This window comes from Mustelus asterias, chromosome 7, assembly GCF_964213995.1.
Source record: "Mustelus asterias chromosome 7, sMusAst1.hap1.1, whole genome shotgun sequence".
Taxonomy (NCBI): Eukaryota; Metazoa; Chordata; class Chondrichthyes; order Carcharhiniformes; family Triakidae; genus Mustelus; species Mustelus asterias.
The window spans coordinates 35,308,044-35,380,132 of record NC_135807.1 but is presented as its reverse complement, the minus strand read 5'-3'; the positions used below and the strand labels follow the sequence as shown (position 1 = coordinate 35,380,132).

At 45.4% G+C, this 72,089-nt stretch overlaps 1 long non-coding RNA gene across 1 annotated transcript; it reads right to left on the bottom strand.

Moving 5' to 3' along the window:
* Nucleotides 1-12,614: 12,614 nt before the first annotated feature.
* On the bottom strand, nucleotides 12,615-54,574 carry LOC144495627 (uncharacterized). The gene is made up of 3 exons (XR_013498302.1): nucleotides 54,441-54,574; nucleotides 17,825-17,999; nucleotides 12,615-12,639 (listed from the first exon to the last, which is right to left on the bottom strand). It is a non-coding gene; the product is annotated as an uncharacterized LOC144495627 (long non-coding RNA).
* Between the last annotated feature and the right edge of the window lie 17,515 nt (nucleotides 54,575-72,089).

Here is a 72,089-nt window from a genome sequence, read left to right as displayed (position 1 = left end):
GAGAAGGTTTACCAGGATGTTGCCTGGTATGGAGGGTCTTAGCTATGAGGAGAGATTGGGTAGACTGGGGTTGTTCTCCTTGGAAAGACGGAGAATGAGGGGAGATCTAATAGAGGTGTACAAGATTATGAAGGGTATAGATAGGGTGAACAGTGGGAAGCTTTTTCCCAGGTCAGAGGTGACGATCACGAGGGGTCACGGGCTCAAGCTGAGAGGCGCGAAGTATAACTCGGATATCAGAGGGATGTTTTTTACACAGAGGGTGGTGGGGGCCTGGAATGCACTGCCAAGTAGGGTGGTGGAGGCAGGCACGCTGACATCGTTTAAGACTTACCTGGATAGTCACATGAGCAGCCTGGGAATGGAGGGATACAAACGATTGGTCTAGTTGGACCAAGGAGCGGCACAGGCTTGGAGGGCCGAAGGGCCTGTTTCCTGTGCTGTACTGTTCTTTGTTCTTTTGTTCTTTGTTAACAAGTTGAATACGCTTCTGAATGCATGTTTTTTCTTTATTTCTTTCAGCCTCTTTGGCTCAGTTCCATCCTGGACAATGTATTCACTTACAGAACCATTGAGACCATTATGGCAGCATGGTGGCACAGTGGGTAGCATTGCTGCCTCACAGCGCCAGGGCCCTGGGTTCAATTCCCGGTTTGGGTCACTGTCTGTGCGGAGTCTGCACATTCCCCCTTGTCTGTGTGAGTTTCCTCTGGGTGCTCCGGTTTCCTCCCACTGTCCGAAAGACGTGCTGGTTAGGTGCATTGGACATGCTAAATTCTTCCTCAGTGTACCGGAGTGTGGCGACTAGGGGATTTTCACAGTAACTTAATTGCAGTGTTAATGTAAGCCGACTTTTGACACTAATAAATAACCTTTAAACTGAGAAAAGCTCTGCATTCCCCTTGCTGCAAGACTTGTAATGCTGAATCTGAGCATGAAACATGCATGTCTCTTCGTGTAATGTAGTAACTTCCTATCAATCAATATGCGGTGGTAAAGGTTCAGTGAAACATTTCTAATCTAACACATTTCTTCCCTCCACAGATAAACAAAGGCCACCTGGAACCTGGACCACCTGGCTGCTAGCACAAACCACAATGTCTCTACACAACAAACAGCAACGCAAGAACTGTGGTACCTGCCCGTACACACACTAACACTCCAGCGAATCCCCTTTATATACCTTCAGTCTTTGACACCACTCAACATTAAAAATCTGCACAGGACCAAATGAAAAGAGGGGTGAGAAACAAAATGACCAGACCTATTAATGGTCACCTTTCTGTGTGACGATTTGACTTACTGAACCACCATCTATGAACATTAAGAATTCTATTCCTTTTAAAATTCTATAAAATGCTAACAGGACTAGACAGGGTAGATGCAGGGAGGATGTTCCCGATGGTGGGGGAGTCTAGAACCAGGGGTCACAGTCTGAGGATTCAGGGTAGAACATTTAGGACGGAGGTGAGGAGACATTTCTTCACCCAAAGAGTGGTGAGCCTGCGGAATTCATTACCACAGGAAGTAGTTGATGTCAAAACATTGAATGTATTCAAGAGGCGGCTGGATATAGCACTTGGGGTGAATGTGATCAAACGTTATGGGGAGAAAGCAGGATTAGGCTATTGAGTTGGATGATCAGCCATGATCGTGATGAATGGCGGAGCAGGCTTGTAGGGCCAAATGGCCTCTTCCTGCTCCTATCTTCTATGCTTCTAAATGTCAGCTTGGTTTAGTGGCAGTTCCCCACTTACCCGAGTCAGAAAGTCATAGAAACATAGAAAATAGGAGCAGGAGTAGGCCATTCGGCCCTTTGAGCCTGCTCTGTCATTCATTATGATCATGGCTGATCATCCAACTCAGTAACTTGTTCTCACTTTTCCCCTGTATCCTTTGATCTCTTTAGCCCCAAGCTTTATATCTAACTCCTTCATGACAACATACAATGTTTTGGCCTCAACTGCATTTTGTGGTAGGGAATTCCACAGGCTCACCACTCTCTGGGTGAAGAATTTCTCCTCATCTCAGTCCTAAGGTTTACTCTGTATTCTTAGACTGTGACCCCTGGTTCTGGACGCCCCCACCGTAGGGAAGATCCTTCCTGCATCTCCCCTGTCTAGTCCTGTTAGAATTTTGTAGGTTTCAACGAGATCCCCCCTCATTCTTAGCTCCAGCAAATATCTTTGATTTTGATTTGATTTATTATTGTCACATATATTAACATAGAGTGAAAAGTATTGTTTCTTGTGCGCTATGTAGACAAAGCATACCGTTCATAGAGAAGGAAACGAGAGAGTGCAGAATGTAGTGTTACAGTCGTAGCTAGGGTGTAGAGAAAGATCAACTTAATGCAAGGTAAAGTCCATTCAAAAGTCTGACAGCAGCAGGGAAGAAGCTGTTCTTGAGTCGATTGGTACATGACCTCAGACTTTTGTATCTTTTTCTCATGTGTCAGTACGTTATGGGCTTAAGCCCCTCACCATGTAATGGTTACACTTCTTATGGGTTTGAGGGAATACTGCATGCGTTGCTGGAGGTGATTCTTTTCAGATGGGCTGTTTTTATAAAGAAATTGCATGCTACATTTCAACGAAGAGCAAGGATATGTACTAGTCAACATTTATCCCACAATCAACAGGAACAAGACATATTAACTGGTCACCTCACCTACTGCTGTTTGTGGATCTCACTGGAGAAATTGGCTATCACTATAAATCGGTGACTTCACTTCAAAAGTAATAGTCCAGAATGTCTTCAACATGAACTCCAGACTCTGGAACACCCAGCCATGAATGATGGTGCACAATAAAGCAGCTAACAGGAGGAGGTGGCCTGGGTTTTCCATGAATATTCTCATCCTCAACTATATCAGAACCCAGTACATGAGTAAATGTTGAAACATTTGCGTGCGTCTTCACTCAGGAGTTCAAATCTTGTGCTAAGGTCCCCACTATCATAGATAGGAATCCTCAGTCAATTTGACTCACTCCTCACAGCATCAAGAAACAACTGAGTAATGGCTACATATGGAGAAGGCCACAGGCACAAACAACATTCCAGTTAGAATTCTGCAAGCTTGTGTTCCAGAACTAGCCGCACCTTTCATTAAACTATGCTAGTACAGCGACAACAGTGGTATCCATTAAATGATGTAGAATATTGCTCAGGTATAAGTTGTCTATGCTGGAAAACATAAATATATTGTGCCCTCATTAGCTTAGTCCCAATCACTAGCAAAAATAATGGAAGGAATCGTCAACAGTGCTATTAAGTGATAGTTGCTCACCAATAACTTGATCACCAATGCCCATTTTGGCCTCTGCCAGGATCACTGGGCTCTAGTCCTCACTCTTGGTCCAAATAAGGCCCAAGTTCCAGAGGTGAAATGGAAGTGAATCTCCAAAGATTGGAGTCATACCTGGCACAAAGAGAGATGACTGTGGTAACCACAATCCTGACATCACTTCAAGAGTTCCTCAGGGCAGCATTATATATAGAATCAACTATCTTCAGTTATTTCATTATAGCCATGGTAAGGTGGGGCTGTTTGCTGATGATTTTTCTGTCCCATACGCAATTTCTCAGATAAAGTTAAAATTTATTTACTAGTGTCACAAGTCGGCTTACATTAACACTGCAATGAATTTACTGTGAAAATCCCCTAGTCACCACACTCCGGCGCCTGTTTGGGTACACTGAGGGAGAATTTAGCATGGCTAATGCACCTAACCAGCACGTCTTTCGGAGTGTGGGAGGAAACCGGAGCACTGGGAGGAAACCCACGCAGACACAGGGAAAATGTGCAAACTCAGCATAGACAGTCACCCAAGGCTGGAATTGAACCCAGGTCCCTGGTGCTGTGAGGCAATTGCGCTAAGCACTGTGCCACTATGCCACCCCCAAGCATGATTTTTGCCACCCTAGTGCCAGACCATGACTATCTCAAACTAGCGAGAGCATAAACACTTCCCAGTGCCATTCAATGGGACTACCATTACTGAATTCCACACTATCAACAACTTGACAGCATCACACCACTGACCAGAAACTCTATCCAATCAGTGACATAAATGTCAAGCAGATCAGAGGCTGGGCATTCTGCAGTGAGTAGTTCACCGCCTGACTACCGATGAAGCAAAAGTTAGGATTCTGTGGAAAACACTTAACTTGCCTGGTTGGGCGTATAGCTGCAACAACACTGAAGAAGGTGAAAACTGTTCAAGACAGCAATCTCATCTCATTCACTAGCCTAAAACTGTCCACCCTTACTGCACACAGCTGCAATACTTACTATCCACAGGATGCAGTGCAGCAAATCTCCAAGGCTTCTTCTGTAGAATCTCCCAAACACCCTCCCCCATCCAGAAGGAACACCATTGGCTCCAAGTTTCCCTCCACAATCACACATCAATTTGATTTGGAAAAATATCGCTGTTCCTTCATTGTCACTGGGTAAAAATTCTGGAACTCCTTACCTAATGGAATTGGGAGGGTACCTTTAGCATTTGGACTGAGGCAGTTTAAGAAGGTGGTACACCAACTCCTTCCTATGGGAAACCATGAAAGTCAGTCTAGCCATCAACATCTGAATACCAAAATGAATGTTTAATAATCACTGGTCGTAAAGTGCTTTGGGAAGTTCCAAGGATATGAAAAGTACTACATAATGAAATTCATGTATTCATTCATCCATCAAGAAATCATAGGGTCTTATATTGAGAGAAACGTGGGTACTTCCCCTGCAACCTTCCTTTCACCAATGAAGATAAGACCAGCTCTGTGGGTCTCTCTTAATAATTACTCATTCCTGTTGCTCTTCTGTGTCTGTTAATACAACATATTTACCTTGTAAGTAACAAATTCTTCTGACATTTATCTTTCGCCTCTAATTTTCTGACTTCATGTGATGAAACCAATGATCCATTCCTTGGCATTGTTTCACTGTCGTAAATATCATAATCAATTGGCGGAAGTTATAACCTTGCCCGATCCTGCTCTTACACAGTAAACTTACACCTTCGAGCAGGTTTCGTCCTATAGTAAATGGTGGGCAGATCCCTGTCGGGTTTTTCATATGAACTGTACAGTTCCAGAGAAGCATAAATTGTTCCCTAATTCCCTGTGTGCCCTGTATATGGTCAGAGGCTGAAATTGAGAGAGAAAAAGACAAGCAGTGCCTGCAATAACAGGAATTAATCATACCCTTTTATTTGATGTACACTGTACATGTACAGGAATTGTCACAGACACACAGAAGCTATTCAGAATGAGGTGAAAGCAAATCATCCTCTTTTACTTGTTGGGCACTGTAGATATAAAGGAGGCTGCCACTGAAACACACACAGGGGTGTCAGATGGGTGAATTGGTCCCTCTTGCGCAGTATATACTCCAGCATGGTGGCACAGTGGTTAGCACTGCTGCCTCACAGGGCCAGGGACCCGGGTTCGAGTCCTGGCTTGGGTCACTGTCTGTGCGGAGTCTGCATGTTCTCCCCGTGTCTGCGTGAGTTTCTTCCGGGTTCTCTGGTTTCCTCCCACAGTCTGAATGACGTGGTGGTTAGGTGCATTGGCCATGCTAAATTCTCCCTCAGTGTACCCGAAAAGCCGCCGGAGTGTGGCGACTAGGGGATTTTCACAGTGGCTTCATTGCAGTGTTAATGTAAGCCTACTTATGACACTGATAAGTAAACTTTAACTTAAACATGAATGGTGGCAGAGACGGATGAGGGATATATGCATTAAGAGGTAGAAGTAAATGTTCCCCCTTTACCTGGAATGAGTTGTGGTGTATGAGCTGCTACTGAGGAAATATGACTATTAAGAAATGAGCAAGTTGACAGACAGGAAGCTTTTACGAAACAGCGGAAAAAGATTGACTTTTGCTTGTCAGTTCTCTCCACAACAGTGACTCTCATTAAAATCTTCCACACTGACAAGAAGCTGAATTTCTTTAGAAACCTTAAAAAACAATTTCTTAGAATCTATTAATTTTGAGTGTTGTTATCACCTCTGACCATTGATCTTTGAAATTCTCGTTTGATTCTTAGCCAGAACACAGTTTTCTCCATGATAGTAACTCTCATTAAAAGTTTCTAAACCAACAAGAAGCTGCTGCAGATTTCTTTTTAGAATTCTGTAAAAATCCATTTGCTGCGTACATGGTTATTGTCATTGACCTCTGTCCTTTGACCTTTGACTTTGCCATGTCAGGTATCATTTTTCACTCAAGGCTCCCTGCTCAGCTATCTGAATCACCTCAATGAAAAACAACATTTAAAAATAAGCATCTATAGGGGTCCTTCATTGCTGCGAAGTTAGATTCCAATCAGATATTCTCTACCAACTCAAACATTTCCCTTCTATTGTCACTGGCACCTCTTGACCCCAGTCCCTCTAAGTTTCCTATCAGTACCTGGCAATACACAAGGAAAATTCTGGAAACAGGTAACTTTGCAATGACGTTTGCCAAATTATTCCAAATAGGGACTTTTTAAAATCCCACGATGTGGTGTGAGTTGCAAGGCTGACATTTCTTGCTCTGTTTAGATGCCCGAACGTTGCAGCTTGATAGAGCTCAATGGTTGGCGAAGCTAGTTCGGAGGACAATTAAGAGTCGACCACAGTTCTGTGGGGCTGGAATCATGTGTAGGTCAAGTCCCATAAGCAAGTCCTTCTTAACAGCATTGTGGGTCAACCCACAGCACATGGACTGCAGTGTTTCAAGAAGGCAGTTCGCCACCACCTTCTCAAGGGCGACTAGGGATGGGCAATAAATGCTGGTGTAGCCAGCAACGCCCATGTCCCACGGTTGAATTAAAAAAAAGACTTCAGTGACCCGTTAGATTTTTATGACAATCCCAATAGCTCGATGGTCATACCAGATTGATACCCAATTTTTATTTCCAGATTTTAACAAAACTCAATCTCGATTTTTCAAATACACCCTCTGCATTATTAATGTTACGACCATCCCCAGGTGAGCTTCCCCAAATTTGTTATCACAGGTGAGGTGGGATGAAATGTCTCCCTTTCTTTATTCAACCTCCACGGTTGGTTGCAATAAGATTAACTTAAAAAAGGATCCTTCTCTTGTGATACCTTTTTCCAGCCCAATTTATTAATGTTTTCAAAGGAACCAATTTAACCAGGCTTTCTTGATTTAAGAAAGGCGAGTTTATTAGCTACTAAATGTGAGAAGAATGAGAAAGCACATGCATTTACATTCACACAGATTACAAATGAGAATTGAGTCCAAAAGTAAGTGAAAAAAAAATCAATCTCTGATTTGTTTGCGAAGAGTAGATGGTGGATGTTGCAGCTATTGCAATTCGTGATTCCAGTAGCGCTGACTTCAGCAGGTGAATAGTCAGTTTCGAGATTCCGGCGTTCTGCGGTTTAGCAGAGAAGCTGCCCAACTTCCTTTTCACTATGGCTTTGCTGACTTGGCTTGCTTCAGCAATCAGAATGAGAGAGTTACCTACAAAATCTCTTGCAGGAGTCTGCTGCCGTCTTCCCTCTTGTGTTCCACACACTGACACACGCAGCACTAGCCAACACATACCTGGCTTTGCAGCTGGCTTTTATCCCAAATCTTTGTATAATCCTGGAAGGCAGAAACTCACAAACTGGTCTGGGATATTGCCTGCTGGGCTGATAATCAGCTCCCATTATCTCCATAGGAGATAGCAGTTTGTTTCTGTAGGGTCTTCAAGTTTTTGATAGGTCCTTGTTTGGAAATTGGGTGTGATTCCATTTTAAAGTTTATTTATTAGTGTCACAAGTAAGCTTACATTAACACTGCAATGAAGTTACTATGAAAATCCCACACTCCAGTGCCTGTTCGGGTACACTGAGGGAGAATTTAGCATGGTCAATGCACCTACACAGCATGTCTTTCAGACTGTGGGAGGAATCCGGAGCACCCGGAGGAAACCCACGCAGACACAAGGAGAACGTGCAAACTCCACACAGACAGTCCCCCAAGACGGGAATCAAACCCGGGTCCCTATTACTGTGAAGCAGCAGTGCTAACGACTGTGCCAGCGTGCCGTCCCTGTCTCTATCCTAGTATTACTCATCAGCAATTCAGCCAGTGACTGAATTAACACCTTCATCCATCTTCGGTTTGTATGCCCATTTTTAAAACCACAGGTCTTATTTAAAAGTTCTGTATATTCGTATGCAACTCAGGTTTTCATCTATTATCATGACAATAGTCAAGGCCTCCAGGTAGTTATTCCAATGAATCGCTATGTCATTTTTAGACCCTAAAATCTCAAGATCCTCATTTTAAAAGTGGGCCCTGAAACGTGGAAACGTTGCTCATTGAGTCTTGACAGTGGTTAGCACTGCTGCTTCACAGCATCAGGTTCGGTTCCCGGCTTGGGTCACTGCCTGTGCAGAATCTGCACCTTCTCCCCGTGTCTGCGTGGGTTTCCTCCGGGTGCTCCGATTTCCTCCCACAATCCGAAAGAAATGCTGGTTAGGCGCATTGGCCACGCAAAATTCTCCCTCAGTGTACCCGAACAGGCGCTGGAGTGTGGTGACTAAGGGATTTTCACAGTAACTTCATTGCCGTGTTAATGTAAGCCTACTTGTGACACTAATAAATAAGTTAATTTTGTTCGTCCTGATCTTGAATGCGATTTTAGTTTAAAGATATTGGGTAACAGTGAGTGATGCCCAGAAAGTTATGTTTGGTCTGACTATAGATAATATTGCACAATGCAACTTCAACTCATATCAGCACCAGCAAGTTACCCAAAGATTGCTTCACGATGAACCATAAGAGCTGGCATTTCTAATAAATTTCGAGCATGTTTACAAGATGTTTCTCAGGTTTTTAAATGGAGAAAATCCATGCCATATACAAGCGGATTCTTAAAACATTCCCCAATGGGTTTTGTGATCAACAGGAGAGTATGTTAACAATGAGGTCCAGGTTTTCACCATGACGGATAGCACCGCTGTCATAGTGAAATGGTGGATGTGCCTGGAAATTCCAAGTCCTGCCTCCTAACACATATTTCCTTTTCTTGCGGGGGTGGGACTGGAGTCAGACTGGAATGCCCACTCGGTGCATTATGGAGGGCGTTAGCCATTTCCATCACCAGCTGCCTCCACAGAAGTGGGATTCTGGTAGGCTAGGAGTGTGAAACCTGAAGTGGATTTATTTGGACAGCCAGGGAGAAGTACAGTATCCCTTTGGACACGTTTTTGAGAGGTAAGGTGTCCATGGTTGTGTGTAAAAAGTGCATAAATTCATTGGAACTACCAAACCCGTCAAAGAACTGTCAAAGTAGATTAGGTGAGCTGGCATGGAAGAGGTAAGGGGAACGGATAGTGGGTGGGGGGTTAGCATTAGTTGGTACTAAGTTGGCATATGGGCTCTAAAGAGTCATGGGATTGTGGGAGTATAGAGGTTGCAAGGGCTCAGGGGGTGGGTGGGTGACATGTGTTGCCATGGGTTGGCTGTTTTTTGTTTATTAAAATTTAATTCAATAAAGTGCCAGAGCACAGAGGAAGGGCTTTTGCCCAGCAGCCTCTGCACCCAGCCCGCCTCCATCCAGCCTGCCCCCATACCCAGCAGCCTCTGCACCCAGCCCGCCTCCATCCTGCTGCCTCCATACCCAGCAGCCTCTGCACCCAGTCCGCCTCCATCCTGCTGCCTCCATACCCAGCAACCTCTGCACCCAGCCCGCCTCCATCCAGCCCGCCCCCATACCCAGCAGCCTCTGCACCCAGCCCGCCTCCATCCTGCTGCCTCCATACCCAGCAGCCTCTGCACCCAGCCTGCCCCCACACCCAGCAACCTCTGCACCCAGCCCGCCTCCATCCTGCTGCCTCCATACCCAGCAGCCTCTGCACCCAGCCGCCTCCATCCTGCTGCCTCCATACCCAGCAACCTCTGCACCCAACCCGCCTCCATCCTCCTGCCTCCATACCCAGCAACCTCTGCACCCAGCCCGCCTCCATCCTGCTGCCTCCATACCCAGCAGCCTCTGCACCCAGCCTGCCCCCACACCCAGCAACCTCTGCACCCAGCCCGCCTCCATCCTGCTGCCTCCATACCCAGCAACCTCTGCACCCAGCCCGCCTCCATCCTGCTGCCTCCATACCCAGCAACCTCTGCACCCAGCCCGCCTCCATCCAGCCCGCCCCCATACCCAGCAGCCTCTGCACCCAGTCCGCCTCCATCCAGCCCGCCCCCATACCCAGCAGCCTCTGCACCCAGTCCGCCTCCATCCAGCCTGCCCCCATACCCAGCAGCCTCTGCACCCAGCCCACCTCTGCCCAGCAGCCTCCACACCCAGCCCAGCTCCCTCCGCTCTGGCAGCCTCTTCACCTGTTCCAGTGGGCAGCAGGCCCGACTAATCCATTCCTTTCCACCCTCAGAATGAAAATATGACCCTGTGGGCTGCCATTTTTAAAGGTTGGGTTCACAGAGCTGGCAATCCTCTGCGTTCCGGCCTGAGTGAAAATCTGTGCCTGAAAGTCTTACATTGGCCCATTGAGAAAGATTGTAATAGATGGCTCGTATTAACAGTGGAGATCCTGGGTGGACATTGTTAAGTGTGAGGATCATGAAGGAATTTTTGCCGTCATGCTGAGGGCCCAGATGATGGGCCTGAAAGCTAGGGGCACCCCCACCGTAGCCATTTTGGGCCGCTGGCAACATTTTCTGGTCATCTGGCAACCAATTAATTGCTGTCAGTGTCCCTGTCCCTTTCAAAGACAGCCACTTGCACCATGAGCTGCTGACCATTCAGTGGGCTTGCCCCTCAGCAGTATTCCCAGAGCTACTGGGACCGGTGGCCACTGCTGGAATGGCCTCCAGAAACTGAGTATAGTATGGGAGCAGGCTGTCCTCCCCACCAGAACAAAGAACAGTACAGCACAGGAACAGGCCCTTCGGCCCCCCAAGTCACGTTTACCTATCTAAACCAACCACTTATATCCCTTTATTCCCCATTTGTTCATATGCCTATGAAGATAAGTCTTGAATGTGGCTAACGTAACTCAACCACCTCACTTGGCAGTGCGTTCCAGGCCCCCACCACCCTCTGTGTAAAATACTTCCCCCGCACACCTCCACTGAACCTTCCCCCCCCCCTTGAATTTGTGCTCCCTTGTAATTGTCATTTCTGCCTTGGGAAAAAGCTTCCAACTGTTCACCCCATCTATACCTCTCAGGTCGCCCCTCAGCCTCTGTTTTTCCAGGGAGAACAACCCCAGTTTATTCAATCTCTCCTCATAACTAATACCCTCCATATCAGGCAACATACTGGTAAACCTTTTCTGCACTCTCTCCAAAGCCTCCACATCCAGTAAGTGGGGACTGGGGGTTCCGGGCCTGCCTGACAAAGGTGGAGTGAGGGCTGGTGAGGATGGGGGTGGGAGGGGTGATTTGGGGGGGGTTGCTGTGGGGTTGGCCACTCTGCATCATAGAGTCTCTTATTAGGAAGGCCATTCCGAACCCTCAGAAAAGTCTCCTGTGGAACTTGAAACACAAGCAGATCAGCCATGATCTTAATGGATGGTGGAGCAGACGTGAGGGGCTGAGTGGGTTACTTCTGCTCCTATTTTGTAAGTTTGTATATGTATGATTCACCAGTTGATGTTTCCATGTGAAAGAAGGCCCACCAGCAGCTGTTAAAATGGCAGCAGTGGTGGGAAGAGATCCTCATGTGGTCGCTGAAGTTGCTTATTTGGCCTCAGGGTGGGAGGGTCATGTTCAACCTTCCCGGTCACTGTAAAATTCTGTGGTGACAGGAAGATGATGGGCAGTCTACCCGCCTTGTCTCGTCTTTTTCATTGCACCCTCACATCTCCCAGTTTGTCCCAAGAGAAATCCAAGCCCATAGGTGGGCCCTATTAATAGTTAGGATCCTGGGTGGCTCCCAATAACAGTGAAGATCCTACCGGGCCCTATGGACAAGATTCAGGATGGTCATTATTAGCACTGAATCTTCTGGATGATCCCAATAAACAGTGAAGATCATGGGTGATTCCAAATAGCCAAGGCTCTGGGATTGCCTATATTAGCAGTGAGGAGCCTGGAGGTTTGATTTTGAATCTGTGTTGGGTTGGCTGACTGAGGCCAGACAGTGTTCAGTTTGCTGCAATTAGTCTCAGCACATCTGTGCTGGGCAGACAGCAGTGAAGACTTGATAAAAGGAGGAAATTGGCCAGATTCCCGCTCTAGGTTGTTATCCAGGGTCCCTTGCTTGAAAGTTCACATGAAGTCTGGCAATAATTGAGGGATGCTTAATCGATGTGCCGTTCTTGGTGAGCCGCTTGACGTCTAGTGAAGAAGAGTTAGTCAGGCAATGTGCCTTCAACATGAAAAATAGTCATTTGGCAAAGTTTGGCAAAGTGCCTTAAAGGACCAAGCACTCTAATGCAGCTGACAGGTGCTCACAAGCTACCGTCGTCAGGCTTTTAACCTTTGGCTTAGTTACTCATAACAAATTCTCTGACAAGAGTCAGCAGTCCTTCAACAACACAATGAAATGGATCTAACATAGAGGACCAACTACACAGTGGCATCAGAACTAAATGCAATGGGAAGGCACTGGATTCAACTTTGTACCTTTCTGTACCAGTCTTGTACACAGACTGGGCAAGAGCATGCAACTACAGAAAAAGCAAGCATTCAGACATTCTCTTGAGACGTATTTAGTGCAATGGGTTCTTAAACATTGGGTTTAAATGAACATGGTGTCTATGGGTATGATGGTGCATATGGTATCTATGATAATATCACTGGAGTTGTAGTCCAGGTATCTGAACAAATAGCTCAGAGTACGAATGTGTGTTCAAATCCCACTAAAACATTGAGAATTTGAATTCAGTTGAAAAGATTGGGTATAGAAAGCTGTGATGTGGAGATGCCGGCGTTGGACTGGGGTAAACACAGTAAGAGTTTTAACAACACCAGGTTAAAGTCCAACAGGTTTATTTGGTAGCAAATGCCATTAGCTTTCGGAGCGCTGCTCCTTCGTCAGATGGAGTGGAAATCTGCTCTCAAACAGGGAATACAGAGACACAAAATCAAGTTACTGAATACTGATTAGAATGCGAATCTTTACAGCTGATCAGGTCTTAAAGATACAGACAATGTGAGTGGAGGGAGCATTAGGCACAGGTTAAAGAAATGTGTATTGTCTCCAGACAGGACAGCCAGTGAGATTCTGCAAGTCCAGGAGGCAAGCTCTGGGGGTTACCAATAGTGTGACATGAATCCAAGATCCCGGTTTAGGCCGTCCTCATGTGTGCGTAACTTGGCTATCAGTTTCTGCTCAGCGACTCTGCGCTGTCGTGTGTTGTGAAGGCCACCTTGGAGAACGTAGAGCGGGAAGCGTTCTCCAAGGTGACCTTCACGACACACGACAGCGCAGAGTCGCTGAGCAGAAACTGATAGCCAAGTTCCGCACACATGAGGATGGCCTAAACCGGGATCTTGGGTTCATGTCACACTGTCGGTAACCCCCACAGCTTGCCTCCTGGACTTGCAGAATCTCACTGACTGTCCTGTCTGGAGACAATACACATTTCTTTAACCTGTGCCTAATGCTCCCTCCACTCACATTGTCTGTATCTTTAAGACCTGATCAGCTGTAAAGATTTGCATTCTAATCAGTATTCAGTAACTTGATTTTGTGTCTCTGTATGCCCTGTTTGAGAGCAGATATCCACTCCATCTGACGAAGGAGCAGCGCTCCGAAAGCTAATGGCATTTGCTACCAAATAAACCTGTTGGACTTTAACCTGGTGTTGTTAAAACTCTTACTATAGAAAGCTGTAACAGTAAAAGTGACCATGAAGCTGTCAGATTGTTAACTGGTCCACTAATTCATTTTTGGGAGGAACTTTGTGTTTCAAAATCAAACCTTCAGGATTTCACAGTAATAAGGATTCACTGAACCTTCACTGTTTATATAACCAACTCCAGAGGGCCTCAATTTTATAAGGCCAACCAGTGACGGGAGCCTTCACTGTCATTAGGACCAACCCCACAGTCTTTACTATTAATAGTGCTAGCCCAGAACCTTCACTGCTCATAGAGCTCACCCAGAAGCTTCACTATTAATGGAGGCCATAAGATCAGAAGAAAGGGATCAGGAAGAGGCCATCCAGCCCCTTGAGCCCCCACCGCCATTCAGTAAGAGCATGGCTGATCTGATTGTGACTTTACTTCCTTCCACTTTCCTGCCTGCTCCCATAACCCTTGACTCTCATGTAGATCAACAATCTGTCTAACTCAACCTTGAATATATTCCATGACCCAGCAGGGACTGCTCTCTGGGCAAGGGAATTCCACAGGCTAATCATCCAGAGTCTTCACTGTGAAAATGCCTACTGAATCTTCACTGTTAATAGATCACAATACAACCTTCCCCAAATCTCCACTGCTAATAGGCCCACCCAGGGTCTTCATTGTCTATAAGAACCATCAGGAAATCCGGTCTGGCTTATATGTGACTCCAATACCAATGGCTTGACTCCTAATGTAGCTCTGAAATATGAAGTTTTTTAGTTGTATAAGCTGTTACCAGGTATGGGAGGTATAAAGTCATGGGGAAAATCTTTCAACATTTGGTATTGAATTTGGTGGATGAGGCTGCCAGTAAGGACGGGGTTGATGGTTGAGTGGGACTTTATTTCAGTTTGACCTCAGGATGTGATTGATGCGCTGCATTGTTCTCTGTCCTTAGATAAATAGCAATGCAGAAAACAACTTATATTTCTTTACAGATGGAGAAGAAATGCAAGTTGTTGTTGGTACCTGGACCTGGACCTGCAATTTCATCATTGAGGCGGAAGTGCGGGGAATCGGGTAAATTCCTGACTTAGCCCGTTTCCCTCAGGAAAAAGTGCGTGCCAGGTGTGGGATGGAGTTGGGCCAGCCGACCTGGGAAGAAGTGCAGAGGAAGCGGCAGGGGCTGCTGGGGACAGAGATGAGCAGTGTCAAAGGCCCGCCTCAGTGCTGTGGGACTTTACAAAACACAAAGGCCCTCCAGCACTCATCCCTTGTCCCCAAACACTCTCCATGCCAAGGGTACATTATGAGGTGTGGCTGAGAGCCAAGGCAGGTATTAGATTACTAGAACACCTGCTCTCCAGGTCAAACGTTGTTTGATTGATAGCTGATGCTCTCTGACCTCTGCTGACAATTTCACAATGTTTGGTTACACAAATTAGACGGTTTCACGGGTTTGTGGTTTTTGAGACTTCTAAGGGCTTGTATTTGCTTGTAGCGCAGACTTCTTTTTCAAACATAGGAGAAAGTTATGAATTACTTCTTTTCAAAGCTCTTTTTTAATAGATGTCACCATCCATTATAAGGTTAATTGGTTCTAGAAAGTATAGTAAGACTGGCATATATAGGGTAAGGTGGAACTGAGTAGTGCATTGCCCACACAGTCATGTAAGAGGGCACATGTCCCAGATTCAGGGTCAGTCTAGATGTGTAAAAACCTAGGATGGCATCAGCTGCATAACTATACTCTCTATATATGTATATAGTTTTGAGTTTTTAATAAAGACTTGCTGTTAATATACGCAAAACAATGAGACTTAATCCATAGTGTCCGAAGCAGAATTCTTCACAGTGTGTCAATGGGCATGTAAGTACCCTAGCTTGGCAAAGGGGCATGAGAGGATATATGGGGTGGGTTAAATGGGCAGAGTGGGTCATAGAGGGCATGAGGGGATCCTTTTGAACTTACGTTCTAAAAGGTCCCTTCATGCAAGTTGGAGTTCACAACTCCTCTGAGGGGCCGTGAACCATGATTCTTTAAAAATCTACTGCTGTGTAAGTGCAAGTACATATTTACTTATGCAGTGATACTTCTCAAACCTGGACACAATGCTGCCTGAGTTTGAATTCACTCCACACTCATGGCATTATGGCCTCCTTGTCTTCAGGCAGTATTGGTCCTATATCAAGAAGAGTTAGAAGTCTTAGCTCAGTGAGTGGGTGTCCAGAGTCCACTTGATACTCAAGCATATTATCCTGTCCTCGGAAGATCATGATGTGGAGATGCCGGCGTTGGACTGGGGTAAACACAGTAAGAAGTTTAACAACACCAGGTTAAAGTCCAACAGGTTTATTTGGTAGCAAAAGCCACACAAGCTTTCGGAGCTGCAAGCCCCTTCTTCAGGTGAGTGGGGATTCTGTTCACAAACAGAGCATATAAAGACACAAACTCAATTTACATGAATAATGGTTGGAATGCGAATACTTACAACTAATCAAGTCTTTAAGAAACAAAACAATGTGAGTGGAGAGAGCATCAAGACAGGCTAAAAAGATGTGTATTGTCTCCAGACAAGACAGCCAGTGAAACTCTGTGGGGGTTACAAATAGTGTGCCATGAACCCAATATCCCGGTTGAGGCCGTCCTCGTGTGTGCGGAACTTGGCTATCAGTTTCTGCTCAGCGACTCTGCGCCGTCGTGTGTCGCGAAGGCCGCCTTGGAGAACGCTTACCCGAATATCAGAGGCCGAATGCCCGTGACCGGGTAAGCGTTCTCCAAGGCGGCCTTCGCGACACACGACGGCGCAGAGTCGCTGAGCAGAAACTGATAGCCAAGTTCCGCACACACGAGGACGGCCTCAACCGGGATATTGGGTTCATGGCACACTATTTGTAACCCCCACAGAGTTTCACTGGCTGTCTTGTCTGGAGACAATACACATCTTTTTAGCCTGTCTTGATGCTCTCTCCACTCACATTGTTTTGTTTCTTAAAGACTTGATTAGTTGTAAGTATTCGCATTCCAACCATTATTCATGTAAATTGAGTTTGTGTCTTTATATGCTCTGTTTGTGAACAGAATCCCCACTCACCTGAAGAAGGGGCTTGCAGCTCCGAAAGCTTGTGTGGCTTTTGCTACCAAATAAACCTGTTGGACTTTAACCTGGTGTTGTTAAACTTCTTACTCGGAAGATCAGACAGAGTTTTATGCTACAGCCTGTCTGTGCTAGAACTGATAGGGTCGCCAATTGTGACTAACTGTAGTCCTGGAGGTTTCATCACATGATACCCCCCCATCCCGACTCTCCAGCCATTATTTGGCCAACACATCCATCCTTATGACACGCTGCCATCCTACACCAATTGGAGAGTAAAACAGGCTCAATTGGATGATCCTTGACTATCAGTTGAACAGCATATCCCCCCCACGACTATTTTCAATATTCCTAGTATCTGTTAAATCGAAATGTTCAAAGAAAATGGCCATAAAAAGCCCCCAATGTTTTTTAATGTCCCAATTCTCCAGCACTGTCATTCAGCCCAGTGACCTTCAATTCCTGGAGACTCCAGGCCAATCCGGGGGGGTTCAGAACCCTAGTAACTGACGTCAGGCCACCAGAAATAGGTTCCACCTTCCACACACCCAAGTCCTTCAGCACAAAAACCTCTTTAAAAACACACTTTGCCAGGGACAGTACCCCAGCTGACAGAGTCCGAAAGTGGCACAACCTGCCCAGCCCGTGCAAACATAGTCAAATGCCAGCTGGGGAGGAGAATCTGAACTTACAACCCCTCAGGTTGAAGTTTTGCTTGGGTTGCTGGCGTCGAGTGGTCACGGCAGGAATTGGAAGTTTCACATGAATGCAGCATAGTGCCTGTGTGTGTGTGTGTGTATATGTGTGAGTGGGAGATAAGACAAACACAGGAAACAGCGGCTTTTTCTCTCAGACAGCAGAGTAATGGTGACTTTTAACCCTTGTAATATCTCTGCTGCCTTGCTGCAGCAATAATAATGTTTATTAAACTCTTGGTCTCTGACAATTTCCTGTGCATTCTTACCTGGAATCTTGTTGGGAAAGAGGATAGCCTGTTTATGTGCTGACTGATTTTACTTTCTATTGCAAGATGAGCGGGACCAATTGGACTGATAGGTTAAAACGCAGTATCTCCTGAAAACAGTACATCCTTCCCTTTTTCTGGCTCATCTCCTTTGTGCAGCCTCCAGCCTCGAGACCTTTAAAACCAAAATTGTGTCATCTACCCACTGCTCACTATTGTACCTTTCCTCCTCTTGTTGTTCATATTTAATAAAATAATTACATATTTTACGATTACTTATATACAGCGTAGGAACTCAGTTGATAAATGTGTTGTCCCCTTTGGGAATTGAGCCAAATAAGAAAGGGAGACCTCGACGTTGATACTTGGCCCATGGTGATTTCGGGGGAGGTGCAGGGGTCATGGTATTGTAACTGGGTTAGTAATCCAGAGATCCAGGAAAATTGTCTGGGAACCTGGGTTCGAATTCCACCATGGCAGACGGTGACATTTGAATTCAATGAAAATCTGGAATTAAGAATCCACTGATGACAATGAAACCATTGTCGATTGTCAGAAAAACCCATCTGGTTCACTGAAACCAAAGGAGAAAATGCTGGAAAATCTCAGCAGGTCTGGCAGCATCTGTAAGGAGAGAAAGGAGCTGACGTTTCGAGTCCAGATCACCCTTTGTCAAAGCTGGTCATCTGGACTTGAAACATCAGCCCTTTTTTCTCCTTACAGATGCTGCCAGACCTGCTGAGATTTTCCAGCGTTTTCTCTTTTGGTTTCAGATTCCAGCATCCGCAGTAATTTGTTTTTTATCCATCTAGATGCATAGCGATGTTTTTTGACTTTTAAATGCCCTCTGGGATGGGCGGCGATGAATGAATGAAAAAAAGCTTCATCTCAGTCAAAAGTAAAGGCATACAACAAGTGACCTCAGCTGCTGTGGGCTGAAAGGGGAATCTCCACCTCCCAAAATGTTTAGCAAACTCGTTACAAATGACTGCAGTGATAGTGGGGGCAGAAAGGTCAAGATTCACCCGTGATGCCCACTGCAGTGGAATAGCCTCCCAAAACTCATCTTCAACTGTGCCATCTGCGCCACAAAGCTGGTTCAGCATCTAACTTGAATTTAGCTGGTGATCATCGGATGCCACACAAATTCTGCACTGGTGTTAAATATAAACAGAGAAACTACCTTATATTAAGCTGATCTTTCTCTAGCTATGACTGTAACCCTACATTCTGCACTCTCTCCTTTTCTTCTCCCCGATGTACTATATGAACGGTATGTTTTGTATAGCCTGCAAAAAACAATACTTTTCACTGTATCCCAATACATGTGACAATAATAAATCAAATCAAATCAAAAGTGTGAAATCAATGTACATAGATGGGACAAGAAATGAGAGACTGGAGCTATTGGTGAAGATTGAACAGGTTGGGGCTTCTTTCTTTAGAAAAGACAAGTTGTGGAGGTCCTTATAATTGTGACTGGATTGGACAGAGCAAATTTTGAAGGAGTGTTTCCACTTGTGGGGAAATCCAAAACCAGGGGCCGAAAAAACACAGGAAAGTTTAATTTTGATAATCATTTACAATTAGTTTGAAGTTCAGTTACGGGCATTAATAAAATTAATTAAAAGGGTGGCATGATGGCAAAGTTGTTAGCACTACTGCCTCAAAGCACCAGGGACTGGGTTTGATTCCAGTCTTGGGTCTGTGCGGAGTCTGTGCGGAGTCTGCACGTTCTCCCCGTGTCTGCATGGGTTTCCTCCGGGTGCTCCGGTTTCCTCCTACAGTCCAAAGATGTGCAGGTTAGGTGGATTGGCCAAAGTAAATTGCCCCTTAGTGTCCAAAAATGTGCAGATTATGTAGATTGGCTGTGCTAAATTGCTCCTTAGTGTCTCAGGATTAGGAGGATTAGCAGGGTAAATGTGTGAGGTTACGGGAATGGTGTGGGCCTGGATAAGATGCTCTTTTGGAGAGTTGGTGCAGACTTGATGGGCCGAATGGCCTCCTTCTGCACCGACGGGATTCTATGATTCTAAATGATCAAAAATATGTCAATCCAATACGATTTTAAGCTGAATTCTGGGACAGTAGCTCATCACGTGACTTGGTCTTGGCCTCATACTCAAGTTTGACAAGGAAGTAAAAGCATATGGGGTCAATAAGTCAGTGATGCAAGAGGTTAAGGTTGAACAGCATTAGTATGGAACCATCCACCTCCCTAGCAATTATCAGCTCTGTTTTCTGTATTGAAAGTCCTATTGTGCAAAGAATAACAAGTGTTAAAACATTCCGCCTTGTGCATTAAATTAGTGCAGTTTAACTTGTGATGTTTAAAAGAAGTCATTTTCTTTCACAGTATGTGACCATCTTTGATTTTGTAAATTTAGAATTAAAGTTCTATAATTAGCTTTTGCAACTCTGTAGTTCTTTTAAATTTTAATATCTATTAGTTGAATGTGCTGTGTTATATTTAGTGGACCAATCACTTTCAAGGATTGATTTTATATGTATTTTGTGTAGACTTTGTGTCATTTCTATAACTTCTGTTGTAAAACTATTCTGCATTTTTAATTGACATGCCAACCGGTGACAGACAGAACAAAAAGGGGCAATGGCAAAGCAGGTCTGTCAGCTAACAGACCTTGATAAGTGGCTGTTTAATACTTATAGATCAATTAGATATCCAGACTGATGAATCCATGTTCCCAGACATCATGGGCACGATTTTCCCAAAATAAATTTAAGTGCCCAACAGTTTCCCCCCTGTTTTTTGGGTGAGCTGAGTCAAATGAATTTACGGCATTCTGTGCTTAGGGGGCCATTGGGCATGTGCCAATCTCCCGGCATACTGGGAAATCGGTTGAAATGCACCCCCCACCGCATGTTAACCACCTCCCGATCGCCGCACCCCCCTGATTACCAACGTCCCGAATGCCGGTCCTAACCCTCCACCCTGGACATTGTCAGTTCAGACCACCCCTCCCCCAATCACCTACCCCGCATTGGTAAGCTCCCACCCCCCCGATGCAGAGCTCCCCCGTTCCCTCCTTTCCTATGTACCCCCTTCTGGCTCCACCCTTGTATGGCCTCGCCCCCCCCCCCCATGATGCCCTGCCCCTTACACCATGCCCCCTTGGCATTGCCCAATGCCCGGTGGGCACTGCCAGTGTGCCAGGCAGGCAATGCCAGGGTGCCCGATGGACAATGCCAGGGTGCCAGGTTGGCACTGCCCAAGGGCCACTGGCCCCCTGCCCCCGACACCCCAGGGGGCCTAAATAACCTTTGGTCCCATCAGCGAGGACATCATGTCAGGGCCCCATTGCTTAGGGACCATCTGTGATCCATGTTGGTGTGGACCTCCATCGGCGAGGTCAGAAATCCAAGTGAGCCTGGACAATACCGTCCGGAGCTCGCTAAAAGGATTTAAATCAGGAAATAAATATTTAAATCAGCCTCTCACCGTTCACACCATAAAAAATGGCCAGATGTCGGTCGCGATTCCTGTTATTGGCCTCCAGCCGACATTTCCTGCTCCACTACACTACTCGACCAGCACAGCAGAGCGGGAAAATTGTTGAAAATAGATGTCACATGCTGTCTTATTGCAAAAAAATGCAGACATCAAAACCATTCTCACTTATTATATTCCATACATATCCTGTTTAGCTTTCTAGTACTACCCACTTTGTAATCTTTATTAGTTTTAAGTTTATAAGCAACTTGTGGTGAACCATAGTTGGTTACCACTATGAGTGCTGAGCCAGGGATGGTCAGCACTATGGGTGTTTGTAGATATGTTACTGTTGTCACTGTTGGGGTTAGGGTTGGGCTGTTCTACCTGTTGATATTGTTCTGTGGTACACTCCAGTTGGCTCCGCCTACCTGGGGAAGTATAAAGGTCACTGCACTGCCTGGTGACCCTTTAGTCTGGGATTGTATTGTATATAGTGTGCTCCATTCTTGTTAGTAATAAAAGCCTTTATTTCCCAGGTACAATCTAGCCTCCCGAGTGATTTAATCGCGCATCAATTTTATTACTAACAAAATTTTGGTAAAAAAAAAACCATGGAGCAAATGTTGAAACCCGAGCGACTTACTTTAGATCCACGTGCGGCAGGAGCGTCGAACACTTTCGACCATTGGTTAAAGTGTTTTCAAGACTACACCGATGCCTCAACAGCCATTCAAAACGATGCCGATAGACTGCGGGTCCTCCACGCGAGGGTAAGCGACACCGTATACTCATCAATCCGCTATGCCCAAGACTACATAGGGGCCATCGAACTACTTAAGAAACGGTACAACAAACCGCCAAACGAGATCCATGCTCGACACCTTCTAGCCACTCGACGGCGGCAGCCCGGCGAAACGACAGGACAGTACCTGTGTGAACTTCAGCAGCTAGCCAGAGCCTGCAACTGCAAGCCAGTGTCGGCGGCCCAGTATACGAACGACTTGATCTGAGATGCGTTCGTGGCGGGAATCGGCTCGTCGTATATTCGCCTTCGGCTGCTAGAGCAAGGAAATCTAGACCTCGCTAAGACAGTAGAATTGGCTGACACTATGGAAATGGCCTCCAGAAGTCTAGAAACGTACCCTACCGACCACGTGGGAACATCGTGGCAAGTACAGCCACCGACTCAACTTTATTCAGCGGCTCCGAAAAACTGCGCGATTGTGTTTCCAACCTCGGACCTGACGACGGTGGCAGCTCCAGGAGGCCCGCGGTGTTACTTCTGTGGATTGGCGAAACACCCTCGGCAGCAATGTCCAGCTAGAACGGTATTGTGCTCCGCGTGTGGAAAGAAAGGGCATTATGCCAAAGTCTGCAGGACCAAACCACTCTCCAAACATAGCAGCGCGGCGTGTGATTCTCCAGAGCCTGTCTCCTTGTCTCCAGCGTCTTCGAGGTCTTCCACCACGTGCGATTTCAGAGCGCCGCCATTCCTGATGACGGAGACGCAAGACACGTGCGACCTGCAGGGGCCGCCACTTTTAGCGCCACCGACCACGTGCGATCCATGGGCGCAGCCATTTTGGTCGGCACCGACCGCAGACGACCAGCAGGGGTCATCATCATCAACCATCTCAGCTGCCTGCAGTTGCACCCAAGACCCAATGGTGGCGTCAATCATCCTGGACCAGGCCAAGCCTCACAGACTCGACAAGTCCATGATGGGCATAGAGGTAAATGGACGCCAAATTCATTGTTTGTTTGACAGCGGGAGCACGGAGAGCTTCATTCACCCTGACACCGTGGTACGGTGCGGTCTCCGAGTACGGACTGTCAGACAGACAATTTCGATGGCGTCGAGGTCCCAGTCTGTTACCGTGCTAGGGAGCTGCGTGGTCAACCTAACGGTGCGGGGCACAGTTTACGAGAACTTCAGGCTCCTCGTGTTACTGCACCTTTGCGCTCCGATACTCCTGGGACTAGACTTTATGGTCCACCTGAGGAGTGTAACCCTGCAGTACGATGGGCCACTCCCTCCACTTTCAGTGGGAGCACAGCAGCCTCCAGATTGCCCAGCGCGCTCCACGTGTAGCCTCTCGACACTCAGAATCACCCCACCATCTTTATTTGAGAATCTCGTGCCAGGCTGCAAGCCCATTGCAACCAAGAGCAGGCGTTACAGCGCTGAGGATCGGATCTTTATTCGATCTGAAGTTCAGCGGCTCCTCAGGGAAGGGATCATCCAACCTAGCTCTAGTCCATGGAGAGCGCAAGTAGTGGTGGTTAAAACTGGAAACAAACCCCGGATGGTCATAGACTATAGTCAGACCATTAATAGATACACGCAGCTGGATGCGTATCCTCTCCCGCGCATATCTGACATGGTCAACCAGATTGCGCAGTACCGGGTGTTCTCCACCATTGACTTGAAGTCAGCTTACCACCAGCTCCCCATTCGCCCAGAGGACCGAAAATACATGGCCTTTGAGGCGGATGGCCGTCTTTATCACTTTTTAAGGGTTCCCTTTGGTGTCACGAATGGGGTCTCGGTCTTCCAGCGTGCAATGGACCGAATGGTGGACCAGAACGGGCTGCGGGCTACCTTCCCGTACCTGGATAACGTCACTATCTGCGGCCATGACCAGCAGGACCACGATGCCAACCTCCTTAGATTTTTATGCACTGCGTCTCGCCTGAATCTGACCTACAACAGGGAGAAGTGCGTATTTCGCAAGCGCCGCCAAGCAATTCTCGGATACGTGGTGGAAAACGGGGTCCTTGGCCCTGATCCAGACCGTATGCGTCCCCTCCTTGAACTTCCCCTGCCCACTAGCATCAAAGCACTGAGAAGATGCTTAGGCTTCTTTTCATACTATGCACAGTGGGTTCCCAATTATGCGGACAAAGCCCGTCCGCTCATCAAGTCTACCTCCTTTCCCCTAGCAACAGAGGCTCGCTTAGCCTTTGAAGGGATAAAAGCCGACATCGCGAAAGCCACGATGCACGCTGTTGATGAGTCCATCCCCTTTCAGGTGGAGAGTGATGCATCTGATTTCGCCCTGGCCGCCACACTTAACCAGGCGGGCAGGCCCGTCGCCTTTTTCTCTCGCACCCTCCAAGGCCCTGAAATTCGGCACTCTGCGGTGGAAAAAGAAGCCCAGGCCATTGTGGAGGCCGTTCGGTATTGGCGCCATTACTTGGCGGGAAAACGATTCACCCTGCTCACGGACCAGCGGTCCGTGGCGTTCATGTTCAACAACACGTTACGGGGTAAGATCAAAGATGATAAAATCTTGAGGTGGAGAATCGAACTCTCCACCCTCAACTATGATATCATGTACCATCCAGGGAAGCTCAATGAGCCCTCAGACGCCCTGTCGCGTGGAACATGTGCAAGTGTGCAGGAGAATCGATTACAGGCCCTCCACAATGATCTCTGCCATCCGGGGATCACTCAGCTCTTCCATTTCGTAAAGGCCCGGAATCTACCCTACTCAGTGGATGATGTCAGGTCCATAACCCGAAGCTGCCAGGTATGTGCTGAATGCAAACCGCACTTCTACCGACCTGACAGGGCACACCTCATTAAGGCCACTCGCCCTTTTGAAAGACTGAGTGTGGACTTCAAGGGCCCCCTCCCTTCGACAGATCGGAACGTGTACTTCCTCAATGTGATTGACGAGTACTCACGATTCCCTTTTGCCATTCCCTGTTCAGATACGACCGCTGCCATGGTTATCAAAGCATTACGGGATCTTTTCACCCTGTTTGGTTACCCCAGCTATATCCACAGTGATAGGGGCTCGTCATTCATGAGTGACGACTTGAGGCAGTACCTGCTCTCAAAAGGGATTGCCTCAAGTAGAACTACGAGTTACAACCCTAGGGGTAACGGACAGGTTGAACGAGAAAATGCTACAGTCTGGAAGGCTGTCTTACTGGCGTTGAGGTCTAAAGGTCTTCCAGTCTCCCGTTGGCAAGAGGTACTCTCTGATGCGCTCCATTCCATCCGCTCACTCCTGTGTACGGCAACCAACGCTACTCCACATGAGAGGATGTTTTCCTTCCCTAGGAAGTCTTCCTCTGGGACCTCATTACCGTCTTGGTTGACGTACTCAGGACCTGTCCTCCTGCGGCGGCATGTTAGGACCCGCAAGTCCGACCGTTTGGTTGAACAGGTCCATCTCCTCCACGCCAACCCTCAATATGCCTATGTGGCATATCCTGACGGGCGAGAGGACACGGTCTCTATTAGAGATCTGGCGCCTGCAGGGGACTTGGAAACCCCAGTCGCTCCCACACCCCTAGTTAGGGACCCCCTGACCCTTATCTCCCCTCCTGACACGGCGCGGGCAGTATCGGGACCACCACTTAATCCTCTTACTCCCGTGTACAGCTTGCCTGAGTCCAGGAGATTGTCGCCACCTCGAGGCGTGCTCGAGTCCAGCAGATTGTCGCCACCTCGTGGTCCACCTGTCCGTGAGGAACTGGAGGAGTCACTGGACACCGCCTTGGAGATAAGGTCACCACGGTTACCAGAACCGGCGTTACCGCCAGTGGTGAGGAGGTCGCAGAGATGGTGCGGTCCTTCAATACGACTGAACATGAAAATATATGAACAGTTGTTCTGGTTTTTTTTGCCCCGCCGGCCTTTGTTTTAAAGGAGGGGTGAATGTGGTGAACCATAGTTGGTTACCACTATGAGTGCTGAGCCAGGGATGGTCAGCACTATGGGTGTTTGTAGATATGTTACTGTTGTCACTGTTGGGGTTAGGGTTGGGCTGTTCTACCTGTTGATATTGTTCTGTGGTACACTCCAGTTGGCTCCGCCTACCTGGGGAAGTATAAAGGTCACTGCACTGCCTGGTGACCCTTTAGTCTGGGATTGTATTGTATATAGTGTGCTCCATTCTTGTTAGTAATAAAAGCCTTTATTTCCCAGGTACCATCTAGCCTCCCGAGTGATTTAATCGCGCATCACAACTTTACCAGTCTATCCTTGTTTTAAAAGTAACTCATTCCAAGTGACCACAGAGAGAAAGACATCACCCAACACATAGCGCTTGGGGCTAGAGGGATCAAGGGATATGGGGGGAAGGCAGGATCAGGATATTGAATTTGATGATCAGCCATGATCAAAATGAATGGTGGAGCAGGTTCGAAGGGCTGAATGGCCTACTCCTGCTTCTATTGTCTATGTTTCTCTGTTTATAAGATGGCCTCAAAAATCAGTCACTGATAGGTGTCTGATTTAATACCAATTAAACAAAGTATGAGGTGATGAGCTCAAAGTATCGATCATGGGTGGTGGCCGGGGTGGGGGGGGGGGGGGCGCATGACGGCATATTTCCCCCTATCCTGAATGTGGGACTTTTGGCTTCAAGACCTCCTGCAAGGTTGAAAGGAGAACTGAAGTAGTACATAAGAAAATAAGACAAAATAGGACGACTTTTACTAGAAAAGAGGTGACTGAGAGGTGACTTGATACACGTCTTCAAAGTTATGAATGGGCTTGTTGTAGAGAAGATGTTTTCCCTCGAGTCCAAAACTAGTGGCCATAAATATTAGCTAGTCACTCATAAATCCAACAGACAATTCAATGGCCAAAATTTTCCGGCTGTTCCCGGCCAACATCTTTGCTCAAAATAATTAAGATAGTGAGTAAGTGCGTCCCAAAGCATATTGATTGGTATTCGGCATTTCCTGTGGTAGACAGTTTTCCTGCACCTTAGTCAGGCATGTTCGACTGACCTCACCACTAAGGCTACCAACCACATCCAAATCACAAAATTGCACACAGTTAATAATAAAGAATCCACTTGAACTGTTGACCCTGAAAACAAACACAGGCAAATTGGATTTTGCTCTCAACCCTTTCAGTGCAGTACAATTCTTCTAGTTTCAAATAAACTCTTTTTATCAATCAGATCTCCCATGGTGTTGCTTAATGTGAGCGGAGGACACAATGGGCCCGATTTTACCAAAACCTCGCGCCCAGCTTCGGGAGCGAAATAATGGTAAAGTTGGGCGTCGGGCCTATACCGCGATCTGCACCCGATTCCGAACAGATCGCGGCTTTACCAACACCCGATTCGGGTGTGGGCCCGGCCTGCACCCGAATCGGGTGGCCCAACGATTTAAATTCATTAGCATGCATTTAAATTGACTTAATGAACCGCGCGCCCAACCCTACCGCCAAATCCCACTTTACCGTCTTCTGGCTCGTTCCGAATCTGCGCTTTTAGCGACCTGCAGAATAAAAGTCCGAAGCGGATTTCTATTCTGCAGGGGAACCTCCGAAGTCCTCTCTGCCCTTGTGAAGTCACCATCCTCCTCGGCCATCCTTCGCAGACCCCCCCGCTAACCACCCCGGCTGACCCCCCCCCCCCGGATCAGACCCCCCTGGGAGGCAGGCCCTCCCCGACAGACAACCCCCCCCCCACCCGCCCGGGATCAGACCCCCCTTGGAGGCAGGGCCCCCTCGGCAGAGCCCACCTCCAACCTATCTTGATCACTGGTCTCTCTCCACCATCCTTCTGTTAGCAAGATAAGCTGTATGTTCCTCAGCTAGATCCACTTTGGTCAACACAAAGATGGTCCTTCTGCCCTGTGGGTCCATCTGGCTCACCAAGTCAGTTACAATACTGCGTTCAGCATCTACTGAACCATCTTGCATACAAAGGATAATGAATGTTACAGTACTGTAACATTAGGAATGGCTGCCGACACCAAGGATATAATGTTTAGCATAAGCAAGGCTTACATGCAGAACCCTAAAGCCATTATCCTTTGTATCCAAGCTGGTTCAGTAGATGCTGAACGCAGTATTGTAACTGACTTGGTGAGCCAGATGGACCCGTCACACCCCTCTCCTCCTCCCACCCATCCCCCGCCCCCCCCCAGAGGGTGATCTGGGTCCCGCCCCCTATCCTCCTCCCTCTCTCCCCCCCCCCCCCCCCCCCCCACCCCACCCGATGATCTGGGTCAGAGAGCTGCTCTCTCTGCTTTTTTTCTCCCGCCCGGGCGCGCTGCTTCGGATTTTTTTTCAAACTGCGCATGCGCAGTTCAGAGCTCCGATCGGTCCGGCAACGCTAAGCCCCGCCCACAGCGCGAATCGGACCGGAGCCGGCAAAACGCGTATGGGTGCGCTGGAAAGAGGATTCCAGGCTCGGATCTATTTGACGCCCAGATTCGGCACTTAGTCTCAAAATGGTAAAATCAGGCCCAATGTTTGACCACAATAAGTATATGATTATCAAACTGCGACAGGGAAAGTGAGCTTGAAAAGAGAGTAATGTTTACTGAATGTTTACACTGTGCATTAGACTTTTAATATATTTATAGATGATACAACAGTCTGCATGGTGTGCACTTCCTGTCTGTCACACTTCTCCTTTCCTCCCTGTCACACTTCATATGTTATACTCAAATTGCGGTGTCACGCTTAAGAAAATGTATAAAAACAAAGGCACTTTGGAATTCACATAGGATATTTGTAAGCATCCTCTTCTTTTAACTGCAACTATAACAAAACAACAACTGTATTTATATAGCACATTTAGTGTGTAGTGAAGTGTCCCAAAATGCTTCACTGGATGGTGGTCAGATAAACAGTCGCAGTTACATCATCATGAAGCATTTGCAGGATTGTGATCAACTTTTTTGGACATCCTAATCGTTGAGGCACAATCCACGGAGCCTGGTGATCTACTGAGTCAAATGCTCTGGTCAGACTGATGAATGCAATGAAGATGATGGTTTTGATATTTTTCTTGGATTTGTATGGCAACAAAGACCATATAGAAGGATCTTCTGAATGTCTAAAGATAGGCCATAGGGGAAGTTTTACATTTGGAAATTGGGATCGCTGCTCCTCACCAACCTCTGTTTCCTCTCCAAAGTCTTTGAATACATGCTTGTCTTCCAAATCAGTTCACATCGTTCCCAGAACTCCAAGTTTGAGTCCCTCCAATCAGATTTCTGCCCAGTCACAGCAATGAATCAGTTCTTATCAAAGTCACAAATTGCATCCTATTTGACAGCGACAAGTAAACTTACCTTCCCCATCCCCCCGCCCCCCCATCTTGTCCCTCCGGACATCTGCATTCTTTGACATGGTTGACCATACCATCTGCCTTCATCACCTCTCCACTGTTATCCAGCAGGGTGGGATATGCTCTCATCTGGTTCCATTCTGGCTATCTAATTGTGGCCAGATTATCACTTTCAATGGCTTCTCTTTCTGCTCCCACATCATTATTTCTGGTATCCCACAAGTGGCACAGTGGTTAGCACTAATTTTGATTCTGGCTTGGGTGACCGTGCTGAGTTTGCACATTCTCCCTGTGTCTGCGTGTGTTTCCTCCGAGTGCTCGTTTCCTCCCACAGTCTGGCAAGATGCATTGGCCATGCTAAAATCTCCCTCAGTGTACCTGAACGGGCGCCAGAGTGTGGCGACTGGGGGATTTTCACAGTAACTTCAGTATTAAGCCTAATTGTGACACTAATAAATAAACTTAAACTCTTAACTCGCAACAGGTCCTGTGCTTGCTGACCTGCATTGCCTCCTGAGCAAGAAACATCCTGATTTCAAAAATCTTATTCTTGTTTTCACATTGTTCCTTGCCCTTCCCTATCGTTGTAATCTGCTCCAGCCTCACACTCCTCCAAGATCCTCTAATTCTGGCCTTGAGCAGCCCCGATTTTAATCACCCCACTATTGGTGGCTGTTGCCTAGGCTCTAAATTCTGCAATAACCTTTTTAGTAATTCATTCATGGGACATGGGCATCACTGGCTGGTCAGCATTTATTGCCCATCCCCAGTTGCCCTTGGAGGGCAGTTGAGAGTCAACACATTGCTGTGACTCTGGAGTCACATACAGGCCAGACCAGTTAAGGATGGCAGATTTCCTTCCCTAAAGGAGTGAAATGGATGGGTTTTTACAAAATCAACAATGCTTTCATGGTCATCAGTAGATTCCCAAGTCCAGATTTTTAAAATTGAATTCACATTCCACCATAATGGGATTCGAACCTGGGTGCCATAACTTTGCTGAGCTTCTGGATTAATAGTCTAGTGATAATACCACTAGGCCATCGGCTCCCCGCCACTTGTTTAATATGGAGCAGACAAGTGAACATTTAATGGCAAAAGAAAAAGAAAGCAAGTAACTTGCTCTCACCCTTTATGACTTCTCAATAGCTAACTCATTGACCAAGTTTTGAGGCAGCAGACCTTAGACCTTGTTACATGTCTCATTGTTATTTACTGCTTTATTATGCTCCTGTGAAGCACCTTGCGGTGCTTCATTATCTTAAAAGATACAACATAAATATAAGTTTTTGTGAGTTAACTGGGCAGCAAATGTGTTATTACCTAGTTTGTGCTACTGCTGAAGGCCAATTTCGTTCACTTACACGTCTCTGATAATGGACAAACGTCCCACTAAATTGTACAATCAATGGCTGTGAAACAAGAGCTATAGCTATATTCAAAATAGAAGGTCGACTCAGGACAACTAGGGACAAGTGGTAAATTCAGCCCTGCTCCCTTTGCCTACATCCTGAGAACAAATAAAAATAGATTTGCAACGACATATATATATAAATCCTGCAGCACTGGGATTCTGCGAATCTCTGGAAGAAGTATTGTAAGACAACACAGAGCCAAAGAACATGTTTAGAAAAGGAAAAGTTTTCTTGGGACAAATAGTCCTGTTCCAATTTTCACCTGGGTTTTAAAAATGCTACCGTAGATCTGGAAACCTCCAACAGGATTATTTTCTTGGCGTTGAGGATTGAATATTAAAAGTTTGCACGTTTAACGCAGTATTAGAGATAGTCAAGCAAAAAACTTATCCCAAGAAATGTACCAGGAACCCTTATTATAATCTAGTAGCAAATGGACACGACTAATAACAACACTAGGGTAAATGCACCTTTCCAATACTAACACTGAGCTAAATAGACCTTTCCAACTCCAAAACCTGTGTCAAATACACCATTCCAACACAAATACTCCGATACATGTAATTCCAATGCCAATGCTTGGGTTGAATAGACCCATCCAAAAGTAACAATGTGGTAAGTCATCCCTTTAAATAAATCAAGTTTTCGAAAACAAACCTGTATTGCAGTGACACTAAGAAAAATCAACTTACTTGCACAAAGTTAAGCGTTGACATTTTGGGAAGGAGAAAATGGAGTACTAAGGAGTAAAGTGTCTCAAACAAATTGATTTCACTGTTTTATTTTAAATCACCAGCTAAGCAGATATTTATTTTTTAATCCCTCGATGATTCTTGAACCATCCCAGTCCATGTTGTATTCTTTGTAGCAGTTTGATACAACTGAATGCTCTGATAAGCCATTTCAGAGGGCAGAATGGTGTGGGACTGGAATCGTATATGCACCAGAACAGATAAAGGCGTCAGATTTCTTAAGAACATGAGTGAATCAGTTTTTTAATAGTCCTGTAACCCCCCTATCGCTGGCCATGCAGAGCACCCACCGCCCTGATCGCAGGCCTCCTGAACCTCCCGGGGCCAACCCTCTTGTGCCCCCTCCCCCCACCCCAGCCCAGGCCCGATCTCCCAATACCCTCCCCCGACAGCCCTGATCTCCCAATCTCCTCCCCCGATAGCCCTGATCTCCACCCCCCACCCTCATTACTGGCAGCCCCGACCCCCCCACCCCACCCAGATGGCCAGCCCCGATCACCATCCTCACTCCCTCTGCCTGTGATCCCTGTGCAGAGTGGCAAAGAGGCCCCTCACCCTCACCTATTGCTCACCCAATAGGCCCCGCCCCCCTCTGGCCCGGTACCCTTGGCACTGCCTGATGCCCCTTGGGCATTGCCAATTTTCGCCTTGGGCAGTGTCAGAGTGCCAGGCTGGCACTGCCAGGGGGAACCTCCCTTTCCCCTAACCTCCTGGGGTAGAAGGCCTCAATGGCACCTGTTTGCTCCAGTGGGAATTGAGGAGCAGTCTCGAGGGGCTGGATGGCCTACTCCTGTTCTTAGTTTCTATGTTTCTCAGTTACTTTTAATGATGCTAGCATTTTATACTTCCAGATTCTTAAAACTGATTTCCTATTCTGTTATGATGTTGATTTAAACTCACATTCTCTGGATTATTAGTCAGGACTTTAAATTACTGATCAAATAATATAACCACTACACTATTCAGATGTGGCCATTTGTTTTATATGGAACAGATGACTGAACAGTAAGTGGGAAAAGGAAAAGAAAGGAATTTAGGAGTAGAATTTAGAATGCGAGAGAGAATTTTCTACCCAACAATTTGAGCGCTATTAATGTAACAAAACCTCCAGAGGTGTTTCACAGGAGTTTTATAAAACACATTGATGACACTGAACCACAGAAGGTAATATTAGGGAAAATGGTCAAAAACTTGGTCAAAGAGACGGGTGAATTTTCCTGTCCCACACGCCACTGGAATCGTAGCGGGTGAGGGGCGGACCATGGAAAGCTCCATTGATGTCGGGCAGGATTTTCCAGTTTTGGGGCAAGCATGGCTGGAAAATCCCACCCACAGGCTTTAAGGAATGTCTAAAAGAGTAGAGGTAGGGAGGTGGAGGGAAGAGTTGAGCAATATTACGGAGGAGGAAATAGGCAGTCTTAGTAATGGCCGGATATGTGGTTGGAAGCTCATCCTGGGGTCAAATGCCCACAGCTTGCCTCCTGGACTTGCGGGCTGTCCTGTCTGGAGACAATACACATCTCTTTAACCTATGCTTAATGCTCCCTCCACCCACATTGTCTGTATCTTTAAGATCTGGTTGGTTGTAGGGATTCGCATTCTAATCAGTATTCTGTAACTTGATTTTTGTGTCTCTGTGCCCTGTTTGAGAGCACATTTCCACTCCATCTGACGAAGGAACAGCGCTCCGAAAGCTAATGGTATTTGCTACCAAATAAACCTGTTGGACTTTAACCTGGTGTTGTTAAAACTCTTACTGTGTCAAATATGACACCAGGGTTGTGAACCGTCTGATATATAATATATAGAATAATTGAAGGAAATTTCTGCTTATCCACCACTGGATGTCATATAAGCCGTCTGATAATTGAGCAACAGCGGAGGAGTCGAGAGAGATGGCGGTGAGGTACAGCTGGATGTCAGTGTGCCCGTGAAAACTAACACTTTTGGAAGATGTCACTGAGAGGAAGCATACAGATGAAAAATAGGAGGAGGAGAAGGCTAGATCCTTAGCAGACACCAGAGGCAACTGTGTAGGAGAAAGAAGAAAAATCATTGCAGACGATATTCTGACCATGGTCAGGTAGATAAAAATGGAACGGGGCCAGCCATTTTGGACAGCATTGGAGCGTATAGATGATGATAGTGTAAACACAACTATATAAGAAACTGCAGGCAGTTGAGGACAGGGAGGGATAGTTTATGCAAAGGGTAATAGAATGATGCAGTGTTTCCAAGGAAGGTTAGTATGGTATAATTCAGCAGTATTTATGGGTTTGAATTATTAAATGATTTAAAGAGAAAAAAATTAGGGAGCCCAAAAGTTGTTTCCTTCACCTAAAAATCCTCACATTTGGCATCCAAATGGTACACTTTGTGAATCATCTCATTTCTGCAGTTAGTCACCATTTATTTGCAGAAACTCTCCAATTCCAGTGTGATTCAGATCACGCTTAACCTATATAGCCTAAAAAGTGTTCAAGTACTATAGACTGCAGATGTATCCTAAGGTACCTTACTACAATATTAAATTTCCTTCCAGGCTAGTCTAATAAGGTTATCTCCTTGACCATCTCCTTGACCATCATTCTTTTCAGCATTCTCTCTACCTTTCCTTGACTTCTTTCTGTTCTTTTCATCCCTCAGGCACATTCTCACAAACCTCTCTCACTGACAGCCTGCCATCCTTTCACTGTCGCAGGCCAATCTTCCAATTGCCCCCGACCCTTATTATCTGCCCACCGTCTGCTCCTTCCTCCAACCTCTAGTCATTCTCCATTACGTAGCTTCCAGATCTCATGTGCTTCTGCTGTTGAGTTACTGTTTTGATCCATCCTCTTCAATGGAAAGTGGCCAAGGCAAGAAAGTTGGACAGGTTCAGAAAGGTCTCTTCAAATTTCTATGACACTGTGGAAGGAAAATGAATGTTCTTCTTGCTTACTAGCTGTGTTCCTTTACATTTGGCCTCTTGAGCATCCCAAATTGAATTGTTCTATCGTTAATGGCCATGCCATCATATATTCTAAGCTCTGAAATCCCTCTCTACATCAGTTCATCTCTACTTTCCTCTGTTATGGTGCTCTGTAGGCTCTACCTCTGATCAAGCTTTTGGTCATCTATATCTCCTTATGTGGCTTGGCATCACATTTTGTTTTATAACACTCCTGTGAAGCACTTTGGAGGATATATGACTGCATTAGAGATGCTTTATACACATTGTTATTGTTTACAGGGAGTTTCAGAGTTCACCAGACCTAAAGCAGACAGAGTAACAATCAGTTCTGATACATCAGGGTGAAATCAGTTCAAGGCGAACTTGCATAAAGCATGTCAAGGGTTTGTCATAAGACTCTGCCATCACCCATCCCCTCCTCAGTTCTCTATTTTCAGCAGTGGTTCAGCGGTTAGCAATCTCACCTCTGGTGTCCCACTCCAGAGACTTCAGCACAAAGTTCTAGGCTGACACTCCAGTGCCACACTGAGGGAGTGCTGCACTACTGGAAGTGCTGTCTTTTGGGTGAAACAATAAACTGAGACTCCATTTGCTCTCCTAGATTGATGTCAAAGATTGCATGGGCACTATTTTGAAGAAGGGCAAGGTGACCTGGCCAATACTCGCCCATCAAGCAACACACTAAAAACAGACTGTTTGGTCATTATCACATTTCCATTGTGGCAGTTGGCATGTTTCTTACATTAGAATCGTGAATGCATTTCAAATATACTTCACTGACTCTAAGCCCTTTGAAAGATCCTGTGGTCATGAAAGGTGCTACATAAATGCAAGCCTTTTTTTTCCCCAGCTAGTTTGAACTATTTCGTCCTTCGTAGTCATTGGAAATTTGCAACCTCCCCACCTAAGGAAAAGGAGAGTTGCTGTAAAAAGTGAAATGTTTAATGGGGCACGATTGTCTCCTATTTAAAAGCTCCTAAACGTGATTTACAACACAAAGGAGTTTTGTACCTTGTAGCCTACAGATGTTCTATTGCCTTGGCAACATTTGGTAATATTGCAGACAGCACAAACACACCAGTATCTATCTGAGAGAACATGTTTAAAAGGTCCCTGTCTCCATGTCGGATAATTAGGCGTTCAGCTATTGATATGATTAACAATGCAATGGCAAACTTTCATTGTTGGTTAATACGAGGCATGGATATTATTATTTGTAACATAGTATAACACATGATGTTCGCAATGCAAAAGCCGAGTGACTCAGTGGGTAGGTTATCCCCAGTGACTAAATACATGCCAGGAAAAACTGAACGCTAGTTCTAGTCTGTATTGAATTAGCTGATCTGATGAACATGGCTGTGGGATGCTATAGTTTGGTGTCTGTATTTCTGAGTAAGGTCTTGAAACTCAGCAACTGCAGAGCTTCTGCTAAAAGTATGCCTGTTACATATTTGAATCATGACTGAAGAGGACATCAATACTCATCAGTGTAGAGATTATTTTGGGCTCATTTCTCGTCCTTCTCCTTGGGCTTATGCTCTCATCATTATTGGATTCTCACTTCCGTACACCTCATATCTTACATACTGCATATGAATTGCCCAACTATGACAGCTACATTCTCTAAACGCCTTAGAAATCTCAAATACAGCCTCTTTCTTTCTGCAGGAAGTCACAAATAGTTTTCACTCGAAGGCTGCCACTGGAATAGGCCGAGACTGCTTGGAGGAAAGGGTGCTGGCCATGTTGGGAAGGGTATTGTAATGCTGTAGCTTTCTTCACAACTTCCTCCTCTTAATTGTCCCTTTTCCTATTACTATCTCATCTTACATATTCACCAGCTATGTCCTCTGTTCTCCTTTCACACCAAATGTTTACCCTCGTCTCTGACTTCCATTTCAGGAGCTGTAAATGTGGACACATCTCTGCCAACTCAGGAAGAGGAAGGCAATCTTCCCGAAGAGGCAGTGTCACTTCAGCTCAAAGAGTCACAGCACACATACTATAGAGTATAAGGGAGGGAGGGGTCTTTATGTCGTGAAACACAGACCAAAAATATTGAAGCATAGACCCAGGACAGTGGCCTTGGTTCCAGGGGAGAGATATCTGATGTAGTTTCTTAGGAAAACAGTATGCCTGATCCCTTGTTCTCTTCATTAGTGCTACACAACCAGGTAGACCAGACATCCTCCACCTACATTGAAATGCTGTAGTCTGTAGTGAGATAGTCAGCCTTTGAGGTTCAGAGGGCTCTTCCCATGGGAATCTGAATTGTCCTCAATGGAAGCTCAGCAGCATTCCAATCACTGCAGGTAATCTTCATTGGCGAAGTAGGCAGACAAATGAACACAGAAGACAGGAAAAAGTGGATTTCACATGGATGATTCTTAATTGTTTTTTGTATTAAAAACAAATGGCAGACAATGAACAATTCTATTCTATCTCCACAGTAGAAGACACAAGTTATATACCAAGAATAAAGGTAACATAGGGGCTAATAAGGGTGAGGCAATTAAGGTAATTAATATCAACAGAGATAAAGTACTGGAGAAACTCAAGGGACTAAAATCTGACAAATCCCCTGGACTTGATGGCCTGCATCCAAGGGTTCTAAAAGAGAAAGCTGCAGAGATAATTTATGCACTGGCTATTGTCATGACTAGTAAAGGCACGTTTTTAAACATGGAACTGTATTCCATTGAACCCTTACAGTACAGAAGGAAGCCATTCAGTCCATCGAGTCTGTACTGACCACAATCCCACATCGGCCCCATTCCCATAACCTCACACCTTTACCCTGCTAATCCCACCCCATCCTATATATATATATATATATAAATATATACAGTGTATATATATTTCTGGAAATGCCTTTTTCTTTTAAAACTAGACATTAAAAAGCTCCTAAGATGACTGCCAAGGATCAAGTGACTTCTGCAATTTCTGCACAGACTCAGATATCCCAAGTCTCCAGGAAATTCCTAATTTAGTGACCATGGATGGGGTGCCTCCTTTGAAAGACAAAACCATTTGTGGAATTCACACCTCCTTTCATTTGAGGATTTACCTAAAACACATAATTAATGGACTCCCACACCCATTGTTTCCAAGTTCGATACGTAACAATGATAGCTGCAGAAACCAGTTAAACCATTAATAGGTGTGAATGGACACTATCCATCCCCCATTGTGTAACAATGGCTTTGAACTTCCAATCATTCTGGGTGGACAATAGTGAGAAGTTTAACAACACCAGGTTAAAGTGCAACAGGTTTATTTGGTAGCAAAAGTGGCTTTTGCTACCAAATAAACCTGTTGGACTTTAACCTGGTGTTGTTAAACTTCTTACTGTGTTCACCCCAGTCCAACGCTGGCATCTCCACATCTGGACAATAGTGTCCATAGCACCATGATTTACTAAAATTCCATAGATTCTGGAACAGTCCCATCAGACTGGAAGTTAGCAAAAAGAAAAGAAGGAGAGAGATAACTGTGAACTACAATCCAGTTAGCTGGACATCAGTCATCGGCAACGTGCTGGATTCTACTATTAAGGAAATCTTGAACAATGCGCTTAGGAAGATGTAGTATGACCAGAAGAAGTCAGCATGGTTTTACGAAAAGGAAATCCTGTTTGAAAAACTTATTGGAGTTTTTTGAAGATGTAACTAGTAGGGTAGATAAAGGGGAACCAGTAGATGTAGTATACTTGAATTCACAAAAGGCATTCGATAATATGCTGCACAAAAGATTACTACACAAGTTAAGACTCATAGAGTTGAGGATGAAATATCCTGGAGACTCAGCTATTTGGTCTATATTAGTGATAGATGAAGAATGAGAGAATATTGTATCTAAGTTTGTTGACAATACAAAGCTAAGTGGGAATGTAAGTTGTGAGGATGTCATAAAGCAACAGCAAAGTGACTGGAAGAGGTTAAATGATTGGGGTCACGAGAAGGCCTTGGCAGGTAAGATTAAGGAGAACCCTAAGGCGTTCTATAAATATGTGAAGAGTAAAAGGATGAGATGTGAAGGAATAGGACCTATAAAAGGTGAAGGTGAGAAAGTCTGTACAGAACCGGAAGAAATAGCAGAGGTGATTAATGAATATTTTACCTCGGTATTCACGGTGGAAAAAGACCTGGGCGGTTGTACTATAGGATTGAGGCGGACTGAAAAGATTGAGTATGTGGACATTAAGAAAGAGGATGTGTTGGAAATTTGAATAGCATCAAGATAGATAAGTTGCCGTGACCGGATGGGATGTACCCCAGGTTATTGTGGGAGGCGAGGGAAGAGATTGCAGAGCCTCTGGCGATGATCTTTGCGTCGTCGATGGCGACGGGAGAGGTTCCGGAGGATTGGAGGATTGCGGATCTGGTTCCTATATTCAAGAAAGGGAATAGGGATAGCCCAGGAAATTACCGACCGGTGAGTCTAACCTCAGTGGTTGGTAAATTGATGGAGAAGATCCTGAGGGACAGGATTTATGAACATTTAGAGAAGTTTAGTATGCTCAAAAATAGTCAGCACGGCTTTGTCAAAGGCAGATCGTGCCTTACGAGCCTGGTGGAGTTCATTGAAAATGTGACTAAACACATTGACGAAGGAAAAGCGGTAGATGTGGTTTACATGGACTTCAGCAAGGCGTTCGATAAGTCCCCCATGAAAAACTTCTTGAGAAAGTGAGAGGGCATGGGATCCAAGGGGCTGTTGCCTTGTGGATTCAGAACTGGCTTGCCTGCAGAAGGCAGAGAGTGGTTGTAGATGGGTCTTTTTCTGAATGGAGGTCGGTCACCAGTGGAGTGCCCCAGGGATCTGTTCTGGGACCCTTGCTGTTTGTCATTTTCATAAATGACCTGGATGAGGAAGTGGAGGGATGGGTTGGTAAGTTTGCCGACGACACAAAGGTTGCTGATGTTGTGGATAGGTTGGAGGGATGTCAGAAGCTGCAGCATGACATAGATAGGATGCAAGACTGGGCGGAGAAGTGGCAGATGGACTTCAACCCGGATAAATGTGTAGTGGTCCATTTTAGCAGGTCAAATGGAATGAAGGAGTATAATATCAAGGGTAAGACTCTTAGTAGTGTAGAGGATCAGAAGGACCTTGGGGTCCGAGTCCATAGGACTCTTAAATCGGCCTCGCAGGTAGAGGAGGTGGTTAAGAAGGCCTATGGTGTGCTGGTCTTCATCAATCGAGGGATTGAGTTCAGGAGTCGGGAGCTAATGATGCAGCTTTATAAGACCCTCGTCAGACCCCACTTGGAGTATTGTGTTCAGTTCTGGTCGCCTCATTACAGGAGGGATGTGGAAATGATTGAAAGGGTGCAGAGAAGATTTACAAGGATGTTGCCTGGATTGGTTGGCATGCCTTATGAGGATAGGCTGAGGGAGCTCGGTCTTTTCTCCTTGGAGAGATGAAGGATGAGAGGTGACCTGATAGAGGTGTACAAGATGTTGAGAGGTATAGGTCAGATGGATTCGCGGAGGCTTTTTCCCAGGGCTGAAATGGCTGCTACGAGAGGACACAGGTTTAAAGTGCTGGGGAGTAGGTACAGAGGAGATGTCAGGGCTAAGTTTTTCACTCAGAGGGTGGTGGGTGAGTGGAATCGGCTGTCGTCAGTGATGGTGGAGGCAAACTCGATAGGGTCTTTTAAGAGACTTCTGGATGAGTACATGGGACTTAATAGAATTGAGGGTTATAGGTAAGCCTATATATAGGCCTAGGTAGGTAGGGACATGACCGGCGCAACTTGTGGGCTGAAGGGCCTGTTTGTGCTGTATTTTTTCTATGTTCTATGTTCTAATAAGATGGCAGATAGAATATAATGTGGGGAAGTGTGAGATTATTCACCTTAGTCATAAGAATAGAAAAGCAGAATATGTTGATGTTAGCATGCAGGTACAACAAGCAATTGGGGAAGCTAATGAGATGTTGGCCTTTATTACAAAGGGGCTGGAGTACAAAAGTAAAGAAGTTTTGTGATAATTGTGTGGTCCTTTGGTGAAATCACACCTTGGAAATACTTGCATTGGAGGTAATAAAGCAAAAGTTCATTAGATCTTTCCCTGGGATGAGAGCATTGTCCAATGTTGAGAGGTTGCGTAAATTGGGTCTATATTCTCTGAGATTATGAAGGGCCTGACAGGGCTAGACACTGAGGCGTTGTTTACTCTTGAAGAATCGTTTCAGGATTAGGGGCAAACTATTTAGGACTGATATGAGGAAAAATTTACCTCAAAAAGTTGTGAATCTTTGCCACAGAGTGTTGTGAAGGTGTCATCATTGAAAATATTTAAGGCTGAGTTATAGGATCATTTGATCTCTCAGGAAATCAAGTGATTTGGGGAGTGGGCAGGAAAGTGGAGTTGAAGCCATGATCATATTGAATAGTGGAGCAGGTTTGGCAGGTTGTATGGTCTTCTCCTGTTGCTATTTTTGATGCCCCTATAGTGAAGGTCTTGTGGTGTAATGGGTAGTATCCCTGCTTGTATACCAGAAACTCTGAGGTCAAGTCCCACTCCAGGAATTGGTAGGTGCATTGATATTAAGACCAAACAGCTTGTTTATCAACTTGCAAATCCTTCCAACATTCCTATGGCAGATGCTAAGAATGGGAGAGACTCCTGGTCAGCCATGCTTGATGTGGAGAGGTGCCCCTCAAGCCTCTGGCTTAGGCTAGTGAGCTGTTCCATAAAAACAAGCTGAGGAAAATTGATTCAAGCATGTACTTTGTCTATTTCAAGCATCTCTAGTTGTGGGAAATTTCCTAAGTTCCACGTTTTGCTATTTCCTGCTCTTTCTCCTCTTCCTCAACCACTTGCTGCCCAGGTGATGATAAGGTCACTCCTGACTGTAATGTTATGGAGCACGTAGCAGATATACATATATCTGGATAGTCAGTCGAGGCTGTACTGCAAAGCTCCTCCTGAATGGTCCAGGCAACAGATGCAATGCTTGAGCATTGACCATATCTGTCTTTTTATAATTCCTTCATGGGATGAGGGTATCACTGGCAAGGTGAGCATTTATTGCTCATCACTAATTGCCTTTGAGAAAGTGGCTGTGAGCTGCCGTCTTGAATTGCTGCTGTGTATCTGGTGGTCGAAGCCACGGTGCTATTAGGAAGGGAGTTCCAGGATTTTGACTCAGCAACAGTGAATGAACAATGATATAGTTCCAAGTCAGGATGGTGTATGGCGTGGCGAGGACCTTGTGTGATGTTTCTATGCATCTGCTGCCTTTGTCCTTCTAGGTGGTAGAGGTCACAGGTTTGTTGAAGAAGACTTGGTGAGTTGCTGCAGTGCATTTTGTATATGGTATTCACTGCTGGATGGAATAAATGTTTAAGTTGGTTAATGCGGTGTTGAACAAGTGGACTGCTTTGTGTTGTATAGTATCGAATTTATTGAGTGTTCTTGGAGCCACACTCATCCAGGCAAATGGAGAGTATTCCATCACACTCCTGACTCGTGCCTTGTAGATGGTGGAGTGGCTTTGGGAAGTCAAGAGGTGAGTTATTCGCCACAGAATTCCCAGCCTCTGACCTGCCCTTGAAGCCACAAGTATTTTTGTAGAATCATAGAATATATGGCTGTTTCAGTTTTGTTTCTTAGTTTAGTTAGTAGCACCCAAGATGTTGATGAGGGGATTTCCATGATGGTAAGGCCACTGAAAAGCAAGGGGAAATTATGAGATTGCCTATTGTTGGAGATGGTCATTGCTTGGCACTTGTGTGACATTATGTTACTTGCCACTTATCAGCCAAGCCTGAATATTGTCCAGGTGTTTCTGTAACTGGACATGGAATGCTTCAGTAGCTGAGGAGTTGCGAATGGTGCTGAACATTGTGCAGATACCCGCAAACATCCCCACTTCTGACCTTGTGATGAAGGAAGGTCATTGATGAAGCAGCTGAAGATGGTTCAGCCTAGGACACTACCCTGAGAAACTCCTGCAGCTATGTCCTGTACTGAGACATCATTGGAATGATATTTCAGATGATGACATGTTTCTCCTTATAGGCCACTTCTGCGGCTATGCCTGGTTTCCTGACAGGAGACATGAGCAATGTCTGATTATTGTCAAGTGACCAGCCCATGATCTGACGATCTGGCTGGAATAAAAGTGCCACAAACCATAGGATGAATAAATCTTGACTGCTGCCAGGAAACTGGGCACCTGAAGTAGTCTCCAATGACCCAGAGTCAAGTCATGATGGTTAAAACTATATTTATTCTTCAAGAGACAGCCCAACCTCACAGACTTCCAGCCAATTGCTGTTCTAACAGACACATCCTCAGGCTGAACCAGTGGTGTTTTTAGCTAACTTGACAAATTTGCACGTCTCAGCCAAATAATAAAATAATTAACAATACAGCTTAAATCTCTGCAACAATGCAAGAGAAAATGCAATTAGTTTCTTACATAATAAGCTTTATTCTTCAGAGAAAATTAGTTTCCTGCGTTTTTTGTCCAGTTCTTTTTCCTCCATTTAAAAATTCTACTTAAAGTGGATTCCGGCCTTGGGTAAATGTCTGCGTGGAGTTTGCACATTCTCCTCTTTCTGCATGATTCCTTCCACCATAGTCCAACGATGTACACGTTCGGTGGATTGGCCTTGCTAAATTGTCCCGTAGTGTCCCAGGTTGTGTAGGTAAGGTGGATTAGGTGTAGCAGGGATCAGGCATGTGGCGGGGTGGGATGGGTGGTGAGGTGGTGCAGACTCAATGGGCTGAATGGCCTCCTTCTGGTCTGTAGGAATTCTATGATTCTACATTGTCCTGAATAAAAGTTATTTTTGAAAACCACCACCTTGTTTGGAAGAGAAGAGTGTTGTGCATAGTTATCAACATTGCTTCATTATTTATGTAAAGGAAATAAAGTTAGTTAAATTGCTCTTAGAATAAAGTTCCCTTTTTACAATACCCTGTGTTAGTATTTATTATGTGGAGATGCCGGCGTTAGACTGGGGTAAGCACAGTAAGAAGTCTCACAACACCAGGTTAAAGTCCAACAGGTTTATTTGGTAGCAAATACCATAAGCTTTCGGAGCAATGCTCCTTCGTCAGATGGAGTGGTTTCTGTTCTCAAACAGGGCACAGACACAGAAATCAAATTACAGAATACTGATTAGAATGCAAATCTCTACAGCCAGCCAGGTCTTAAATGTACAGACAATGTGGGTGGAGGGAGCATTCAACACAGGTTAAAGAGATGTATATTGTCTCCAGACAGTACAGCTTGTGAAATTGTGCAAGTCCAGGAGGCAAGCTGTGGGGGTTACTGATAATGTGACATAAATCCAACATCCCGGTTTAGACCGTCTTCATGTGTGCGGAACTTGGCTATCAGTTTCTGCTCAGTGACTCTGCGCTGTCGTGTGCCGTGAAGGCCGCCTTGGAGAACGCTTACCTGAAGATCCAAGGCTGAATGCCCGTGACTGTGGGGGAGCACTTCAGCAGTCACGGGCATTCAGCCTTATCTTCAGGTAAGCGTTCTCCAAGGCGGCCTTCACGACACACGACAGCGCAAAGTCACTGAGCAGAAACTGATAGCCAAGTTCCGCACACATGAGGACGGTCTAAACGGGGATGTTGGATTTATGTCACATTATCAGTAACCCCCACAGCTTGCCTCCTGGACTTGCACAATTTCACAAGCTGTACTGTCTGGAGACAATACACATCTCTTTAACCTGTGTTGAATGCTCCCTCCACCCACATTGTCTGTACATTTAAGACCTGGCTGGCTGTAGAGATTTGCATTCTAATCAGTATTCTGTAATTTGATTTCTGTGTCTGTGCCCTGTTTGAGAACAGAGACCACTCCATCTGACGAAGGAGCATTGCTCCGAAAGCTTATGGTATTTGCTACCAAATAAACCTGTTGGACTTTAACCTGGTGTTTGTGAGACTTCTTACTGTTAGTATTTATTAGAAGGGAAATAAACTTGAAAGTAACAGCATTCAGCGAATTTCTAATCTTACTATTTGTAGCTGGTCTGCTGCAAGAATCAAGCAATTTTACACAAAATGACGAACAGAGCAGGAGATAACACATTGATACATGTTTCATCCGAGGATGTCACTTCCTTCAATGACAAAGCATAACACAGACCCCTAGTGGTGGTAAATGATACTCCAACACAATACTTCTTTCTTGAAAGCTGACTCCAAACTTCTTTTTGTGGGGCCTTTAAAATAATGAGAACTTACCATAAATTAAATGGGAGGGAGCAATACATCTCAGCAAATTTGATGAACACGTCTATCACACTAGCCCCCTTATGAAAAGTAAGTTGACTTACCTGCCCTATATTGTGAATGAAGTTTAACATGCCCTCCCTTCACCCTATCATTTGTTGCAATCCTTTCATCCCATCGTTGTTTATACAAATTTTCACCCCATCATTCTTTGTACAACCTTCAACCCCATCAGTGTTTGTACAACCTTCAACCCCATCATTGGTTGTACAACCTTCAACCCCATCATTGGTTGTACAACCTTCAACCCCATTATCGTTATCCAACCTTTAACCCCATCATTGTTTGTATAACCTTTAACCCCATCATTGTTTATACAATCTGCAACCTTTAACCCCATTGTTTGTACAACCTTAAACCCCATTGTTGTTTATACAACCTTTAACCCCATCATTGTTTGTACAATCTGCAACCTTTAACCCCATTATTGTTTATACAACCTTTAACCCCATCATTGTTTGCCCAACCTTCAACTCCATCAGTGTTTATACAACCTTCAACCCCATCCCATCATTGTTTGTATAGCCTTTAACCCCATCATTGTTTATACAACCTTAAACCCCATCATTGTTTGTACAATCTGCAACCTTTAACCCCATTATTGTTTATACAACCTTCAACCCCATTATTGTTTGTACAATCTTCAACACCATCATTGTTATCCAACCTTCAACCCCATTATTGTTTGTACAATCTTCAACACCATCATTGTTATCCAACCTTTAACCCCATCATTGTTTGTACAATCTGCAACCTTTAACCCCATTATTGTTTGCCCAACTTTCAACCCCATCATTGTTTGTACAATCTTCAACACCATCATTGTTATCCAACCTTTAACCCCATCATTGTTTGTACAATCTTTAACCCCATCATCATTATCCAACCTTCAACCCCACCATTGGTTGTACAACCTTTAACCCCATCATTGTTTATCCAACCTTCAACCCCATCATTGGTTGTACAACCTTTAACCCCATCATTGGTTGTACAACCTTCAATCCCAGCATTGTTTGTGTAACATTTAACCCCACCATTGTTAGTACAACTTTCAACCCCATCACTGTTTTTACCATCTTGAACCCTGTCATTTATTATCGTTTACATAACCTTTCAACCCTCTGACTCCACTCCAGAACTCTTTTTCCACACAGCTCAATCTCTCAACATCTTTATTCCACCTTTTTAAACTTTCTCAAACCAATTTTGTGACTTAGCTTATGGCCACCTCCCTTATGTTCCCCACCATGGCTAATGTAAGACATTTTGGGATGACTCATTACATTAAACATGTTAGTTCATTTCAATATTTTAAGCTTGAGCACCTATTTGAAATTAGAGATCTTTTGAGTGAGGAACTGTGAGTATAAACCTTTGGTCTGTAACTTGGTAGCATGTGGGAATGGATGACCACAACCCTATTAGAGTCATAGAGGTTTGCAGCATGGAAACAGGCCCATCAGCCCCACTTGTTCATGCTGCCCAGTTTTTACCACTAAGCTAGTCCAAATTGCCCACGTTTAGCACATATCCTTCTATACCCATCTTACCCATGTAACTGTCTAAATGCTTTTAAAAGACAAAAATTGTACCTGCCTCAACTACTGCCTCTGGCAGCTCATTCCAGACACTCACCACCCACCAAAGAATTGCCCCTCTGGATCCTTTTGTATCTCTCCCCTCTCACCTTAAACATATGCCCTTTAGATTTAGACTCCCCTATCTTTGAGAAAAGATGTTGACCATCTACCCTATCTATGCCTCTCATTATGTTATAGACCTCTATAAGATCATCATTAAGCCTTCTACACTCCAGGGAAAAATATCCCAGTCTATCCAGCCTCTCCTTATAACGCAAACAATGAAGTCCTGGTAGCATCCTACTAAATCTTTTCTGCACTCTTTCTAGCTTAATAATTTCCTTTTTATAATAGGGTGACCAGAACTGTACACAGTATTCCAAGTGTGGCCTTACCAATGTCTTGGACAATTTCAACAAGACGTCGCAACTCCGGTATTCAATGTTCTGACCAATGAAACCAAGCATGCCAAATGCCTTCTTCACCACCTGTGACTCCACTTTCAAGGAGCTATGAACCTGTACCCCAAGATCTCTTTGTTCTGTAACAATCCCAACACCCTACCATTAACTGAATAGGTCCTGTCCTGAATCGATCTACCAAAATGCATCACCTCACATTTATCGAAATTAAACTCCACCTGCACATCTATTTATGTGTCTATTATAGACAAAGAACCTGAATAATTGAGACACCATCTGCTGAGACCTTTTTTTGACTCTGCTACCGCTTGTGGATTGATTCTGTAAATATTGCCACCATTTTGGCACTTTTTTCAATCAAAATGACAGACCATTGGCATCATGAAGCAATTGGTTCTACTTTTCAGACTTCCCAACATGCGCATCACCAGTTTAACTCGCAAGCCAAACACATTGAAAGTTAAGGTATTTGTTGGTTGTCTACCTTTCTGAAGTTTCGATTCAATGTCTTGAAAAGGTGCATTCATTTTTACCAAGTCATTCAAGTGGCTGCTGAATTTTCCACTCCAAACTTCTCCCCTTTTCCCACTTCCTTTCTGAAAGGTGCTGTCTTACTGGAGTACCATTCCTCAGTGACTGACCACCATCCCTTATCTCAGCCAAGTGGCAATTCTTCTCGTGAGCCAAAACATCTGGGGGTGAATTTTCCCATCCCGCCTGCCAAGGGAATTGTAGCAGGTAAGGGGCGGACCATGAAAAGGTCCGTTGATCTTGAGCGGGATTTTCCGGATTTGGGGCAAGCATGGCTGGAGAATTCCACCCTTGGTGTCTGCTTGTTGATTCATGTCCATCATTTTTCCAGGAGGTGTTCATAGAATCCCTAGAGTGCAGAAGGAAGAAACATGGCCCATCGAGCCTGCACCGACAACAATCCCACCCAGCCCCCTCCGTAACCCCACGTATTTTACCCTGCTAGTTCCCCTGACAGTAAGGGTAAATTTAGCATGGCCAATCAACCTAACCTGCACATCTTTGAACTGTGGGAGGAAACCGGAGCACCGGGAGGAAACCCATGCAGAGACGGGGAGAACATACAAACTTACACAGACAGTGACCTAAGGCCAGAATTGAACCAGTGTCCCTGGCACTGTAAGGCAGCAGTGCTAGCCACTGTACCACGTGTTGCTGGAGGTTGATAAGGAATGAGAAGCTTGACTGATCCCTTACCTGTATCAGCTGCACTATGGGCAGTTGTAGCACGTCTGCTCCTACAACAGCTGAGAGGAACTAACTAGCATGGGCTGGTGGTGAAGCAATGTTTCTTCCTGCTCTGCATGGTGCAGAAGGTTACTGGGTGATCTATTAGACTAATTAGGCCACTTGATGTCTTAGGACAATCAACAACTGGTATTTACATAGTGCCGTTAATGTAAAACAAAGAACAAAGAACAATACAGCACAGGAACAGGCCGTCCAAGCCTGCGCCGCTCATGTGCCCACTGGACCATTCTTTTGTATCCCTCTATTCCCAGTCTGTTCATGTGGTTATCTAGATAAGTCTTAAACGATCCCAGCGTGTCCGCCTCAGTCACCTCGCTTGGCAGTGCATTCCAGGCCCCCACCACCCTCTGTGTAAAATACGTCCCCCTGACATCTGTGTTGAACCTTGCCCCCCTCACCTTGAACCCGTGACCCCTTGTGTTCGTCACCTCCGAAAAAGCTTCCCACTGTTCACCCTATCTATGCCCTTCATAATTTTATACACCTCTATTAGGTCGCCCCTCATCCTCCATCTTTCCAGGGAGAACAAGCCCAGTTTACCCAATCTCTCCTCATAGCTAAGACCCTCCATACCAGGCAACATCCTGATAAACCTTCTCTGTACTCTCTCCAAAGCCCCCACATCCTCTGGTAGTGCGGCGACGCAGTATTCCAAATGTGGCCTAACCATCGTTCTATACAGCCGCAACATCATATGCCAACTTTTATATTCTATGCCCCGCCCAATAAAGGCAAGCATGCCATATGCCTTCTTCACCACCCTCTCCACCTGTGCTGCCACCTTTAAGGATCTGTGGACTTGTACACCAAGGTCCCTCTGTGTGTCTATACTCCTGATGGTTCTGCCATATATTGTATAGCTCCCCCTTACATTAGATCTACTGAAATGCATCACTTTGCATTTATCTGGATTAAATTCCATCTGCCATTTCTCTGCCCAATGTTCCAGCCTATCTATATCCTGCTGTATTCTCTGACAATTTTCATCACTATCCGCAATTCCAGCAATCTTCGTGTCGTCCGCAAACTTACTGATCACACCAGTTACATCTTCCTCCAAATCATTTATATATATCACAAACAGCAGAGGTTCCAGTACAGAGCCCTGCGGAACACCACTAGTCACAGACCTCCAACCGGAAAAAGACCCCTCCACTGCTACTCTCTGTCTTCTATGGCTAAGCCAGTTCTCCACCCATCTAGCTCGCTCACCTTTTATCCTGAGAGATTTAACCTTTTGCACCAGCCTGCCATGAGGGACCTTGTCAAATGCTTTACCAAAATCCATATAGACGACATCCACGACATTCCCTCGTCAATCGTTTTTGTCACCTCCTCAAAAAACTCAACCAAATTTGTGAGGCATGACCTCCCTCGTACAAAACCATGCTGTCTATCGCTAATGAGATTATTCAGTTCTAAATGCGCATATATCCTATCTCTAAGAATCTTCTCCAACAACTTCCCTACCACGGACGTCAAGCTCACCAGCCTATAATTACCCGGGTTATCCTTGCTACCCTTCTTAAATAACGGGACCACATTTGCTATCCCCCAATTCTTTGGGACCTCACCTGTGTCCAGTGAAGAGACAAAGATTTCTGTTAGAGGCCCAGCAATTGCATCTTTCGCCTCCCTGAGGAGTCTAGGATAGATGCCATCTGGCCCTGAGGATTTGTCTGTCTTAATGTTTCCTACAAAACCTAACACTTCCTCCCTTGTAATTGAGATTTTTTCTAATGGGTCAACACATCTCTCTGAGACAATACCATTCAACATGTCCCTCTCCTTTGTGAATACTGATGCAAAGTATTCGTTTAGGATCTCTCCTACTTCCTTTGGTTCTAAGCATAATTCCCCTCCTTTGTCCCTGAGAGGTCCGATTCTTTCCTTAACAACCCTCTTGTTTCTAACGTATGTATAAAATGCCTTAGGATTCTCCTTAATCCTGTCTGCCAAGGACATTTCGTGATCCTTTTTGCCCTTCTAAGTCCCTGTTTGAGTTGTTTTCTACTTTCTCTGTATTCCTCCAGTGCTCCATCTGTTTTTAGCTGCCTGGACCTCATGTATGCCTCTTTTCTCTTTTTGATTAGACCCACAATTTCACTGGTTTCCACAGCTCTCGAATCCTACCTTTCCTATCCTTCCTCTTTACAGGCACATGCCTGTCCTGCAGTCCTATCAAGTGCTCCTTAAAAGACTCCCACATGCCAGATGTGAATTTACCCTCGAACAGCCTCTCCCAATCAACAGCCACCAAATCTTGTCTAATCCGGCTGTAGTTAGCCTTCCCCCAATTCAGTACCTTACCCATAGGACAACACTCATCTTTTTCCATCACTATCCTAAAGCTAACAGAATTGTGGTCACTATTTGCCACATGATCCCCTTCTGCAACTTTGATGACCTGACCGGGCTCATTCCCCAGTACTAGGTCCAGTATAGCCCCCTCTCTAGTTGGACTGTCAACATATTGTTCCAAAGAACCTTCCTGTACACATTTTATAAATTCTTCCCCGTCCAGGCCCCCAGCTCTAAGCGATTTCCAGTCTATACAAGGGAAATTAAGGTCTCCCACTACAACAACCCTATTTTTTCTGCACCTGTCCAGAATCTCCTTACATATCCATTCCTCAACTTCCCATGGGCTGTTGGGAGGCCTGTAGTATACCCCCAGTATAGTGACTGCGCCCTTCCTGTTTCTGAGCTCCACCCACAGTGACTCGTTATCTGACCCTTCCATATTGTCCACCCTCTGTACCACTGTAATATGCTCCCTAACCAGCACTGCTACTCCCCCACCTCTCCTCGCCCCTTCTCTGTCTCGCCTAAAACACTTATACCCCGGAATATTCAGCTTCCAGTCCTGTCCTTTTAACCAAGTTTCCGTCACTGCAACCACATCCAAGTTCCGGGCAAGCATTAAGGCTCTAAGCTCGTCTGTCTTGCCCGTGACGCTCCTTGCATTGAAGCAGATGCACTCCAGACCTCCAGGCCCACTGAGGTCATCCTCCCCCAGAATGCTCTTCCTCTTAGATAGCCTTGTCTTGGCCCCAACCTCGTCCCCAGCCGCTATGATTATTGACCTATTGTTCTGATCCCCACCCCCCCGCCACATTAGTTTAAACCCCCCGAAGCACACTAGCAAAACTCCCAGCTAGGATATTCGTGCCCCTCCAGTTTAGATGCAACCCGTCCTTCTTGTACAGGTGCCATCCTCTCTTGAAGACTTCCCAGTGATCCACGAATTCGAAACCCTCCCTCCTGCACCAGTCCTTTAGCCACACATTCAGCTGTGCAGTCTCCTTGTTCCTAGCCTCACTAGCTTGTGGCACTGGGAGTAGTCCAGAGATCGCTACCCTCGAGGGGCCCTGCTTTTTAGACTACTCCCCAACTCCCTGAATTGCTCTCGCAGGACCTCCCTGCTCTTTCTGCCTACGTTATTTGCACCAATGTGGACAATGACGTCTGTCTGGTTACCTGTCTTTTTTAGGATGCTTCCTACCTGCTCAGAGACATCCAGAACCCCGGCACCAGGGAGGCAGACTACCATCCTGGAGTCTCGTTCACGCCTGTCTGTGCCTCTAACCATTTCATCCCCCACTACTATTGCTCTCCTGGTTCCCCTCTTTCCCTTCTGAGCCACAGAGCCCGATTCCATGCCAGTGACCTGGTCACCGTGGCTTACCCCTGGAGGGTCATCCCAAGGTGCTTTATAAGTGTGTTATCAAACAGATTTGACACCGAACCATTAGAGATATTGGGAATATGACTAAAAGCTAGGTCATAGCTATTGGTTTTAAAGAGAGTCTTAAAGGAATAAAGAGAGGTAGAGAGGTGGAATGGTTTAAAGAGGCAGTTGGAGAACTCAGGACCTTGACAGCTGAAGGCACATGTATAAATGTTGGAACTACTAAAATCGGGAATGTGCAAGAGGCTAGAATTACAACAGCGCAGATACCTCATCAATTCCTGACATGCCATAGAGTCATAGAGCAATACAGCATGGAAACAGGCCCTTCAGCCCAACTAGTCCATGCTAACCATGGTGCCCTCCCAGCTAGTCCCAATTGCCCATGTTTGGCCCATGTCCCTCTAATCCTTTCCCATCCATGAATGACTTATCCAAATGCTTTTCATATGTTGCTATTGTACCTGCTTCAACCCACTTTCTCTGGCAGCTCATTCCATATACGCACCACCCCCTGCGTGAAGAAGTTGCCCCTCAGGTACCTTGTAAATCTTTCCCCTCTCACCTTAAACCTATGCCCTCTAGTATTCAATTCTCCTACCCTGGGAAAAAGACTATATGTGTTCATCCTATCTATGCCCCTTATGATTTTATATGCCTCAATAATGTCACCCCTCATTCTCCTAAGTTCCAAGAAATATAGCCGTAGCCTGGCCAACTGCTCCCTATAACCCAGGCCTGGCAACATCCTTGTAAACCTTCTTTATACTCTTTCCAGTTTATCAATGTCTTTCCTATTATAGGGTGACCAAAACTATACACAATACTCCAAGTGCAGCCTCACCAATGACTTATACAACTGTAATATAATGTCCCAACTCCTATACTCAATGCCCTGACTGATGAAGGCCAGTCTGTCTATATAAGCCTCCTTTTGACAATAATAAATAAACTTTAAAAAAAACCTGTGACGCCACTTTCAATGAACTATAAAATTATACTCCTAGGTCCTTCTGTTCTGCAACACTCCTTAGGGCCCCACCATTCACTGTATAAGTCCTACCCTGGTTTGACTTTCCAAAATGCAACATCTCACACTTAGCTGTATTGAAATCCATTTGCCAACCTTCAGCCCACTTCCCTAACTGTTCAAGATCCCCCTGTATTTTTGATAATCTTCTTCGCTATCAATGATATCTCCTAATTTAGTATCATCCACAAACTTATTAACTATGCCTTGTATATTTACATCCAAATTCCTTATATAAATAATGAATAAGGCACACCACGAGTCACAGGCCCCCATCAGAGAAACAACCTTTGACCATCATCCTCTGCTTCCTATCATCGAGCCAATTCTAATCCAGATTGCTAGCTCTCCCTGGATCCCATGTGACCTAATCTTTCATGAAAGGCCTCAGGTTAATGTGCCTCTTGGCTATATCTGGATAAACTCAATGACCAAGATCAGAGAACAGGAGATAAGGGTACTTATTACATTAGGTCACCATCCTACGACATGGTCCAGAGTTGTGAGGGGTGGGGGTGTGCACGATGGCTGGGACTTATAGTTTCCTGCCTCACATTCTTCTTTGTCTGCCTCTAGGCTGCAAATAATCTACAGGCCGCAGGGGTCCTTGGAGCATCCTGAAGATCTCCAGAGGCTCCAATTAATAAAACAATTCTGCCCTTTTCCCACCAAGCATAATCTTTCGGCCTCATGGCCTGTGACTTCTGTTGCCCCCTCCTTCTCCCTGGGGCCAATAGCAATGAATGCAGTGTAGTTCTTTGAGGCCTATGGCTGTGTTCTTATGTTCGTCTCACTTTCCTTGTGCAAGGCTCTGCTGCTGTGCTTGCGGGAGGGAGTGGCCCATGAGATGACCTGGATCAGAAAATATGGGAGCTTTACCCCCACAGGAGGTGGAGGACATTTATAGTAGTACACTGTGCCTACCTTTAAAGTAAAAGTTTATTTATTAGTCACAAGTAAGGCTTACACTAACACTGCAATGAAGTTACTGTGAAATTCCCCTAGTCACCACAGTCCGTTCAGGTCAATGCACCTACCCAGCACATCTTTCAGAATGTGGGAGGAAACCGGAGCACCCGGAGGAAACCCATGCAGACACGAGGAGAAGGTGCAAACTCCACACTGACAGTGACCCAAGCTGGGAATCGAACCCAGGTTCCTGGCACTGTCAAGCAGCAGTGCAAACCACTGTGCTACCGGAGTCCAACCATGTGGAAAATTGGTCTGCCCGCTAGCTTGCAAGCGAGATAGCATGATCCTGTCAATAGACAGAGGCAATACTATCTACATACCAGTAAGAATGGCGGTATTGCCACAACGTGTTGACAAGACATTGTGGCATGTATTTGCAGATACCATTGTTATAACAGTATGTAGGACACCAGAGAGTTTCTATTAGAGGTTTTTAGGCTGTTGATTCCATACCAAATTAAGACTGCAATAATGAAGGGGTGGCTTTGAACAAGAATCTTCCTTTATAGGGGACATTGTGTTAGGCAGCAGTTAATTCCACAGTGAATAAATCAGTGCTAATGGGGCTGACTTAATAAATTTATTCATCTTATTTCCAAAATCAAATTGTGCCAATGAACCGAACTTTAATGCACCACCTCAGGCAATGTCAACATAATAGTCACCAATTTAACAGGGGGAAGTTTCTCCTAACTCCCCCCCTCAAACCGCCCGAAGGAGAATATTGCACCACCTTACCTGGGCGCTGGTCTTTCGGTGCTTACTATTTGCTTACAGGTAAATGGGGTTTTACAGACAGCTTTTTTAAAAAAAAATGAATTGCACCTTCTGTTCCAACACAGCTGACCACAGCTCCAGTTACAGCTCTGTGACGTTCAAGAAATGAGTGTAACTGGGACCGGTGCCTGCTCACAGCCAGAGCAAGAGGCCCACGTGACGGGCAAGCCTCCCAGCTAGATATCCCACAATGAAAGTACAGAGTGTTCAGTAGATTCCATTCCCTTGACACGGTGCCGAGTGACTTCTCCAAGTTTACATCCTAGCAACCAGTCCCAGTCATTTGAATTTTCATGCATCACTATGTCTATAATGATGTCACGGTTGCTGTGGCAACTATCTGCTGGAGGAACTATGACATTTCTGCTGCTAAGTAACCGGGGGAATCTGACATGCTTGGAGTCATTCAGGCAAATAGCTGAGTGATCATTAATTCTGCTCACATCGCCTGTACCGTGCGCAGCCCCTATTTGCTGATCCGCAGGTTTTTTTTTTACACAGAAACCATTCTCAGGGTGAGTGCAGTCGAGCCGCAGAACTGATTTCTGTGTTGCTGCTATCAGGAAATGTTTTCAGACAGTTCCCCCAGTGTGAAAGAAAGCACATGCCTTTAAATAGCGCCTTCCTCAGGACATCTCAAAGCAATTTAACTCTTTGAAGTGCAGCTGCTGTTGAAATGGGGGAGAAGTGGCAATACCTTGCACAGGATGATCTCCTACAAATAGCCATGTAATAAAACCCACGTAATCTGTTTTTAGTCATTTTAGTTGAAGGCTAAAAATGCTAACCAGAGCAGAACTCCAATCTTCAAAATAGTGCCGCAGAATTTTTAACATTCAGCTGTCAGGACAGATAGGGATTCAGTTAAATATCACATTTTTAAAAATTTATTAGTGTCACAAGTAGGCTGACATTAACATTGCAATGAAGTTACTGTGAAAATCCCCTAGTCGCCACACTCCGGCGCCTGTTCGGATATACTGATGGAGAATTTAGCACGGCTAATGCACCTAACCAGCATGTCTCTCAGATGGAGCACCCGGGGGAAACCCACACAGACACAGGGCGAGTGTGCAAACACCGGACAGACAGTGACCTAAGCCGGGTCCCTGGCGCTGAGGGGCAGCAGTGCTAAACGCTGTGCCACCATGCTGCCCATTTCATAGCACCTCTGACATTGCAGCGCTCCCCTGGGGCATCAGTCTAGATTTAGTGCTTGAGACTCTGGAGTGAGACCTGAACCCACAAACCTCTAACTTAGAAACAGGAATGCTATTACTGAGTCACGACTGACCCCTGTGTAAACTGTGTATGTTAGAATCAATTTAACAGAGCCTGCAGAGCGAGCATGGTGACGTAGGTGATGGGGGAGTGGGGAGAATCCGCTAGGAGTACCTGCATCTGATTCTCGACAGGGGGAGAACTGCCCCGCATTTAGTGGGAGGTTGGGAAGGACCTGATGCGAGAATCCTGCCTGCTGGCTGTGGAATGTCAATTAGACTTATTAATGTGTCACTTAAAACCAATTATCTCTGAGCTCACTGGGAACTAATGGGGTTCACAATGATAAGCCATGTCTCTTGAAAGCCACCCAGCAAACCCTGTTGGGTTTTCCAGTGATGAATGTTCCTCATTGACAGGAACTCAGTACCCGATTGAGGAACCCAGCATCGGGAAGCTGGGGGAGTCTCAGGTCAATCCCTGTCCTGGCCCCTGCCCCCCACCCCACCTCCCCCAACCATTCTCATGGCCAGGCTCTCCCTGTGATCCTGTTTTACCCCCCTCTTGCCAGTTTCCAAAGATCCAGCGATGATCCCTGGTAAAGGCCTCAGAGCATTACCAGTAGCAGCCACTGCTCCCAGTGGCGCTGCTGGCAATGGTGATTTCTGATTGGTCAGTAACTCTTGGGAGCTAGGATTTTTATCTGACTAGGGCCTTGATCGAGTAGAAAGCCTGGACTTGTCCAGAGTACCTAACTGCACTTCATTTTCTTTTGCATTGGGCCTTGTAATGACCTCAATGAGGCCCATGAGGTTGGCTCCTTGGAGTATGAGCTCCCTGATTGAGGTTAATAACTGCCCAATCAGGGAATCTCATCTGTATAAATATTGAGGAGTGTAAGGGCTACTGACAGTCCGGCATCTGACTTTATACCTGAAGCACCCTTAGGAGTGGAACTGAGTTTGTAAATAAAGAGAATCTGGTGAAGGGACATTGGCCTCTGAGGAGTTATTTCAGGACTCCTGGAGAGAAGCGATGCAGGAGCCCCACAGGTTCACTTGTTGGTGATGTGGGGTGTGCGGTGTGGGTGGGGGTGTGGGGGATTGGGCCACATAGCTTAAACAAAATTCTGTACTGATTAGACAGTTTGTGCTCCCACATTTCTCTACCGCAAAGCCGAGACAATAGTCTCCTCTTCCCCTTCAACCTCTGCTGAAGGCATTTATTTTCTTCAGGGTACGAATTGACAGGTGCAGTCATTTATCTTTCCCCCAACCCCAGTCATGTGTCCCATGGGCCATTTTTCACACGTTAAAGTGAGTGATGTAAAGATATTCCACCAAGGGGAACTGAAAAGCCAAGTCAAATCCAACCCTTATCCCATACTTGCATGCATAATTTTCCTTCAGCTGCTCTAGGATAGTGATTCAAGGCATTTTGATTTATCTCTTATTTACCCAGGAACACTGAGGCCAATTGTAGCACCTCTATCTGCCCAAATTGGGAATTGAGCCTGTGAACCCTTGGTGCAGCTGACCCTGTTATAAGTGTTATGACCAACCCCAGGTGAGGTTTACTCAAGGGATGTTGATCCGAGCGAGCCCCCTTGATTTGTCACTGTCCGGCTGGGAGACCCCAAAATCATTACAAACCCGGATGAAGAGGGATGGCTGGCTCCATGTCTTTATTCAACCCACCCTCTGCTGGTTGCAACAAAGGTTTAATCTAACAAGGTCTCCTTTCCCTTGGGTATCTTTTCCAGATTCAATAGCTACGTTTCAAAAGGAGCCAATTTAACCAGACTTTCTTGAGTTAAGATAGAGTAAGGCTATTAACTACTTAAAAGGTAAGAAGAAATAAATCGTAAAACACACGCATCTACACAAGTACAGATTAGAAGTAAGAATGGAGTCCAATAGCATTCACAGTCGTTAGCACTGCTGCATCACAGCGCCAGGGACCCGGGTTCGGTTCCTGGCTCGGGTCACTGTCTGTGTGGAGTTTGATGTGGAGATGCCGGCGTTGGACTGGGGTAAACACAGTAAGGAGTCTAACAACACCTGATTAAAGTCCAACAGGTTTATTTGGTAGCAAACGCCACTAGCTTTCGGAGCGCTGCTCCTTCGTCAGATGAGTGGGAGATCTGCTAACAAACAGCAAATAGGGCATATAAAGACACAAACTCAATTTACAGCATAATGAATAATGATTGGAATGCGAGTCTTTACAGCTAATCAAGTCTTAAAGGTACAGACAATGTGAGTGGAGAGAGCATTAAGCACAGGTTAAAGAGATGTGTATTGTCTCCAGACAGAACAGCCAGTGAGATTTTGCAAGTCCAGGCAAGTTGTGGGGGTTACAGATAGTGTAACATGAACCCAAGATTCCGGTTGAGGCCGTCCTCATGTGAGCGGAATCTGGCTATCAGTTTCTGCTCAGCGACTCTGCGCTGTCGTGTGTCGTGAAGGCCGCCTTGGAGAACGCTTACCCGGAGATCAGAGGCTGAATGCTCGTGATCGCTGAAGTGCTCCCCAACAGGAAGAGAACAGTCTTGCCTGGTGATTGCCGAGCGGTGTGGGGGAGCACTTCAGCGGTCACGGGCATTGGGCCTCTGATATTCGGGTAAGCGTTCTCCAAGGCGGCCTTCACAACACACGACAACGCAGAGTCGCTGAGCAGAAACTGATAGCCAGGTTCCGCACACATGAGGACGGCCTCAACCGGGATCTTGGGTTTATGTCACACTATCTGTAACCCCCACAACTTGCCTGGACTTGCAAAATCTCACTGGCTGTCCTGTCTGGAGACAATACACATCTTTTTAGCCTGTGCTTAATGCTCTCTCCACTCACATTGTCTGTACCTTTAAGACTTGATTAGCTGTAAAGACTTGCATTCCAATCATTATTCATTATTCTGTAAATTGAGTTTGTGTCTTTATATGCCCTGTTTGCTGTTTGTTAGCAGATCTCCCACTCATCTGACGAAGGAGCAGTGCTCCGAAAGCTAGTGGTGTTTGCTACCAAATAAACCTGTGGGACTTTAACCGGATGTTGTTAGACTCCTTACTGTGTGTGGAGTTTGCACATTCTTCCTGTGTCTGCATGGGTTTCCTCTGGGTGCTCTGGTTTCCTCCCACAGTCTGAAAGACATGCTGATTAGGTGCATTGGCGATGCTAAATTTTCTCTCAGTGTACCCGAAGAGGCGCTGAAATGTGGCGACTAGGGGAATTTCGCCGTAACTTCATTGCAGTGTTAATGTAAGCCTTACTTGTGACTAATAAACTTTGCTTTACTTTACTTTTACTTTACATTGAAATATGATAAAAGGTTACATGGAATAGTCCTTGAGTTGCAAGGAGTAGATGATGATGTATTGCTGGTGATGCAGGTTGATTCCAGTATTCGATTTGTTGGTTCAGGTGTTCTGTTGTTCGTTAGAGAGATTTCAGTTCTTTGTCGAGCTACGGTCCTTCTGCTGGCTGATCAACTTTCAGAGTCAAAGAGAAAGTTTTAGATGTTCTTGCAAAATCTGGCTATTCTGCATGCGTCCTGCCTTGGTTACTGTATAAACTTCTGTGTGGCAAACTTCCAGCTGCTTTTCTCACAGCACACAAACAAAGACCAACACACAGACAAACACTGGGCAGCTCTTTGGGCTAGCTATTAACACCCATTTCCGTGTATTTGACCTGGAGTCCACTAGTCAGTCTAAGAAATTATGCCAAGGTCTTTGCATGAAATAGCCATTAGGTTCCTTTGTCTTTACCAGAGATGGTAATCAGCCTTTGGATTCTTTTCGAATTGTCTTGTCTTGAACTACAGAGAGGGGTTCTGTTGTTTCTTAAAGATTCTGCAGCCATCCCTGTCAGTGGCTAGTGGTACATTCTTATCCATCTTCAGGCTCAATGTCCTTTTTAAAAATATATAACTAATAAAGACTAATATTTTCATGTATTATTCAAGGTTTTTCTCCATCATAACACAAGTTGTATTTGCCGACAGCTTCTCGGAGAGCATAAGTTTCAGAGGGTGCTGTATTCAACACTTTCAAAGTTTCCATCACCAGAACATGGCAGACAGCATGGTTATGAAGTTACGTCCATGCAACTCTATGCCCTGTATCTACCCTCCAAAGTCACTTAGAATCATAGAAACCCTACAGTGCAGAAGGAGGCCATTCGGCCCATCGAGTCTGCACCGACCACAATCCCACCCAGGCCCTACCCCACATATTTTACCCGCTAATCCCTCTAACCTATGCATCCCAGGACTCTAAGGGGCAATTTTTAACCTGGCCAATCAACCTAACCTGCACATCTTTGGACTGTGGGAGGAAACCGGAGCACCCGGAGGAAACCCACGCAGACACGAGGAGAATGTGCAAACTCCACACAGACAGTGACCCGAGCCGGGAATCGAACCCAGGACCCTGGAGCTGTGAAGCAGCAGTGCCTCATTTATGTTACTGAAACCCCTCAATATTGTGAACACTGGTACATCAAAACCCCCCTCATATTCTCCCCTCTAAGGAGAACAAGCTCATTTTCTCTCATTTAGCCATGTAACAGAAGTCTTTCATTTCTGATACTCTTCTACTCTTCTGCATCCTGTCACAGGCCTTGACATCCTTCCTAAGGTGTAATGGACAGCATTGGATACAATACAGCTGACACCTGACCAGTATTTTATAAAGGTTTGCATTGTATTTATGACACAGAAACAGTCCATTTGGTCCAACAGATCCATGCTGTTATCAATGCTGCCTCCTCCATTGTTCTCCATCTAATCCCAACAATGTCTCCCTCACGTGTTTATCTAATTTCCACTGAACTATTTTATGGCTATTCACTCAGCAATTCCTCAAGGTCCACTATTTAACCACTCTCTGAGTAAAGAAGTTTCTCCTGAATTCCCAATTGGATGTATTCATGATTTTTGTCATAATAATGAAGGGAAAAACACTAAATTAAGTCCAGAAATATTGGACTATAAATAATACCTGAGATTTTTAAAATAAAATGTACTCACAAGCCACTCGCCGAATTTCTGCAGGATTATTCTCTAAGAGACGATGGAACCCCACCGTGTTATCAGACCAGTTACTTCTAAAAAGCATCCAGAAACTAATTGCCATCACCTGTGGAGACAAAGGGACATAATGGTCATATCATCAAGAGATTTCCTCCGTAACGTTCCGACAGATTTTGTGGATTTGCCTTCCCACTTGGAAAATGCAAAGAATGGGTTAAAAACTAGTTGAAGGCCACCCCAGGTTGGATGCTTTATGAGAACAAGTGTTGGAAATTAGTCACAGAAGCACAGGAGTCTAACAAGCACACACACACGGTACCACTGCAAATAACCATTTTTGCAGGTATCTCTCTCTCTCCCTGACTATGGCAGTCAGTCAAGTCAGCAAGGATAACAGATGAAAAGAGAACTGGCAAGCTTCCCTGTCTACTACAGAATATTGGAATCATGGCACGGTGGCACAGTGGTTAGCACTGCTGCCTCACAGCGCCAGGAGCCAGGTTCAATTCTGGCCTCGGATCACTCTCTGTGTGGCGTTTGTACAATCTCCCCATGTCTGCATGTGTTTCCTCTGGGTGCTCCAGTTTCCTCCCACACTCCAAAGATGTGCGGGTTAGGTTGACTGGCCATGCTAAATTGCCCCTAGTATCAGGGGGATTAGCAGGGTAAATATGCAGGGTTACGGGAATGGGGCCTGGGTGGGATTGTAGTCCAAATAGATTTGATAAGCCGAATGGCCTCCTTCTGTACTGTACTCTATGAAACTGACTATTTGCCTGCTGAAGCCAACTCTACTTGAATCTCGAATTGCTATGGCTGCAACACTCAATCATTCACTCTTTATGAGTTAAGGACTGTTTCATTCACCTTAATTGCTTTGAACTCAATTCTCCCTTCTAGTCTGCATGAATGTATAAGTATGATTTACCATTTTCCTCATAGAATCATATGGGCCATTCGGCTTATCAAATCTATTTGGACTACAATCCCACCCAGGCCCCATTCCCGTAACCCTGCATATTTACCCTGCTAATCCCCCTGATACTAGGGGCAATTTAGCATGGCCAGTCAACCTAACCCGCACATCTTTGGAGTGTGGGAGGAAACTGGAGCACCCGGAGGAAACACATGCAGACATGGGGAGATTGTACAAACGCCACACAGAGAGTGATCCGAGGCCAGAATTCTTTCTTTTTCCCTAGCTAGTCCCCCTGACACTAAGAGACAATTTAGCATGGCCAATCCACCCAACTCGCACATCTTTGGACTATGGAGGAAACCAGAGCTCCCGGAGGAAACCCACGCAGACACAGGGAGAATGTGCAAACTCTACATAGACAGTGACGCAAGCTGGGCTCGAACCCGGGTCCCTGGCACTGTGAGGCAGCAGTGCTAACCATTGTGTCACCGTGCTGCCCGTTACTTGTCATTACGTCCCTTCAGTAATGAATAAACTCAGTATATCTTCAACTCAAGAAAGCTTGGTTAAGTTGGCTCCTGCAGACGCTGCGACAACGGATGAATGAACACCGCTCGACAATCACCAGGCAAGACTGTTCTCTTCCTGTTGGGGAGCACTTCAGCGGTCACGGGCATTCGGCCTCTGATATTTGGGTAAGCGTTCTCCAAGGCGGCCTTCGCGACACATGACAGCGCAGAGTCGCTGAGCAGAAACTGATAGCCAAGTTCCACACACACGAGGACGGCCTCAACCGGGATATTGGGTTCATGCCACACTATTTGTAACCCCCACAGTTGCGTGGACCTGCAGAGTTTCACTGGCTGTCTTGTTTGGAGACAATACACATCTTTTTAGCCTGTCTTGATGCTCTCTCCACTCACATTGTTTTGTTTCTTAAAGACTTGACTAATTGTAAGTATTCGCATTCCAACCATTATTCATGTAAATTGAGTCTGTGTCTTTATATGCTCTGTTTGTGAACAGAATTCCCACTCACCTGAAGAAGGGGCTTAGAGCTCCGAAAGCTTGTGTGGCTTTTGCTACCAAATAAACCTGTTGGACTTTAACCTGGTGTTGTTAAACTTCTTACTCCTTTTAAAACACCACTATTGGGTCCGGAAAAAGGATATTGGCAAAAAAGGATCCTTTTAGATTAAATTTTGTTACAACCAACAGAGGAAGTTGAATAAAGACAGGGAACCAGTTCATTCCTCCTCATCTGTGATTGCAACAATTTGGGGGTATCCCAGCCAGACACTGACAAATTGAGGGGTCTTTCCCAATGCGATAACCCTCAGGACCTACATGTGGAATTCTTAATTGGCCTCTCAGTAAGACTCATAGAATATGAGTTCCCGGGTGATTGGTAATTACCTTATCAGGTGGAATCATATCCTGAGCCTTTTATAAAGCAGGTCCCTGAGTGGGTCCATTGTTGTAATGCCCCGGTTGAGATTTTTATGTGTTCGCCACAGCTTGTGGTTTTACTTTACTTTTGCTTTGTGTAACAAAGAACTGTTCCTTTATAGCTGACTCCTGAGTTATCATACCCAGATCAACAACTTTGGGGAACTTCACCTGGGGTGGGTAGTAACACTTTATTTATATATGGCCTCTCTTTCAGGTCTTCCCTGCAAGTGAAAATATCCCTACATCTACCCTGTCAAACCTTCTCATAATCTTAAAGTCATCTGTCAAATCACACCTCAAACATTTCGACAGAAAAGATCTCCTACCTGTTTGATCTTTGTAATACGTATAATCTTTCAGTTCTGGTATTTTTTTAAACTCTAAAATCTCTTTAATGTCAAGGATTCCATTTGTCTTTTAAGCAGCCTCTTGGACTTGTCCTGACATCTTCAAAGATTTGCATACGTACACCCCCAAATCTTCCTTTCCCTGCACCCCCTTTAAAATTTAGATCATATTTTGCCTCCTCATTCTTCATACAGAAATGAATCAATTCACACTTCACTGCGTTAAATTTCATCTGTATGCATCTTACCATTTCACTCGGCTGTCTGAAGTTGTTTACTAATCTCCTCACGTTTTGAGTTTTGTGCAATCTGCAAACTTTGAAACGATGCCCTGTAGATCCAAGCCCAGGTCAGAAATATCAAAAAGAGCAGTGGTCCCAACACTGACCATAAAGACAACTGTTCAGCACTATTCTCTGCTTTCTGTTCCTTCGCTTAGCTAAAATGCCCATAATATGGTACTTTATCAGATGCATTTTTAAAGTCCATGTACACAACATCAATGAGTAAGTTAATCAACCCTTTCTATTACTTCATTAAAGAGGTAGATACGTAGAATTAGCAGGAGGGTCCATAGCCAACCAATGCAGATTTAAGACAATTGGTATAAGAACTAAAGGGAGATGAAAGCTTTTCTATGTAATGCGGGCATTGCATAATTATGACCTGGAATCCCCTACCTGAAAGGGTGGTGGCAACAGATTTAATGGTTACTGTAAGAAAATTAGAAAAACATCCTATCTTTTAATTCTTTCATGGCATGTGGGCATTGCTGGCTCTTCAGAAGCTGGTGGTGAGCTGCCATTTTGAATTGCTGCACTCTATGCGGTGTAGGCACAGCTATTGTGCTTTTAGGGAAGGAGCTCCAGGATTTTGACCCAGCGATAACATTGAAATATTTACAGGGGCTCCAGGTAACAAGCAGAGGAGTAGGACTAATCGATAGCTCTTTTAAGGCAGAACCTTATGCCCATTAAGAATTAATGCAGGCCAGGATCATTTCCAGTAATACACCTGCTGACAATACATCCACCAGTGCAATTTTCTGGAAGGAAGCTTCCTAATTTGCTGCTGGTATCCACTATCCAATTAAGGATGGTGGGGGGGGGGGGGACCCGGAGGCTTCCCTCCAGCAAGATCATCCAGAGGTAGGAACTTGTTGAACCACTGACCCAAAGCTCTCACATCTAAGTTTCCACCTGGTTCGCCTCTGAGCTCACCTCTGTGGGACCGGGAAGATTCCACCCTGAAAGAGCCAGATAAGGCATGTTGGGCTGAATGATTACCCTCTGTGATTCTGTGATAGGCAAATGCCATGCTGAGGGAGTGCTGCATTGTTGGAGGTGCTGTCCTTTGGGTGAGCCATGAAACTAGTGCTCCGACTGACTGAAGAACAGCAAGGGAGTTTGCCCAAAGCCGTATTCAACATTTGTCCCTCAACCGGCATCACTAAAACGGATTAATTGGCCATTTATCTCACATGTTCTTTGTTCAATCTTGCTGTGTGTGCTAATTGATTGCTGTGTTTGTCTACATTACAACAGTGACTGCACTTCAAACATAATTGCGAAGTGCTTTGGTCGGTGCCAAACATGCGAAAGAATGCAAATTTTTCAGTGTTTAGTGTGTCCTTGGTAGCACAGTATAGACAACACTGACTACATCTCAATCAGTAATTCATCGATCGTCCTGGGCCTTGGCACCTTTTAAGTGTATGAAGGACGATACATAGATGCAAGTTTCCTTTATTTCTATAACCTGTGCTTTAACTCATCTAATTGATAGCTAATGGTGTAGTATAGAGAGAGTTTTGCCATGTATGGGCTCTACCAGAGCTTGCTGAAGCAACAACGGATATTAATCTACATCCAACTTAATTTCTAACTGTTTTGGGTATTCTTAATGGAATAAAAACAGAAGGAGCATCACCCTGCATCTAATTTGTGTTATCACTGAACTTGATAAACTGGGACTAGCTTTAGCATCACTGGCATCAGTTAACTCAACACAGAGTGGAGACAGAATTTGCTCAGCCTGGACTGTACATTTCCCAACTCAGTTTCTTCAAGTGAGCGCAAACTGAGATTTATGAAGCAATTTGATGAAGAGGGCTCTTGAGTTTAATTAAAATGGACTGTGATTTCAGATCTCTAAGCTAAAGAAATCTACAGAAATGAGCTCATAGCAATCAATTCCATTTTTCTTCAACAAATTGCCCTGTTACCCTTCCCCCAACCCATTTCCACTCTGTAACATGTCAACCATTACGTTAATCCTTGACCCTTCCTATCCTTAACAACATTGCTACATGAATAATCCAAAGCTCCAACAGAGCTCTGATCCTGCCTGTCCCTCATGTAGTTTTGATGAGGTCCCTTTAGTTCTTAAGTCAGAAAGTTGTATATCCTAGGGCCAACTCACAACGTAGAGAGTACTGCATCATTGGAGATGCTGGTTGTGGGAGGTCTGGCAAACTGAGACACATTCAGCTGGACATAAATGACCCCATGGCACAATTTGTAAAAGTCCTGGGAGTTCTTTGAATGTCCATTTCCAACAAACACCACCAAAAACAGTAACTAATCAGTCAGCCCATTTGTTGACTTAGCTTTCTGCAACTTGACCAAAGACTAAGAGTTTCCAAACTTCAAAATGTGACTGTGAAGAACTTTTGGATAACTGGAGAACATACATTAAGCATGGTTCGGTGCTGGTATTCTTACATCTGAGTCAGAAGGTTGCAAGTTCAAGTTCCACTTCAGAACACAAAATCTAGGTTGACACTTCAGTGCAGTACTTACTGGTGGAAGGCTGCAGTGTTGGAGGTACCATCTTTCAGATGTGCAAAGAACAACAAGGGAATTCTGCCCAGTGTCATCATATTTACCCTTTAATAAACATCACTAAAACAGATTATATGTTTTTTTAAATCACATTAGTATTTGAGGGATCATGCTGTGCACAAACTGTTGCATTTCTTACAATACAGATGTCTACACTTCAGGACGGCAGAGTGACACAGTGGTTAGCACTGCTGCCTCACAGTGCCAGGGACATGGGTTCGATTCCCAGTTTGGGTCCCTGTCTGTGAGAAGTTTGCATATTCTCCCTGTGTCTGCGTGGGTTTTCTCTGGGTGCTCCAGCTTCCTCCCACAGTCCAAAAGATGTGCTGGTTAGATGCATTGGCCATGCTAAATTCTCCCTCGGTGTTCCTGAACAGGTGCTGGAATATAGCGACTAGAGGAATTTCACAGTAACTTCATTGCAGCGTTAATGTAAGTCTTGTGACTAATAAATAAACTTATTTTTATTGCAATTTTAATGTAAGCCTACTTGTGACTAATAAATAAACTTTAACTTTTCAAATCTGTCTGTGAAGCACTTTCAAACATTCTGAGGCTATGAGGCTGCTATACAAATGCACGTTTCCTTATCTGGATTTAAAATTCACGAATTTGTGCTTGAATGGCAATGTATTTCTCAGGGTGTCTCACAGCGCTTCACACACAATTAAGTACAAGTGCAATCACTCTGAATGTAGCTGCTAAATGTTGCCTGTGACAAGGCCCCACAGGAAATGAGATGAATGACCAGCTAAGCTGTTTTCTGTAGTGCTGTTGGCTGTGGGAGGAACATTGGTCACAGCACAGGAGAATTCCACGTTCCTCTGTGAAAAATGTCATGTGACGTTATGTCCATCCGCACAGACAAAGTGGGCCAGGGTTTTTAACGTCACTGTTCCTTCAACATTTCAACACTCCTCCATTTGTGTTGGTCATGCTCAAGTCCTGGGGTTGACTTAAACTCAACATAGACAGTTTTCTGGTCTTGCTGTGCCTGGTGCAGATCGCATCAATCCCGGAAAATTGCGAGCGGGCCGAAAAATGGGTTTTGTGCCCAGCACCAAACTGTTTGCAATTGTCCCGGTCCCTTTCTACTGGCGCAAACCGGATCTTGACAAGAAAGGATGCGAGGCCAATTAGCATATATAAAGTAGCATTTAAATATGCTAAGTCCGTTCGACGCCGGATTCTCCCAGCTTCCAGGATCTTCCGACCCTTGAGCCCGGCGAGAAACACTACTCATCTCCACTAGCCTCCGAGCCCCTCCCCCCCCCTCCAGTGGAGACCAGGCATGATCATCACCCTTGAGGGGGGGGGCCTCGGAGGCTATTGAAGCACCCGGGTGGTCGGGGACCTGGCTGGGCAGTGCCCATCTGGCACTGTCTACCTCACAGTGCTCACCTGGTAGTGCCCACCTGACAGTGCCCACCCGGCACTGCCAGTGTGCCGGGGGCAGTGCCAAGGAGTTGGGGTCTGAGTGGGGGTGGGGCCTGAGCAGGGACTATGATGGGGGTTTGTGAATAGGTGGGGAATGAAGGGGGGGCTATGAAGGGCAGCTATGAAAGAGGGTCTGGAAGATTGAAGGGGTGGAAATGAAGGGGAGGGGATGTCAGGGGTCATGAAGGGGGACCCACTGGGAGGGCCCCAATGCCCTGATGCCAGCGATCCATGTTAGGGAGGGGGTGGGGAGGGGCTCTCCTAGTGCACTATGAGAACAGGGCGCCCTTTCAAAATGGCACCTGATCACTTTTCAGCTGGTCTCACCGACATGTTTTGGCCCCTCCCCTCTCAGAACCGGCACGCAACTCACCACTCTCCCAAAAATGACTAAGTGTGAGACAATTGAGGTCCTGTCTGTGCCGGTTTACTCACCGTTATGACACTAAGTCATTACGAGGTGAGAGTGTTACTATCTGAGGCAGGTTTATGTGTAAAAATGATTATTTGTACTGTCCCCTTAGAGTCACAAACACAGTCCCCCCCATCATAAACTTTTCCACTTTTCAGTCTATCATTTTTTTTAAAGACAGGAAAGACTTTTATTCATGTAGCAACTTTCACAACCACCAGACGTCTCAAAGCACTTTACAGCCAATGATGTACTTTTTGGAGTGTTGTAATGTAGGAAATATGGCAGCGAATTTGACTCAGTGAACTCCCACAAACAGCAATGTGATAATAACCAGGTGATCTGTTTTTTGTGATATTGACTGAGGGATAAATATTGACCAGGACACAAGAGATCGATTCCTGCTCTTCTTCAAAATAGTGCCATGAGATCTTTTACATTCACCCACAGTCAGGAGGTCTCAGTTCAGCGTCTCATCTGAAAGACAGCATCTTAAAATCCTTTATTAATCCACCTCCTAGCCTTCTCTGCTCCAGCACAAGCCCAAGTATATCAAGCCACTCCTTAGAACATAATTCCCAACCCCTGGTATCATCCTGGTAATTCTATGCTGTGTCCTCTCCCCGACTTCAATGACATATCTACAAGTTACAACTACCTGATAGGTAATGCCAATAAGCCATTAAATCGTGGAACCATTGAATCTCAGAATAATTCAACACCATTTGGCCCATTGTACCTGTGCTGGCTCTTTGGTAGAGCTACCCAATTAATACGACATCCTTCCTCTTTTTCCATAGCTCTGTATTTCTTTACAATTCAAATGTTTACCCAATTCACTATTAAATTTTATTAATGAATCTGCTTCCATACTTTTTCAGACATTGTATTCCAGATTAATATAATTTGCTGTGTCAGAAAAGAGTTACCCAATTTCCTCTGTGGTTCTTTTGCTTTCTTTTTCCTGAAACCTGTGCACGGTGGCACAGTGGTTAGGGTAGCGTGGTGGCACAGTGGTTAGCACTGCTGCCTCACAGCGCCAGGGATCCGGGTTCAATTCCGGCATTGGGTCACTGTCTGTGTGGAGTTTGCACATTCTCCCTGTGTCAGCATGGGTTTCCTCCAGGTGCTCCAGTTTCTTCCCACAGTCCAAAGATGGGCGGGTTAGGTGGATTGGCCTTGCTAAATTGCCCCTTAGTGTCAGGCGGATAGCAGGGTAAATACATAGGATTACGGGGATGGGGCCTGGGTGGGATTGTTGTCGGTGCAGGCTCGATGGGCTCTTTCTGCACTGTAGGATTCTATTATTCTATGATTTGTTACAAGCACTGCTGCCACTGGAAACATTTTCTCCTTAAAACGCTACAATCTCTAATTTGTCACATTGCTTCTCCGACATCTGGATGAATGTAAATTTGCTCCACTTAAATTTGGTAAGACCAGAGCCATTGGCCGGAACTCTCCGGCCGTTCACACCAGTGGCATTCTTTGGTCCCGCTACAGTGAACGGGAGTTTGGCTGAGTGCTAAATTCTCCGTCCTCACTTGCTGCAGTGGGGCATGGATGGCCATTGTCTTTTGCCACAATGACCCTTGGGCAGTGCCAGGGGACCAGGTTGGCAATGGCCTGGTGGCAACACATCTTTACCCCCCGACCTCCTTGGGGCCTCCATGGCCTCCCTTCACTCCAGCGGGGTCAACCACCAGTTCCCCATTCATGTAAGCATTGCTGGAGTGAACCCTCCTAGTGGGAGGAGTCTTTGATCAGTGGCATAAATTCTGTTCCCCTAACAGTAACTCCATCCCTCTCTCGAGCATCTGTTGTTCATCCAGCAGTAAGGACCTTCAGTTACAAGCAATAAAAGAATTAACTTCAGAAAATAAATCAAAGAAAAAGGTTTAATAAAGAAACTTCATTACACCAATACTCAAGCCACACCCTGAGCCACACAAGTTCCCCGCAATCCCCATCTGCTTTCTATTTTACTGGGTCAGCTGGTCAGCTGACCACCACGTCATTTTGCCATTGGTTACATTGTCTACTGGATCAGCTGGTCAGCTGACCCTCACAGCATGTTACCATTGGTTGCATTATACCTGATTCTAATGTTATCATTGGTTACATTATAACATCTGTCTGACCCTGAGACAAACCCTTTGCATCATTAGTGTTGTACTTCACACTGAGGGGAGCTTCCAGATACATATCTGCTCCATCACCAAGACAGCCTACTTCCAGTTCCATAGCACCACTCAATTTATCAGTGGCCTCAGCTTATCTACTGCAGAAACTGCCTAGACTTGAATATTCCAGTGCTATCTGGGCTAGCCATGTTCCTCCCTCAATGAATGGACTCATCCAAAACTCTGCTGCCCTTATCCTACCTCACATTAAGTCATATTAACCCATTATCCTTCTGCTTGCTGAACTTATGTTTGCTCTAAGTCTGGCCGTGCCTTCAGTTTAAAACTGTTTTCAAATCCCTCCATGGCTTTACCTCTTCCTAACTTCAGAATTTTTAGCTGCCCAACAACTTCCTATCTTTGTATTCCTCCAAGTTTGATTCATGCTTATCCACTATTTTAATTACTTCTCCATGCCGGTTGTGTCTTCATCCCTAAGCTCTGGAATTCCCTCTCTAAATGATTCCAATTCTATTCTGCTCTTTCCTCCTTTAGAATACTCCTTAAGTCCTGCCTCTTTGACCATGCTTTTGCTTACCCATATACTAATATCTCCATATCTGGATTGGAGTCTAATTTTTGTTTGATATTGCTCTTAAGAAGTGCCTTGAGACATTTAACTGCATCAAAGGTACTACGTACATAAAAGTTGTTATTGTTAATGCACTCAAAATCATTAATAATTTTGAAAATCAAATCAGACCTTCCCTTCCTCAGCTCTAAGGAGAACACACAGTGGTTAGCACTGCTGCCTCACAGCGCCAGGGACCCAGATTCGATTCCTGACTTGGGTCACTGTCTGTGCGGAGTCTGCACATTCTCCCCATGTCTGCATGGGTTTCCCCCGGATGCTCCGGTTTCCTCCCACAGTCCAAAAGACGTGCTGGTTAGGTGCATTGGCCATGCTAAATTCTCCCTCAGTGTACCCGAACAGGCACCAGAGTGTGGTGACTAGGGGATTTTCACAGTAACTTCATTGCAGTGTTAATGCAAGCCTACTTGTGACACTAATAAACAAACTTCTAAATTTTGTAACTCCAGCTTCTCCAGTCCCTCCTCCTGGACAATAAAGATCCCAGGCTTTAGGCCAGACTGCAGGTGACTCAGTATCTCTGGCCTCACCAAATATCAGCTGTGAAAATATTCTTTTTTCATCACTATCCACTAAAACGCATATGGATTCTGATGAGGGCATGACAGGTGCTTGCCTGCTTTACCCTCCATGATCATGTACAGACTGTCTGGAATCGTCTGTGGAACCCAGCATGTTTTTTTTCCGGAACTTTCAGAAGAACAGGAGGAGGAAAATGATGAAGGGAACAGTCATAACTAGAAGGTTATGAGCAGCAACCGTGGAGGCTGTGGTTTCACCTCCAGGCCCACGTTTGATTCCAACCAAGACTAGTGGGACGAAAGCCTTCTCTTTAATCACTGGCAGCGTGTCAGTGAGCAGTCTGAAGCGTAACAAAAAGTCACAGATGTGAATCCATATGATTCACATGTGACTCCATTAGCACTGCCCTACTGGGGAGGCAGACGCTCCGCACCAGAATATGGCACAGAGCCACTACCTTGGTAGTTTCCAGTGTAACTGCTTTTCATTATGGGGCAACAGCACTTTCATGAACCTCCCTTAATCTCTCACAGCCAACTCAAGCTGTGCTCTTAAGGCAGCACAAGATTGCTTCCCAGGCTAATATTATGCAAAGCATTCCTTGGTTTAGTATCTGATCAAAGGAAACATACTGTGTTGCTCAGCTGA